The sequence below is a fragment of the Anopheles marshallii genome, chromosome 2, assembly GCF_943734725.1.
Source record: "Anopheles marshallii chromosome 2, idAnoMarsDA_429_01, whole genome shotgun sequence".
Lineage (NCBI taxonomy): Eukaryota > Metazoa > Arthropoda > Insecta > Diptera > Culicidae > Anopheles > Anopheles marshallii.
The window spans coordinates 81,117,603-81,188,683 of NC_071326.1; the positions used below are offsets into that span (position 1 = coordinate 81,117,603).

General features: G+C 42.7%; 2 protein-coding genes and 22 non-coding genes across 24 annotated transcripts in view; 1 reads left to right on the top strand and 23 right to left on the bottom strand.

The window, feature by feature from the left end:
- Positions 1-988: 988 nt before the first annotated feature.
- On the bottom strand, positions 989-3,868 carry LOC128707162 (solute carrier family 2, facilitated glucose transporter member 5-like). Its single transcript, XM_053802110.1, has 3 exons — positions 3,802-3,868; positions 2,251-2,447; positions 989-2,164 (listed from the first exon to the last, which is right to left on the bottom strand). Exons 1-3 carry the CDS (start codon positions 3,866-3,868, stop codon positions 989-991), a joined length of 1,440 nt encoding a protein of 479 aa, XP_053658085.1.
- A 28,421-nt stretch (positions 3,869-32,289) lies between these two features.
- On the bottom strand, positions 32,290-32,361 carry Trnap-cgg (transfer RNA proline (anticodon CGG)). The gene has a single exon. It is a non-coding gene; the product is annotated as a tRNA-Pro (tRNA).
- A 115-nt stretch (positions 32,362-32,476) lies between these two features.
- On the bottom strand, positions 32,477-32,548 carry Trnap-ugg (transfer RNA proline (anticodon UGG)). The gene has a single exon. It is a non-coding gene; the product is annotated as a tRNA-Pro (tRNA).
- A 115-nt stretch (positions 32,549-32,663) lies between these two features.
- Positions 32,664-32,735, bottom strand: Trnap-cgg (transfer RNA proline (anticodon CGG)). The gene has a single exon. It is a non-coding gene; the product is annotated as a tRNA-Pro (tRNA).
- Positions 32,736-32,937: 202 nt separating this feature from the next.
- On the bottom strand, positions 32,938-33,009 carry Trnap-cgg (transfer RNA proline (anticodon CGG)). Its single transcript has one exon. It is a non-coding gene; the product is annotated as a tRNA-Pro (tRNA).
- Positions 33,010-33,211: 202 nt separating this feature from the next.
- Trnap-cgg (transfer RNA proline (anticodon CGG)) lies at positions 33,212-33,283 on the bottom strand. Its single transcript has one exon. It is a non-coding gene; the product is annotated as a tRNA-Pro (tRNA).
- Positions 33,284-33,398: 115 nt separating this feature from the next.
- Trnap-cgg (transfer RNA proline (anticodon CGG)) lies at positions 33,399-33,470 on the bottom strand. The gene has a single exon. It is a non-coding gene; the product is annotated as a tRNA-Pro (tRNA).
- Positions 33,471-33,585: 115 nt separating this feature from the next.
- On the bottom strand, positions 33,586-33,657 carry Trnap-ugg (transfer RNA proline (anticodon UGG)). The gene has a single exon. It is a non-coding gene; the product is annotated as a tRNA-Pro (tRNA).
- A 115-nt stretch (positions 33,658-33,772) lies between these two features.
- On the bottom strand, positions 33,773-33,844 carry Trnap-ugg (transfer RNA proline (anticodon UGG)). Its single transcript has one exon. It is a non-coding gene; the product is annotated as a tRNA-Pro (tRNA).
- Positions 33,845-33,959: 115 nt separating this feature from the next.
- Trnap-ugg (transfer RNA proline (anticodon UGG)) lies at positions 33,960-34,031 on the bottom strand. The gene has a single exon. It is a non-coding gene; the product is annotated as a tRNA-Pro (tRNA).
- A 115-nt stretch (positions 34,032-34,146) lies between these two features.
- Trnap-cgg (transfer RNA proline (anticodon CGG)) lies at positions 34,147-34,218 on the bottom strand. The gene has a single exon. It is a non-coding gene; the product is annotated as a tRNA-Pro (tRNA).
- Positions 34,219-34,333: 115 nt separating this feature from the next.
- On the bottom strand, positions 34,334-34,405 carry Trnap-cgg (transfer RNA proline (anticodon CGG)). The gene has a single exon. It is a non-coding gene; the product is annotated as a tRNA-Pro (tRNA).
- A 115-nt stretch (positions 34,406-34,520) lies between these two features.
- Trnap-ugg (transfer RNA proline (anticodon UGG)) lies at positions 34,521-34,592 on the bottom strand. The gene has a single exon. It is a non-coding gene; the product is annotated as a tRNA-Pro (tRNA).
- Positions 34,593-34,794: 202 nt separating this feature from the next.
- On the bottom strand, positions 34,795-34,866 carry Trnap-cgg (transfer RNA proline (anticodon CGG)). The gene has a single exon. It is a non-coding gene; the product is annotated as a tRNA-Pro (tRNA).
- A 115-nt stretch (positions 34,867-34,981) lies between these two features.
- Positions 34,982-35,053, bottom strand: Trnap-cgg (transfer RNA proline (anticodon CGG)). Its single transcript has one exon. It is a non-coding gene; the product is annotated as a tRNA-Pro (tRNA).
- A 115-nt stretch (positions 35,054-35,168) lies between these two features.
- Positions 35,169-35,240, bottom strand: Trnap-ugg (transfer RNA proline (anticodon UGG)). Its single transcript has one exon. It is a non-coding gene; the product is annotated as a tRNA-Pro (tRNA).
- A 115-nt stretch (positions 35,241-35,355) lies between these two features.
- On the bottom strand, positions 35,356-35,427 carry Trnap-ugg (transfer RNA proline (anticodon UGG)). The gene has a single exon. It is a non-coding gene; the product is annotated as a tRNA-Pro (tRNA).
- A 115-nt stretch (positions 35,428-35,542) lies between these two features.
- Positions 35,543-35,614, bottom strand: Trnap-ugg (transfer RNA proline (anticodon UGG)). Its single transcript has one exon. It is a non-coding gene; the product is annotated as a tRNA-Pro (tRNA).
- Positions 35,615-35,729: 115 nt separating this feature from the next.
- Positions 35,730-35,801, bottom strand: Trnap-ugg (transfer RNA proline (anticodon UGG)). Its single transcript has one exon. It is a non-coding gene; the product is annotated as a tRNA-Pro (tRNA).
- Positions 35,802-35,916: 115 nt separating this feature from the next.
- Trnap-ugg (transfer RNA proline (anticodon UGG)) lies at positions 35,917-35,988 on the bottom strand. Its single transcript has one exon. It is a non-coding gene; the product is annotated as a tRNA-Pro (tRNA).
- A 115-nt stretch (positions 35,989-36,103) lies between these two features.
- Positions 36,104-36,175, bottom strand: Trnap-ugg (transfer RNA proline (anticodon UGG)). The gene has a single exon. It is a non-coding gene; the product is annotated as a tRNA-Pro (tRNA).
- Positions 36,176-36,290: 115 nt separating this feature from the next.
- Positions 36,291-36,362, bottom strand: Trnap-ugg (transfer RNA proline (anticodon UGG)). Its single transcript has one exon. It is a non-coding gene; the product is annotated as a tRNA-Pro (tRNA).
- Positions 36,363-36,477: 115 nt separating this feature from the next.
- Positions 36,478-36,549, bottom strand: Trnap-ugg (transfer RNA proline (anticodon UGG)). The gene has a single exon. It is a non-coding gene; the product is annotated as a tRNA-Pro (tRNA).
- Positions 36,550-62,260: 25,711 nt separating this feature from the next.
- Positions 62,261-71,081, top strand: part of LOC128707457 (protein TIS11) — a 20,813-nt gene continuing 11,992 nt past the window's right edge. Inside the window, exon 1 of the mRNA XM_053802409.1 lies at positions 62,261-62,320. Coding sequence (XP_053658384.1) covers positions 62,261-62,320 — 60 coding nt within the window. The remainder of the gene's footprint in view (positions 62,321-71,081) is intronic.

Consider the following 71,081-nt stretch of genomic DNA (forward strand, 5'->3'; position numbering starts at 1 on the left):
TTAATGGCGAACATGCGAGCCAACGAAAGCGAAAATGGCTGATAAGGCACCAAGCTGAACAGTGTGCTGTGTTTAGCGAAAGTTGCCCCGTTTTTTTTTTGCGCTCCAGAACTTGATAAGACGGTTGACAATGTTGCTGAGAAAAAGTTAAAATCAAGTGTGCATGCTCTTAATTAATTGCCCTGGCTGTTGAGGGTTGTTCTCGATTGAAGATCCATGTAAATTGGGTTTTCTTGAGTGGTACTTGGCCATTGACAGCATTTATGTGCCCTAGAAATAGACAAATGATGTATTAGAATGAAGTGGTTAAAGATCTTGAATGGAATTAGGTGTGTTGGAATGTTTTCAGTGTTCCGATGATGATGGACCCAAGGCCCAACCCTTCCAAGGCCTACCCAAAAATTATCTTGGATTACCTCAGTAAAGCTTAATGCGTGAGATTCCGTCACTAACAGAAGCTACTCCGCACCTGGGGTTCAGTAAATCGTGAAAGTCATCCAAAATCAGTGGTAGTTCCCTTGAATTACTATGCAATAACTGATTAATAAGAATCCTAATATGAGATATCGTGAAATATATATTAGCTATTCGAACATACATTTCGTACTCTACATCGCTATCCAGTTGTCAAGATACTATATTTGGATTGTTGGAAGACGCATAATTTGGAAGAGGACTGTCAAGCAAAGATGTTGAATTATAAATAGCAAGAAAAGGAAGCAATGGACAGCAGAAAGGGTAGTTAGACATAAGACAAATAACATTCTATGGATATTTTAATTTATAGGATAAAAAGGGACTTGTCTATTTTGGGTTTCTTCCTCAACTTCATCGCATTAACTTAGTAAAACTGTGATCATAAGAAGTAAACCAAAGCGTAAATGATATCAATTTTAAACATTATTCACTTTATGCTATATTTAACATCATACACTATCGTTACATCACGTTACTTCCCTTACGCTACTACTGCAGAAATTGCACTGTATCAATCATAGAGTACTTCAACTGAATTTTTGCTACCACCGAATACGATACCTTCCCGCTTGTAAAACTCAATCCTTGCCTGCCGTATCGACATCTTGGACGTTTCCGGAAGCTTCCGGTACAGCACATACCCGATGACCAGCAGCGGTAGACCGGCTACCAGAAGCGTTCCACCATAGCGATCATACACGGTAAAGTCCCACTTGTAGACGACGGAAAACACAATCACATGCAGCACGTGTTCCAGCACCTGTACCACAACAATCGAAAGCGCTTTCTTCTTCGTGTTGAACGCTTCCGAGCAGAGCACGTCCGGGATGAAGGTAAGGCCGAGGGAGGCACCCACTTCACACGCCAAGAAGATGGCCATACCGATGTCAGGCTTGATGGAATCGGTTGCTATGTAGGCGATACCCATCGCGACCAGTATCACACCGGTAGATACAGTGGAGACCAGCTGTAACGCTCGGCGTCCGAGCACATCGACGAGAAACATGGCACACAGGCCGACTATCGTTCTTATCGAGGTTACGATGACGATGGAAAGACGGGTATTGGTGTCGCTGATATCCAACACTTCCTCGATGACATTCACTTTGACGGTGTTGACGGCATAGTTGAAGGAGAGCACGGATGCGATCTTACCGAGCGCGATAAGCACCAGTGGTCGTAGGTTTCCTTCCCGAAAGATTGATAGCGTCGTTGTTGCATCCTCCGACAGCATCGTCTTGAATTCCGTCATTTCATTGCGAATTTCCCACGTCTCGGAGGACTCGTTGCGTAGCTTCATCATGCTGCGGACGGCATCCGAATCCAGGTTGCGCTTCAGCAGAAACACAGGAGACTCATAGCAGACGATGAGGTTCAGAAAGAAAGCTATTGGCAGGTAACACAATCCTATAATTCCCATCACTTGATACGGTGCCAGAGATTCCATCTCTACAGTGTTCATAGCGCCACCGATCAGCACACCGGAGATGATGCAAAAGTTAGCCGCCGCTATTATAACGCCACGTAACTCCTTGATCAGTATTTCGCCTCCATGTATCAGCACCACCAGATAGGCCACACCGTGGGCGATCCCCATCAGGGCACGGGCAAACGCGATACCGATTAAGTTGTGGGGTACCGCGATGCTTACGATGCACCCAACAACCACAAGCGACATTATCACGAACTGGTGAAGAAAACAGGCAAATCGAGCATATTCAGTACGGTGTATAAGATTGACGGAGCTGTTCGCCCAACCAGGGCATCACTTACGTTGATCTGTTTCTTGGTGTAACGCTCGATGAGAAACCATCCTGTGAAAGAGCCCAAAATAGCGGCAATATGGAAGAGTATCAGCGTTACTAGGATGACCGAATCCGATCGATTGTACGTCCATTCGTGGTGTTTATAGCCCGGATCGTACAGCGTTCCAGCGTGGTACGCCCCGGTGGTAAGCAGCGTTAACACTCCTATACGGATAAAGGGACAATATTATAACAGGGGACTGGTTAATTGAGGGAACTGGTAAGCGTGATGCTGTTGTACAAACTGTGTCATTAGTAATGACGATACAAACAATGACGAGTAACTACGAGGAAAGTCAGCTAAATCAAGAAATGGCAGACCAGAACCTCATAAGTAAATATAGTAAAGCCTCATTCTCAGCCTCGAATTTTCGAGGCTAATATCCAAAAGGCTCCTAACTCCTTCAAAAGACTGTAGAGATTAATTAATCTTCAAGATATGATTGGCCAAAAACTCACAAGAACGTAAAGTCACAAAGATTCTTTGGAGGATCAGAAGGATCTTCAGAGATTTATAAATATATAGAGTTTGAATCGATTGATTGTTTGATTAACTCAAATTTTTTAGGATTATTATTATGTTGGAAATCGAAGAATAGGTTCAGGAAATGATAAGCCAATAGCTCATTTGGTTATAAAGCCACAAAATAATTTTTATGGAAACAGGACTCTTGAGGAGACTGTGAATCCTGAGTGACTTATGGATCCACAGAGATGCACGAGTCTGTGGAGATTTATAAATCTGTGGTTGATAATGAATCTGAAACGATTCATCGATCTTTAGATATTCAAGAAGCTTTAACGATCAATCGGGATTCCGAGGCATTTATCCGGTTACAAAGTTCTTCCTGATTCAACCTACAAAACAACGAACGAGCTGGGTAATTGTAGCATATTTATTTATATACTTGTCCTCATTGCATGATTTCTTCTCTTTAGTGTTGTTAAAATTGTTTCCGCAAAGTTAATGGATAAGCATTGAACGGCTAAAATCCCTGAAGTACTTGGCACGAAAGGGCATTTTGTGATCCATTTTATTTATAGCAAATATATGACACATCGCATGGCTATCATGGCTATCCAACGTGATGAATAACATTTCAATTAATGTTTTGTCTTTTCACAAAAACACACACACACAAAGCATCACAACATCAACAGTCGCTTATCGCCAGCCTTAAACCATTATGAATGAACTGCTATAAATTAAAGCTGCGCCTTACAGCCATGGAATCTTATCGTTGCACAGTAGTTGCGATGCCCAAAGGCTTCCTGACTCGTAATAAAAAAAAAACACCTATTATCGCGTTGATTTGTTTTGATACCGCAGCGGTCTCTCACGAGTTTGGTGGGGCATTTTCTTAACCCCCCACAACAGCACACTTGCATCGTGTCTTACGGTATGCACCGCACATCAACACACATCACTGCACCGCCTTAGGGTCCGTTTATCGAAATGGGTGCCCGTTGATAAGGAGTTGTATAAACGAAGAATAACACTTATCGTAATGCCACGCACCTGTGCCTATTGCGTTGCTTTGCGGTTTGTTCTTTTGGTTCGCTTCTACCCACTCCCTGCAGCCCATCTTGGCGTGAGGGTGTTAGGAAGTATGCAGCCCCTGGTTGGAAAACTATTCACCGGACTAATGCTGCGCGTGTAAGGGTTTGTGGGACGCTTTTAAAAAAAAAAAACACTGACTCACAGGAACTCGTGCAGATTAGTTGCGTCCGGCGGAGCTCTCGCAGCTATACTAACGTACAGTTGCATTTGTTTTTTGCGCTTCCCTCACGCGTTCTGTACCCATCTGATTGCAAACGGTTCGCGATCGCTGCGCTGTCGTTATCAAGTTATGACGCCGCGAATGACTGGACAAACAGATATGATAAGTCACCACACAGCCAAGCACCCAACAGGCGAGAAAATTATTGGGGTACAGAGTTACGATCGGTTACGGACAGCCAATGGGCGAGGCGAGGCGTACACATTTCCGGTCCGCATGATTTATCTGCTCTCCGGCCTAGATGTTTGTTCTGGCTCTACGAAAAAGTTCACAATTTCGTTGATGTGTGATGGGAAGCTATCACGCAGGCAACAGTCGAACAGCAGTTTTTCTCTACAAATCAGATCATGATACTGGTAAATACAACAGTAAATATTGATTCTTAATATTCAAGCAGTATCCCACCTGCTCCATCAGTATTGCTGGCTTGTTTTTTTCTCGTTAAGCTGATTTATAACGTTTTTTTTTGTACATTTAACAATAAATATAAAACCACAAATCCAATGGCTTCTGTTTTATTAGCTGTGACTTGACTTTACTGGTTTACTGAAATTGTGTACTCACACTCAAACAGCTTGCCAAATGTCAAAAAATCCTCTTTAACAAACCCCTTTTTTTTCTTGTTATTGTGTGTATATTTCGTTCATTTACCCCGCGTACTTCAAATGAATTGTACAAATAGAAGCAAAACCCATTCGCGCGCACACACTTCTGACACTAGAAGCTGACAAAGTACGAGCGTCATCTTAACGGCGGTGCAATCCACAGGCGACCCTGACAGGGCTAAGTACACACCGGCGGTTCCATTTGCCTCTCGAAATGGTCGTTTGGCCTCTCGAATGGCGTTTGAGCGTCTGACAAGTTTGATTCGTTTGTCGTGGTGTAAGATTTGCTTGGGGTTTTTTTTTTTGTCTGGTGAAGCATTGACGCTTATTTGTACAAGAATCTCCTTTTTTATGGGTTGTTTTTCTAATTGTGAGCTCATGTAAGCTGCCGGTACGGAAAGGGGATTTTATTGAGGGTTTAAAGAAGATGAAAAATGTTGCTCCATAATCTCTATAAACAAACTTATATACACCTTTGTGAGCTTGTTTAAATTATACAAACTATACTTTCATATCGTTTTATAGCTACATGACAAGTTAGTTATACATTCCTTTGCATTACCGACTCCACGTTTGGTGAGTTCGCTCATCAACCATAAATTCTTGCCAACCAACAACCCGCTCGGTCCGGTCAATGAACAACTCCACACGGTTGACGCTGTCACATGAATTTGCACGCGAGTCTTTCCAACTCGATAGCCCAAGTTTTACGGGCGATCGTGCACACCGTACCGGTTCCGGAATCTTACACCTACCCAGCTCCCAGAAATCTTGTAATTGCGAACATTGTCTGCCTCTGTATGTTCGACAAACAAAAAGAAGGAGAGTTTGTGCGAAACGGAACACATTACGCCACCGTGCGAACCACTCAGACTCATGGGTGTACGGGATGGTGGCACGGGACAGAAAATGAAACCTAAAGCCAACCTCAAGATAGCCTTTACCTGTCGTCGGTAAAGTAACTCACTCGCAGGAACAACCCCCGAGTGTGGTCCCGGGTGTGGTGGAAGCCCGTTGGAAGCCATCCACGAAATAAACTGGCAAATAAGCGGTTTGGCAATCGGATTATCATAAATCTGTCAAATTTTAATTTATTTGCTTACATGACCGCTTGTCGAACGGGCGCCGACACATGCAGACCCGTGCGGTGGACAGTGGCATGGTTCCGTTGGTGTCGCTTTCGGTGGCCTGAACTGTGCGTTCGCCCCGCCACCGCGAAGCATATTTTCGTGCATTATTTCCTTCGCCGTCTGATCGCCTGAATTCAGTTCGAGCACGTTACATGCCTGCAGTTCAGTAGCTTTCGGAAGTTCTCGCGTGAACCCTGCAGAATATACAGGGTAGCTAAAGGGTACGGTAAGAAGGGAAACACATTGCTGGCTGGTTGGTATTGGGTGAGGAATTTGAATATTAATCGTACAACTGCAATGTAAGTAATAGTTTAATATTCCATAACCGATCAGCCAATTGTTGATGGATGAAACACCGGGCGCATGGTAATCGTGATGGTAAAAGCGCTAGGTAAAGAATAAAAATGACCAATTAATGCAAAATTGCAGTTCAATAAACAGCATCAAGGGGTTGTAATGATTTGTTTGTTGTATATTATGATTCATACGCTTATGGAGGATAATGGATCTGTACAAATGGTAATATTCTTTTCCCCTTCATGCATATAAATAACTTGTGCTTACCAAATATAAGCATACTAATGTATAGGAAATCTAGGGATGATTCAACATGCAAAATGTCGATATTGAAAAAATAAATAAAATTCGAAAACCAATGTAACCAATGTAACCACAACTCATAAAAATCCTTTATTTAAAATATAACTTAACATGTCTGGCACACAACACTAATCAATCCATAATTTCACCATCACAATTTGCCAAAAATGCAGAAATGAAATACAAAAATGCTTATTTATTGACAATTTTGCCACCATATTGCTTGGAATAACGATTGTATATGTACTTATGAAGCTACAAATCACTACAACGTTGAAAATAATTCATGAAATGATTATCTATGAAATGATTACAGTACAAGCGAGCCGCATTAAATTTTTGTGAGCTGTCCAACACCACCACATATGAAAAATTACTAATAAAGTTAAGAAATAGTTAACTTTATTATGAAACACAACACTTTTCTAATTAATTAATTAATTAATTAATTGAAATTGAAATTAACCGTTTTTTTGTACATTCTTAATTTACACTAAAGTGCTTGTTCTATTGATTCTCTATTATAAACGAATGGGAAATTGTTATTCTAAGCACACTTGAGCGTCACCCATATTTGGGTGACGCGAGCTTTGGAAGCATTTCGTGTCACCCATATTTGGAGTGGTGTAGATTTGAACCAATTATACAACAACTTAGTTCATAATTAACCTCAATGAAGCTACTGATTCATCAATAAAATAGACAAGACAAATGTGTAAAATCAATATTATGGGAAAATAATGGAAAATATTGAAAGCATAAATGCATGTAGTGAAAGATAAAAATGCAGTCAACCAAAACAAAGTTGAAAGAATAAAAGAAATCCTGGTAAACCTTAATACAATGAACAGGTGAGTTTGCACTTCGACAGTATAAAAGAATGAATTATCTTTAATCATTTTCGGTTTTGTCGATTTGTATAAGCTACAATGCATTTCCATTCCGAATTAAGTTACACATTTTAACTACTAACTACAGCTCTAATTCAAGTTTCAACGATACCAAATGAAGCATTATTCAATATTGATTGCCCGTCACGCAATAATACATAAACATTTCATCAAACATTTCATTTCAGCTTCCAGGGATTGTGCTTAAAAATTTTTGACCGCAATCAATACATCCCACTTTGCTAAATGACGTACAAGATGAAGGTGACACTAGACGGCGTAGCACACGACCGAAGACCGATGCATAAAACTCCACTCTGAAATCAAAATTAATTGGAGCAATGTTTACACCGTATCCTGGTACATTAGTCATGCGATTCTAAGGACCATCTATGCCATTTGTACACTATCTATTAATGGGGCAACCGATGCCCATTATAATTTATCTACCAGCAGTTTTTAACTGTCAGTTTCGGTCGCCGCATGCATCGGGTGTATCACGGCGGGAGAATTAATTTTAATGCAAATTGATATCGCTAAAGTTATGGGATTCGTTCCGTGTTCGAACCAGTTTTGGCTAGAGTTATTTCCTTTTTTTTTTGTTAAACTATAACTGTTTAGCATTTTAAGAGTCTTCCTCTCAACCTTTATCACAAAACATACGCCCACCGCGTCCATGTAGCGAAGCTATCAATGGACATTCATTAACATAAAGGCGAAGAATTTATCTATTCTAGGCGTGTTTTTTCCAAATTATTATTTTGTGTGTAGCTTTTTTCTTTTACTTTTGCATTCTTAATAAATGTGCCCAACAGTCGTCCCGTACTGGAACACATGTGAGCTGCACATTTGCAAGCTCGATCGATTATTGTACGCTGTCAATGATTGCCTTCTCCCGGGGCGGGTTTACTTTGCACGTGAGAATTTCATTAAAATTCGCTTAGCTCTGCACCGCAACCACATGCCACCAGTCCGCCAGCACCGGCCAATTCAATCACCGAACACCCGCCATGCGGTTTGAATATCGCTTCAAATAGGAGAAGGGTTGCACAATGGCGAAACAAAACAGCCCCAATCGACAACAACCCCTTCTTTACGATCGCAACGTTCGCTGGTGCCGGTGGTCTTCCAGCAAACAGAACTGGTTCTTCCACCACGTCACCAGCGAGGCTTCCCACCCCACACGCTAGGGACAGCTGAACCAACGGCCGGCCAGAACCTGTCGGCATGTTTCCGAAAAATCTCTAGAGAAGGTGATCCTCCTCTGCGCCCGGAACATTTTGATCCACGTGAATACATTAAGCTCTCCTGCCCGGCGGTGTTGCGAACTTTTACCCCGCCAGCCATCTTTCTCCAACAGCCCCTGCTACCCGTTGCCTTATCGTGGTCAGCCGTCATCGTTGCCATCGTCATGCAGCAAACGCTAAAGAACCTGCGGGCAAGATGTGTTCTGAAAGCGGCGAATTGCCCAATGCTCCAAAAACCTGTCCACGGAACTTGGGTGGAGAAGGTACACGAATTAAGCCAAACATGGTAGAAGATAAAAATATCACCCATCAGCACCAACGACAACAACAAAAAAAGAAACTACCCATTCGACGGTCCGTCTTCCTTTCCCTATGTGCTGTGTTTTAAGAACGGGGCTGCCGACAACAACAACAACTACAAAAAAAAAACTCGTCCAAACTTCACCAATTCTAGAACCGTTCGTGGAAGGAAAGTGCTGGAAAGAACGGTCCACCGAGTCCACTGGGTGCCGAAATGTGGTAATGGGTTTTCTGGCGAAAACGAGCCAGAAATTCCACCGTGAACACGAAGGAACCCCCCGAAAACATATGCAGAACCAAGAAAAGGTTTTGGCTGGAATGAGAAATGAGCCGGAGAGCATTAGAAGACCCAACAACACACACACACAAACACATACATGCGCACGTGAAAAAAAGGCGCACCCGGAACATGAAATCATTAGCATTCGCGAGAATCATATATTTTATTCACGCATCATCCGATCGACGCAAAAACCTGCACCACCGCCGGGCTGGGGTGCTATAGTGTATTGGTGTATCTTTATAGCACCATTATGCGATTGTTTACCTCGCGGGCCTCAAGGTAATTCCCCGGTGCTCGGGGGAAAGCACTAACCCCCCAATGACGCTGACCGGGAAGATCATGCGGGAGATCAAGCACAGAGACACACTCGGTATGTTGTGCCTCGGGGAACGGATGTGTGCGAGTGTGTGTGTGTGTGTGTGTGTATTTGTTAACAATAAACACGGTGACACTGGTCATCTTAATCATGGCGTTAATTTGGCATGTCGAATCTCTTTTCCCTACCACGCTGCTCCATCTCGATCAGCCTCCATATATGGTCGTGTTTAATGAGCAGCTTGAACTCGGAATTGAAGGTTTTAGAATTCGTGTCGTGGAGAGTACTGAGTAAACTTTTAGATTCCATATAAGGGAGATACTTCATTGCTCTCTTCTCATTATCGATAAAACGGAGCATTAAACAACTTGCTCGTGAGTGTCTTTCTAACAGCAAATAATACAGATGTTCTTATGTTAAATTTATTTGATTAATGCTAGTTTTCTAGATGAGATAAAATGCAAGACCTTAAAGCCTCTTGCCGAACTCTTCAAACTCAAATTCCGATATTGGTCGAATCTCCGAATTCCGAGTCTGATATTGGCTATTTATTGCAGAAGACCCTCTCTGGCTATACGGAAAAGACTCGTCCCAAAGGTATTCAAACAAATAACACGATTAGCCCAACAGGTCTAAAGATCTCGGATCATACCCTTACGGAGAATCTCAGATCATACCCTTATTCCCGGCAGAATTATCCAGGAAGTTGTAAAGAAGTTCTTCAGGATCTGAACTTCAATTTCCCGAAGTCTTGGAAAACCTTATTCGGATTATCAGAATTTTCATTCATTTAATTCAAGAAAAATAGACCCAATGATCACAAGAAGAAGATCACAGCTGTGTGTAGTAATGAGTAACTGTTCATACTAATATAATAACCACAATAACAAATAAAACTCATCATACAAACTGCAGCAATTCTGTGAAAGAATGCATCACCCTGCATTCGTCAAACAGAGCGCAACTTAACACAGGGTTGATAAATTCCATGCAAATTCCACCAACTCGCAATTTGTGTTGCAATATTTCATCACACACACCTTACGAACCGTTGACTCATTGTGAAAATCAATGACGTCCATTATCAATAGCAACACCGATTAAAACACGTGCAACCACCGCTAGTTGACTGCCAAACCAAACAAACAAACAAACACGGAAAGCAGCACCGCACAAAAATGCTGATTTAATTATCAATAAAAAAAAACACGAACTACTCACACGCCGTGCAACACCCAAAACCCTATCAAAACACTTCACGGATGCTGCGTCACGACGTCATTCGGCGCTTTTGAAGGTCACCCTCAAAAACATCATCCCCGAGATCGTTCTCTGCCTTCCTGTTTTTCCCCCCCCGATTGTTGCTGTTGATTCGCGAAATTCCAAACCTGAGCGTACCATCTTCATGAAAATCCAACCCCTCGAAACGCTGTAACCTACCCCTGCTGTTTAACTACACACCGCGCCTGGGCCACCTTCTCCACGGCGGAATATTCCACTCTTCGCGCTTATCAACCGTACACGATCATAATCCATCACGGCGCAGCCTTGCCGTCTTATGAGGTTGAAGTGAATGAGGGAAGGAAAAAAAAACACACACACGGACACACTCGTTGCTAATTCTTTTGAAATTCTAACCCTAAACCTGAACCATCTCGACGCTCCCATTGTGCGTGTACGGTACGGGTTGCACGGTTGCTGTACGGTTGTATGCGTCCGCACGTTAATTTCGCGAGATGATTTGCAGTATTTTGCCGCATCGCAACCAAAGTGAGCCAGTGGTGCCCTGTAGAACCAAGCCCCATGCGGAAGGTATCACCACCCCCCGCACCCTCGCCTTACATCATTGGCCAATTCTTTCCGGCAGACCTGCAAAAGTGGAGATATCCCCGTGGAAAGACCCCGACGATCATCGGTAAGATCTCGAAATAGCTCCAGAGCACCGCCCCCCACACACAGGCCACCGCACTAATGCGGAGAAGGTCAAACGGCGCGCGCGAGTATGAAATTTCAAACAGAATAAAAGTAATTGCAGCCGGTGGAAGAGGAAGGAACAGCAGGAAAAGCATAACAACAAGCAAAAATAAAAATCTCGACGCCTTCTCCAGTGATCTACTCACCTAATTTATGTTCGATGTTGTTTTTTTTTTTTTTTTGGTTCGCTCTTTTACACTCCGTACCTTTATGTTTTCTTATGCTATAAAAAGCGAGAGCTCAATAATGACTGGGAACAATACAGGACGCTAATGGAGGGAAGTTGCAATCGGTTTCATTTTTATTTTGATCGCGATGATAAATGAATGAAAGCGATTAGAATGCTTCCACAAGAACACCTTTCCATTGAAGGGGGGGGTTGGGGGAGATAATGTTTTTTTCCCCCTCGAAGCTTCACTACAACTGCTCCATTTCGCACATTCAACGTTTACATATCATTTAGCAGTACTGCTTGATAAATCGGCGAGAAATTGAGCAACGCGTTCAACAGCAACCAAACCCATTCAATATAGGCGTACACAGTTCATCATTAAGCTGCAGCGAAGGCAACGTTTAGCCGAGGTGTGGTAACTTGGGGTTTTTTCTGCTTTTTCCAGCATTTTCACGTCAACGCGCGAACACTTCCTAGTTCCGTCAACCGTGAAAAACACACACCCCGCGATACGAAACAAAAAATCGTAACCCTAATCTGATGGGATGACGGTCCATCGTCAACGAAAGAGAAATAAATAACGATAGAGACAAAAACAAAAATGAGCAAAAAACCACCGTTCGTCGTCTAGCTGTTGAAAGTGACTTAAACGGTACATTAGGAGCAGTGCGCTTTTTGCTTCCCTTTGTGGCGTTGTTGTGCAAGTAGGATCGCTTACGTCAGGGGCGTATTATGGGTTCGATTGGTGGAAAGATTGGCGTAGGAAATAAGCATTATTGGGAGAGCGAAAGTAAATTTGGCAACAAGCACCCTTCTGCTATAGGCTGTGTGTATGTTTTGTTAACTTGTTTTTCTATTACTTAAGGTTACTCAATACTCTCGTATTGAGGGTTTTAATGTTTAATAATACTACTAACCACTTATAATAGTACTAACCATGCATAGGTAGTGAAATGCAGTAAGGTATTTTTCTGTATTTTAATCTTGCTATATAACCGCAGTTATATTGAGATATATTGATATAGATATGTTGCTCCAAAAAGGATCCAAAATATTTCACAAATCCTGATATAAATAGTCAACCAGTATCTCTAACATGTTAATAAAGTCAAGATAAAGATTTGCAATGGTATGTCGCAATTCTGTCTTACTTCATGCTCTTATTATGTAACATTTGAGGCAAACATCAAGGATCTTGTTTGTTGAGGGGAGACTCAAAGAGGCTGGAGAGTTTAATGACGAGATCAAGTGGATATATCTCAGATAAAATGAAATTTTAGATAGAGAATTACTACCAATATTAGTCTAGAAGTCTGGTTCGGTTAAGTCCATAATAAGTACCCAATTATGCGTTGAGGTGGTCTTCAAAAAATTATCCATTGCCCACCAAAAATAGGCTTAGAACGCTATAAAAAAAATAATTGTCTTATAGACTTACTTTGACAATTAAGACATTGGACATTTTCTTATTGGACATTACGAGCTATTTGGCTAATAACTTCAGTATTATGGTTAACATGGTTAATAAGAAGTATGTCTTTGAGGAATCCTATTACCATTTTGACATGAATAGCAGCGAGATATAGACGTATGTGTTCTATATAAGTTTACCAAGATATTTGTTCTTTTCATTACCTTACCACATGAAGACCCTATCATGAGATCATATGTTACAGTATCAAATATTGATATCAATTCCTTCATTTAGTCCAGATGTGATTGACTGCAGATGATGATTATGTGAACCAGCAGCAGAATTCTTTGAATTTACAAGTCGATGTTTAGATTCAGAAGAGAATTGGAACTGAGATTTGAGCCCGTAAAGTCCTCTTAGATCTTCCATAAGGACAGAAGAGGAGTGGTAGGCTCAAATTCAGATGGAGTTAAGGCGTTGATTCGTCCGCCAGAAGGGCGAGATAATGGATTGGCAAACGACGGCGCTCGACTGTGAACGATTTAAAGGACTCCAGCACCAGGTCAGAACAGCGAAATGGTTGAGGCAGGCGTTAAGTAAGTAAGTAAATCTTTGTAAATAAAATACAAAAACCAAACATGCTTGGCATGGTGATTAAAGTGATAGATATTGGTTCAACGACCAAACAATTTCATCCGCGGACCACTTTTACCCTTTGCCACGGAACCAAAGTGATCCGCGGACCTTAGGTTGCAGACCACTGCAGTACAACTACAAGAAATGCTGTACACAATCTGAAATACAAGAAATAACACAAAAGCTTAATACGGCTGAGTTCTGAAACTTGTTGAGACACTCACCCAAACACATGTTATTTCCATCGAAAATAAATAAAACACACACTAAACAACCCATAACACTCTTGAAAAGTATTGGACCCGTTCCAACCTGAAACACACATGAATAATTGAAGCATTACTCATCACTTCCAGCATCGTGCATTGCACTAGTGTAATCATAAGCGTAGAAAAAAAATCTCTTCACCAGCAAAGACACTGTTGTCACAAAATTAATATTCATTGAAAGCATTTCCCTTGCGCGATCCAAACCCATGGAAAGCCTCGGTGCTTCGGTCCCCCAGAACATGCGCGTCCGAATGAATGGGTGGCATTGTGTTGGAAGGTAAATGTATGCATAAACAACCCCATAACCCAAGATAGAAGAGTATTATCGATAAAAGCCTTAGTGTGGCGCTGGTTTTTGGGGTGAGGCTCGCCTTTCCCGGGACTGTTCTTGTGCATTTGCATTTTCGTTGCGTTTTGGCATGCGTGTACGTGAGGAGAAAGATAGTTTTTATTCCTCTTGTTTACGCATCTTGAACATCTTTCCATTAATAACATCGTCCATCCGTTTTGAAACACAATCTCCAGAGACTTGCTGCTTCGGTATGGTATGGTATCATCATCTTCGGTTCTCCCATATGCAAACGTTACTTACTCGTTACTTCATTATTTTGGTGGCATTAACCGAAAAAGAGAAAAGAAACCAAAAAAAAAACATAATCAACAAGCGCTTCAATGGCGCTATTTATTCTACGTTCGACAGCTCCGCATTAAACTGCCCAGTTGCAGCATCAACCCCGCCGCCGCCGCTCGGGACACGGTTTTGATTTATTGCGGACCATTTTTTGATTTTCGCCGTCCGAATGATTTTTTTTTTGCTGGCCGCCGTGCGCAAATCACGGTGCAAATTGATTGCTCAAAAATCTGAACGATCGTAAGCGGGAGGTTACGATCGATTTGTGCGGCGCACGGATACGCTATATGCTACCGGGGCATTGTACACGCATCGGCGGCTACCATTTGCGCAACAATGTTGCAGTCGGTCAATTTTTTTCTTCTTTTATATAAATCGTGCGACGGTTAAACATATTTCTTGAGGTTATGAAAAAAACAGCAACCCGCATTGATGCATTGATGTGCAATCGATCAAGTTTATTGCTTGCTTGGAAGGAAAAAGGGAAGAGTGTTATTAAAAAGGTTCATGAATATGTGTCGAGAGAAGACATTTTATACAGAAGAAAATATAAGTAGGGAGGTAACAACAAGATATTCGAAAAGAAATATAATTTACTTCACGCACAAGCACCAAATATTACTTAAGTCAGACGTGGCTTTACTTAGAACAAATGATGTAATCTGATAAGTACTTTATGCAATAGGACTATTTTCCCAATCGCAAGCTCTAAATCGTCCGTAAACGTGTCGATACGGGACGCTGTGCAGCTACGTATTCAACAACAAAAGTAATTGATTCGATTACTGCAGTAAGTGTGAATAAATCAGATGCAAATTGCCACTAATTCTGTGAAATCAAGCTCACTACAGCACATCCCACCAGCATCACACCCGTAGTATCGCACACGAACGAGAACACACAGAGAGAAAAAGGGAGAGAAAGAGAATGTCACTGGATACTGGCAAGATTTATGATCACCGTTTCAGCGCCTGCAGTACACTTCTGCATCATCGGTACTATGCCCAACGCCTACGGTAAGGTACCTAGGATCTGGGCGAGTGAGTAAGATGTCGCCGTGAGCGATCGTTGGCATATTGTTCCAGTGGATCTGCCCATCCCGATGCTCCCGGAGGTCGCGAATGCTAAATAGACGAACCATAAACCAAGGGTTGGCGCTGGCGCTGTACGGCCGCAGACCTTCATCCGATCCCCATCGGTTTGCCGTTTTCGCGTGGTACGCTAATTAACGATGCCATTTGCAGGTTATGAATCACTACCTAGAACCGGTTCAGTTCATTCAGGCTGCTAGTACAACCCGCACCGGGAGGTTATATCAATCCCGAGCGCTGAGATCTCGGTAAGGGTAATGTACAGCACAAACAATTTTGCGACGGAACAGGCCGTTTTTCATCCGACTGCAAATCCTGCTGCACGCTGGCAGCGGTAATCATCAATGCTGTTATCACGGATGGGAAGAAAAATTCTTTCCACACACGCCTTTGCTAACGCTAACGATTTGTGTAAACGGTTTGATGAATGGGAGATGCACTGAGCTAATCCCGGAATTAATCAACCAGCAAGAAGTTGTGCTGAAGGAATGTCTGCCATGACCACGTGAGTGGGTTTTACCATTAGATTTTTATTTGCAGTATATTTAAATCTTGGGAATAATTATTGTTAATTACCCGAGCCAAGGTTATCCGGATAATTGTACAACACGGATAAAAGGCACAGCTTTGTTGGACGTTTATTTTATCGTGAAACATATCTGTAAGTCTTGTTGGAATTTCTGGTACTGCTGGTTCTCCTGAGGGTCATTTAATGATTATAATTGAAAACTTTACTATTCACAGTCTTTACGTCAAATTTGTATGTTTTTTTTTTCAAATGGAGCTGTCTATAATGGGGTTATTAGACCTGTCCGATTCCGATTTGACAGATAGTCGCCAAACGATTTTGTCGTCTATCTGTCAAACTCAGGACTCTGACAGAGCTGTTGACGGATAGATGCCGACCGCTAGTGTAATAACGCTGCGAAACGCATAATCAATAAATTTCATTTTATTTCTTTAAAACTGAAAAGTTCGAATGAAAAAATATACGTTAAAAACATGTATCACCGATTTTGTATCAAAACAACTCAAAAGTAAACAAATCGCCTCTGTGACAGATAAACGACTGCCCGAAGCAAATCGGAATTGTGCATGCTCGATTCTGATTTTGGGATTGTCGACTATCTGTCAAACACGATTTGACAGATGGACGACAAACTCGTTTGACAGAATCGGACAAGTCTGATAACCCCAAAAGTAGCATTGCGGATTAACTGTCATCCTGATAAACCCAACAAAACGATGATTCACTGTCCACATGAAAAGCGGTTAAGTGGAAAAGGGCGATCGTTTTTCTTTGTCTATAGTGTGTGTTTTTCAAGTTTTATGTATGAACAACATTGAGCGCACTGACATGATTTATAATTCAAAATTTGACTATTTATTTTTTAGTAGTTTTGAAGGTATTTCTCTTCAACATAAAATAAAGTATACTCATCTCTGTTTACCCAATGTATAAGAGTACCAGCCAAAGCAAGTCTTAGGACATAATTTACGCTTATTACAAAATCATTACACTTTGACGTTGCATGATGCGCATGCAACCCGTTTGCTTTCCGACGCCATACGTTGCCTACCACCATTGCTCACAAACAAACGCGACACCGCAGACGATCGAGTTCTCTGCTAACGCACCACTAACAGTTCGATTCAATAAAGGGCCCGTAACACCACCCCAAGCGATGCGAGAAACACCAGAACGCATCGGATGATAGACGTTTACGTTTCGTGATGAGTTTTATGGCGTTTGCTTGTTAGCGACAGTACGATCAACCATGACGGCGGCACTTGTACATGGCCCACTCGTACAGCATTCGTAATTCGTAAACCTCCCTCTATCAACGACGATCGAAAGCCGCTTGATGGCTTGTACCCCGGGCAGCACAAAGGGATAGTCGATCGTGCAGGTCACGATCGATACCGTGCAGCCGCCAGCCACGGCGTGTGCGTCCGTAATCGGAGATTTTTGGACAAAAATTTATGAGCTTCGGGGGGGATAAAATCGTAAAATGTGTGTAAAACATATTTTAACGAGTTTGGTTTTTATAGGAAACGCGTGTTGGCCAAACGTAACGGTTGTCGACAATGTTTGTTGGTTTGGAGTAAAATTATGACTTATGATTCGTGGGCACCGGACTGGTTGTTATGTATCCCTAATTACGATTTTGTTTTAAATTAAGACAATATTTAATGTATGTTTTTGCTAGCGACAGAACGTTTCATCAAGAAATTAATGATTACAGTTGGAGTTAATGATGGCACTCTTCGTATTCCTAAATTGTTTCTGTCAGTTGAAATTGGCTGAGGGTGGAATGATATTTAATAAGTAATATAAAATCCATAATATAAATAAATGTTCCCACATTTTATCAGAGACAAATGACCGAGCATATCGATCGCTCCAAGACTATCGGTGTATAAGACCAAACAACATGCCAAGAGAATGAATTAAGCTAACTGAACTTTTCCATACTAAAAATCGTATGTATTACACCTATTCATAACTTCCATAGTTCACAGAAAGGTATTATCTCAGCGTTCGGTCAACTACACCGTGCGTCATAAGTCGATTTCGAACACAGATGGTAACTCATATCAAGAACTTGAAGACTTATGCTAAGTAGTCTAAATTTACTATTAACTGGACTGGACTGAACTGAAATCAGTTCTATATGTCAGAATAATGCCTGGCACGACTTATTTACAACTGATCTTTTAATCACAAAGACAAAGACCTAAACTCCATGGTTCTAAAATCGAAGTAAATACATGAAGGTTCATTAGCTTCATTATGGTAGTATCCACACTATCTCAGACCAAGTGGTCTAAAAGTGTTGTTAGTCGTTCTAGCGTTCGAATTAGCATCCTTAAATTAAATATGTAAGCTTTGTATTCACCTGTGCAATTGGAAATTTATAGCGTAGGAGGACAAGATATTTTATAGGTAACGATAGTGGCCATGGGTGGTTTAAGAACGCATTGCCTTCATAGCCTCGACTTCGATTTTTTTGTGGTTGTCCTCAAAAAAAAAACTTCAAAGAAACAGTCACAGTCCATACATATATTCCCATACAGTAGTGGTAAAGACCTCCTAGAAACAGCCTCCTTTGTTTCTCAATCAAAGTATTATTATGTTGTTCTAGATCAGATCTCCTTTTTAAATGTGTTATACCCTACATAACACAAGTATACTTAGACACAAGAATGTTTGAATACAATTAAAATTCAATACTAAAATAAAAAATAAAAAAATTGTAAACTTTAATTTAATTGGATATTTTTTGAAATTGTATGCTCGTACATTCGTTATAGGAAAGTCAAATAAATAACATACAGGTGCTAAAAACATTGACAAACGTCTTTCAGGTGTCATAAAAGAACATTTCAATAGCCTACATGATTGCCACCGAAACGGCTGGACTGGCACTAGTTCAAGCTCGAACGAAACCAACCAACAACGAAAAGAATACAATGAAGCAGTGGCAACTATTTCGGCAGAATCTAATTAGAAGAACATGGTTTCCAACAACCGCAAGCAAAAAAAAACGAATATCGCTTCAAGTACCTAAACGTTTATTTCCGCCGGCGCTTCTGACGGCACTTCGGATGGAAACGAGCTGAACAACGGAGAGAGCAAAAAAAAAATCACACACTGCAGACAAGGATGTACAACAATAAACTCTGATACCATAAATCATTCACCATTATGGCAGCTAGGCATAACCTCCGCGTCAGTTCGGTTCGCCAACGAAGCCTAGACGACGTATATCGTACAAAACCCCGCACTCGTGCGGATCGGCTTTGCGGGCCGTTGTTGGTTAAGGTAATACCTCCCATCTTGCGTTACTCTGAGGCAACCCCCACCTAGGCAATCCGCCAGGTGACGAACCGGTCCCCAAGAATAGAACAGCTTCTGGCTAAGAGGAGGGCCCCCCACACCCTGCCTCCCGGACATGTGGCCCAATGAAATGAGGAACTCATTCAGCAGACATGCGATTTCCTCATTTTATCACCACCTAATTGAATAGTCACGACACCGTCGACCGAACCTCTGGTTGCCTTGTACGGTAAAGCACGCCTGGATGGTTGATGAGTGCGAATGTTGCTTTTTTTAACCGCTAATGTGGTAATCTTGGCTGTCTTGGAGAGCTGGAAAACGACTCGCACCTATCGGTGTGCAATAATTATGCTAGAGTTTTTTTTCCCCCCGATGCTTGTACGGGTAGTATCAGCTTCAGATTTATGGAGATACCTCACTCATTATACAGATTCTGCGCTTACGAGCATCACATTTGCAAAACTCGGCAGGTTCTTCAGGATACAAATTTTCCTTTAACCATTTCTTGCGGTTTACAACGATCTTTAATCGATTTCTTGGGCCAACTCTCAACCGGATGGGCCCGTAACGTCCGGGCTCTGTTGCCAAAAAATCGCCTCCAGCTTTTCCGAACGATTTATCATTGTGGCAAGCGCGACGTAATAATCGTAATCGATTCAATCGAATCTTCCCCACCTGTATCCACCGGTTCCACCTTCCCGGCGGAGCTCTGTAATTGTGGGGGCCTGCATCGTTGCTGGCCGGCTCCATCTCATACTGCTCCATTCTATGCCCTGGGATGTTCTATTCTACCAGCATGACCTTCAACTTGCCCGCAAACGCGAGAACCGTGCTCCAAAACTACACCCGGACCCGATCCTTTCGACCAAAAGTAGCGATACCAAAGGTTCGAGAAGAACGCAGCAACAAAAAAACCGCATCTGAAACATATCTGCCAAAAAAACGAGCCACACCGTTCGTTTGGGGTTTGCGATCGACGCGTTTCGGTCTGGGGCGATTGTTGGTCTTCTTCGAAAATAATTATCTTCATCTTTGCCGAAACTTCATCCGGCGGTGGAGGAATCAGGAGGAAGAGAGGGATGCGATGGATACCGATTCCACCGATAGCCGCCGCAGCCTCTTTGCCGTGGTTGGAACCGGTTCTGGGGCTCTTTGTAATCACCTCCGGGCCGTCGGTACGTCAGGTTTCCTGGTGTGTTTCCTGGTTCTTGTCCGAAAAAAGAGTGTCTAGAGGGTTCTTCACAAGCGCCCTTTCTATTGGGTCTGTGTGTCCGTTCGGTGGAAGCGATTCAGCGACTTCATAACTGAGCCACGTACCATGCAAACACGTACGTGCACCAGCAGTACGTACCGACGGCGATGACAAGCAGCAAAATCTTGCCGCAACACGTACGAACGGATGCACAGGTCGGGTGTCAGGTGAGGCAGATGCTCCAACGCGGATCTCAAGTCACCGGTGACTCCCATGTGTATGCACTATACTCTCAAGCACACCCCGTAGATACACACACCACCAATGGTTCTACGTCACCTAGCCACCCCGATCCGCTTGAGTGTGGAATAAATTTATGGAATGATACTGCTGCGGCGATAAATAATGAGCGATATTTATTCCGACCAGCCGGCGTCTGTTCTACCCCACGGTCTGTGGAGACCGGTTGGCATATTGGTACAAAACCCCACTCGACGGCAAAACAGCAGCCCCAACAGCGCCAGCAGCCGGCAACAAATGCGGAAGAGTGTGTTAAGGTCAATTCAGTACCGCCCGGTGAAGACCGTTGCCGGCCCGATACCGTGAGACGGGGGACGAATTGAAACGAGCACGGTTTCACGGTGCTGTGAAATCACGGAAATCCCAACCTATACGCTGACTGCTGGACGGTGGCGTTAAAGCTCGTCCAACTCTTTGTGATGTGATTGTGCCGACCGGTAAACCATTTGATGGGGGTTAGTGTCGCTGGTGCGTGTGTACAGCAGAAAAAGGCACGCGTACACACGCGTAGATAAAAATAGTTAACCGACGTGCGTTTAGGGACGTTTTTTAACAAAGCCGCTGCTAGATGAGGCCGTCGAACTCGCCGCCCCGACAGTGCAGACTTTGATCAAACATTTTGACGGTAAATACAGATGGTCATAACACACAGAATAACACAAGTAGCTGGTAGAGGGCAGAAACGGCATGCGAGTTCAATACAGATCTATTCCAGATATCTAGCGCTACACGCCCAAGATCTCGGAGCAAAGTTCCAGATTTTGAGTGAGAGTGAGGTTCAGGTACGTTGTGTACAAATAGAATCATGCAAGATAAATGTACAGCCTGGCCAGCCAGTGAATCAAAAGAAATGTTAAGTCCAATGTTAAGCAATGACTCAACGACCAAAATTGAGGATGCTCAAGTCCACGTCCAAGTCCAGTTTATATGAAGAAATAGAAAATTAATGTCTAGTATATCAAGTACTTGCAATGTTTAAACATGAGATCAGTTGATAAGTTACAGAGATATTCATAATTAAGATGAAGATGATCAACTCTGTCTAGCAATAATCACGTCAGGCAAGTATATTTGTTGCGAAACTTCAACTGAAAAAAAAACGATTCAGATGCGAGTTAACAGATCTGTCAAACTGTCTTATTAATGGAGAATTCCTAAGAATTCCAACAAAACCAGTAACTATGGCAGCTTTTAAAGAACTTCATTAGACACGTCAGACATGACATCCGACGTCACAATGAACTTTAAGATATTCGTCTTGGAGTCGAACTAGTAAATTATAATTATAGTAAGTTATGGCTAAAGTGAGACGTAGTAAGTAGTATTGTTTTAGATATACATTTGCTGATATGCCATTATAAATGTGGTTCTTGTTGAGAGCGAATTCTTATGTCATCTGCAGCTACTCTTGTGAGATTGATTTTTGCTATTTTTGTTGCGGTAGATAATGTTGTTAAGACACTAAATATTTTTTTTTACCGATGAAGTGTCCACCGTTCATGGTCCGAAAATCAAACGGTATGATTAAAAACCTCAATTGCACATTTATTATCGAACTATTTGGCAAAGAAATAAATAAAACTGTTTTCGAATAACTGGAACCACATTAAAATCTCACATTTTACAGTGATAACTGCACGAGAGCGATAATTCTTATCAATCCTACTGCACAACCATAAACAATTGTTTACGATCTGTTTGTGTACGGTTGTATAGTAACTTCCTTGTTGTAATACGTGTTCTAAAGCGTCCGTTACAAAGCAACCGTTACAATCACACCGTCGATCGTTGTTTACTAAACCGATTTCATAACAACAGCCACCTCCGCAACACCATTTTACAGTAGCGTGCCGTTTGCGATTTGTGTTTCCACCGTGCGGCCCTTTCAAAACGCCAACGCATTACAGTTGGAACACAATTTCCTGCTGTACGACTTTCGCTTTACGATTTTTTTTTGGTATGCTTTTTTTTTGGGGGTGAATTTTCTTTTGCAATTACAACGATCGGTAGCTAAACAGCATGTTGCAATTCACTACCGCTTAATTATAGACACCCCGACTCGACTCGAATGGATCCACACTCAGCTCAGGTGGAACAAATCTTATTATTTTTTTTTTTTTTCATTTTCGAGTTAGCGAACGCAATCCGAAAAAGCACCTTGCAATAGAACAAGTAATCCTCCATGACTCATCGGTGTAGTGTGTCGTGCGCAAGGTGAGCAAACATCCCGAAAAATCCCACTCGGCGTTCGTGTATGAATGGAGCGTAATTTAAGCACCCGTAGATCGTGATGATGTGCTAGCGAACCTGGCAGCGGTGGAGTCATCGTCGCAACATGAATTTTGATTGATTGGTTAATTGAGGCATTATTCATCACGCGTATACCCCATCAAGATGGTATAGGATGTTCAACTGGATGGGTTGTCCAAAACGGAGCTTCCACTTAATTAGCTCTCATTTAAGGGCGTATGGAGGTTGGTTGAATGTAATAAAACACAACAAATGTATCGTAACGTACCTCAAAATGATAGACGACAAGCCGAATAGAATGCTTTATTTGCGCAGATATTCCTAACATCACGATGAGTTTATAAGAGAGACATGAACCATGCCTCTTAGACAATCAATTATAAGAATTCTTCGATGAATTTGCTTGAAGATTCCTGAGTTTCCGGACATTATTCAATTTCTGAATATTCTTAAGTTTGTGAAGATTACAAAATTTCGTACAATTCCTGTAAATTTTTGAACATTTCTGAGTCTCTGAGGAGTAATGTTTTCTACGATTCCTAAAGACTCTGAAGATTACTAAAATTCTTACGAATTCCGTAAATTTCTAAAGATTTCTGAGTCTCTGAGGAGTGTTCTTTTCTACGATTCCTAAGACTCTGAAGATTTGTAGATACATGAATAGTTGTGAATCTCTGAAGATTAATGAATAATTCACACTCAAAGTTGTTCATTAGCGTCATTCAGATGCTTGAATATAAGTCGGATTCAACAAACGCTGGAACAAAGTCGGATTCAACAAATCGAACTGAAGCCAAGATAGGCATTGGTATTTTTTTCCCCCTTAAATTCAACAATTTCATTCAAAAGATCGTTCTTCAGCTTGTAGTACAGCTTCGAAAAGCCTCATATCACTGTAGAGAGTAATTTTTGAAAAATATAATTGTAAACATGCCGAAACGTGTGACTTTAATTTCCCTTTCGGACGACATTAAACATGTTGACATGTGCGTATGATGAATGGAATGGACGGGCATCTTGGTTTACCTCATCCACCCCGTTCCGGACCTTTAAACCGTGACGAATTACATTACAGTCGAGCGAAAGAGATAACTACCGATCAAGCGAATCCATCCTGTAACGGCAGGCGGTTTTCCACCGAAATCTCACGCACGCAATCATGAACACTAGACTGACCCCAAAGGAGCCAGAAAAATAAGGCAACCGCATAGCAGACAACTGACCAGTCGCAGAGTGGCCGCCACCAACGGTGAGTGTGTGTGTGAGTCGTCACGGTGCACGGATTACGCCATCCATGTATGCACGTTAAGGCACACACGCCGTTTGCTCACTGCACTGGGAAGACCCATTGCTGGCCAGCCGTGGCCAGGCAATTGGAAGCCGTGCAATGTTTTCTACCATACACGTTACATTACCAGCTTCGGTAAAATATTTCACCTCGTTGCGTGCACCTCACCTTACCACACGCTTGCTGTAACGGTCGTGATCCTGCTGCTGTGACGTAATGGAGGCGGACTTTCGTGCAAATGGCCTTTTCCTCTGCGTTATTTCATAGAGGCAGCGGTTAGTTGCAAACGGCCTGCCGCCAGATCGGAATCGTGGTAGTATTTTTTTTTTTGGTTCGTTGTTGGTAAAGCTTCTGCTGCCACGGTCAGCGCTACCGAATCGAAAGGAAAATCAACGCACCTCAGCGCTGTTTGGATAAATGCGGCCATTGTTTACTTTTAACACCTCGGCTGCCATGTGAAGCTGCGTACCGTGTACCACTGATCAACGACTTTGAAGCTTTCTTTTGACCATGGTCATGAGCTTTTCTCTGTCTCTACCGCTCCATCTCCACACGAGTGCACATTGCACAACACCATTGTGTGTCATTTGGTTTCGAATGCAAACGAGAAAAGCTGCGAATGCTCATTAAATCACGCCGGAAAAGTGTAGCGGGAGCTTGAACTAAGTCCACTACGACAGACGAACTTAAGCCTGGTGCCGGTTGCCTATCGCCGATCTAAACTCGCGCACCAAGAGAGCACGTTGAGTCTTTATGCAAGTGCGTTCAAATAACATCTTGATGGCATTTTATCTCGTCATTATGCAAGACTATTCCAAAACAATGAACCTCCTCCCTACAAAACAAAAAAAAAACCGCTTACTTATGAGTGATTTTAAAATGAACATCTAATAAGTTTATTTTTAAGAACTACTTACCGCCTATCTGAACCAACCTGTATTTACATAGGTCTTTCCCCCGGATATGGCTTCAAAATGCATCTCGATTTTGCATTCCTCGCCTGATGGTGTGCAGTATTTGGTGCCATTCCATCATGCGAAAAACCTTCCGGCAAGAAAAAAAACACGAAGGGGGGGAACCGGGTTCAACATGTAAAAACAATGGAAATGCGGCAAACTACCGGCGCGCCAGGTCAAATCTGCAATGAGAAATCGTTACGAAATGGTCATAAAAAAAATGTGTAAAATGAAATGCTCACTGAATTGGGAAAGAGGTGAAAGTGAAAGCCGAGCGCCCGCAAACTGCGGTTTTTGTGGTCACGCTCTAATTATTGACGGACGCGAGACACCTTACCAAACCAGACCGAGGGACTGGCGAGTGTTATAAATATTATTTATTTATTGTATGCATGGGAATCGAAATGTTGGCTCGCTTTGGGTTGAAGATTCGGTGTAAATTCTCTTACGCTCGCTGTACGTAGCGCTCTTTCACTGTGCTATGCAGTTCTATTTGAATGGGGATTTTCCGCCATGGTAAGCAATGTGTTCCTTAGCAAATCAGCTTCAAAGATGGTGAACTTGCAGTTTGAATAGCATTTTAAATATGGTTTTTTACAGAATGTTTTGGGTACTTTCATAAAATAGGTATTCTTGAGATATAAATGTTACAATCTCTTGGAAAAACATAAAATTGCCTGCAAATTTTTAAACAAAATTCTTGATTTATCTGTGATAGAACTATACAATAGCGACAGCCACTATTCTAGCTCGAAATGTGCTACTAGGTGTTGATGCCTTTACTATGACTTCAGCTATAAAAGCTCCAATTCTAAGCTGTTTGTCTAATAGTGTTTTCAGATGTTTAAAGACCTCCTGTATCACGCATGTGGTGTAAACTTGTCTCAATAATGAAACATAGATATCTAATGATATTGGCTCAGATAGATCCGCAGGCTCTCGCACCTTACCTCAGAATTGATCTCTTCTGCAAAACTGAAGAAGTCTTTGTCTAGAATTCCTCCGAGCAAAGCAGACATAATTCTTAAAGAGTCTTTTTGACAAAGAAAATCCTGCGAATATTGCTTCAACCTCTTCAAACTAAGTCTAGCCTGAACACTGCAGCTGACGTACAACAGAACTGTCCATTTCATTCAAGTGAGAATGGGAATTCAGTATGTTTGCTTCAGAACTCCTAAGATAATTGAACGATCTCATGTTACATTAAGCAGCTGTGATCCTTAGCTGGGATTTGAATCAACATCGGTAGCCCTCCAAGGACTTATCATCTGTTAGCTCACCAAACGAGTGCTCTATCGATTGATCATTACTGTATCATTTATTACTATAAATTAATCATTTACCTTCCACTTGCATATTTCGCTCTCAGAAAGGAACTCTGGATGCCATGTTTGTTTCAAAGTTTCCGAATTCCAAACTACTGAAAATATTGATCGTCTTTCTTAGACAGTATTAACAGCAACAAAACAAGCCTGTTAAAATAAAAAAAACGTTCGTATTTTAACCTTCATGTTGCTTATTTGCTTAAACCAGCGTATGTGGGTTTTTTTCCCTTTAACTCAAGCTTATCTACCATTCGTAGCCAAATAGTAACACAGTTCTTACGTGTTATTGCGGGCTTAAACGCACCAATCTAAACATATAAAAAACACCTAAGCAAACAAACCAGCTTCTTCGTAGTTGCTGCTCGTTCTATGCATCACTCCCGTGCCGATAGACGATTCATGTTGACGACGACGCACTTCCTGTGCGAGGACGACGGGGTCGGTAAACCATTTTTGTGTCCCTCCTCCAGGCCGCCCCGGCGATAATGCGAACGGTCGATACGGCAGTTTGTTAACTCTGCAATACATATATTATGCATTCGTTGCGGCCTAATGTTTGCACAATTTGCGTCCCCGGAATCCTACAATCTCCGTGGGTCTGGGATGGAGTTTTTTTTTGTTCGTGCTTCTTGCCTTTCTTGCACAATCTTCCCCCGTGCAGAAGACCCTGAGCCTAACCAAACGCGATCCGGCCGATCTCATCGTTCGACGACGTTTGGGTAATGTTTGAACAAGTTTTTTCGCGCAAAAAAAAAAGAACCGAAGAAACGAAACAACCGTAAACTTGTCCAAACACTGTGAGGCTCTCCAATACCCAAACACCAGCCAGCGACCTTTTCGAACGCCCGCAGGAACAGCGGACCGATGGCGGATCGGTGTGTCGAATCAACCAGATACCGGAGCAAGGCCCCCGGACCGAGACTTCGGGCTAAGGGAGCGGCACGGCGGAGGTGATACGCACGAGGCTGCCACGCGTATGACACCCAAATCTAACGTTCGAGGTCAGTCCCGCACACGCACACACCTCCCCGCTGGCTAGCCGTCACCGAAATTAACACACGAAACCTGGACTATTTTTTGTCCGGTTTTTTTTTGACATCTGATGCCCGACACGTCCACGTGCGTCGAACTTTGACAGTTGAGAGCGATGATCATCCGGCGATTGGGTTTTATTTCTTCGACAGCCGTGTTTTTCCAACCTCAACTTTCAACGGCAACGCAAATTCGAGTCGTCAGGACGCTCTTTACCGTGCCATTATTCATTGGACGCGCGAGTCTCCTTGACTTATGAGATAGCGAGATGGAGCACCGTGCTGCATTCTAGACGAACATGTTTGTTTTGTTTCTACGATCACCAACCGGCACAAACATTGGTAGTAAAACATACAGTTTGTAAATTATCGCTTATACATTCAGCGCCAGCATCTCGTTTCCCCTGTTTGCTGCTACAATTCCGCTCGGACGTTCTTGAATTGACGACTCCTCTGCTCGTTACGAATTAATTCAACACCTTTCCAGACGGCACACGGATCCGGTCGGAGGGATTAGACCGTAGCTGTAAAACACAGCAGTTCGTTTGATGTGACGCGATATGTTTGTCTCCTCACGTATTCAGCATATTCATCGGTCGCACCTCCCCGATCTCTGACGGCCATCCTCCAACTGTGCGGTGCATGAATGGGGATGTTCATCACCAATTCTGCCTCGTAGACAAGTTACAACCGTGACGTTGACGTTGTTCGATGCCGTTCGCATATGTATAAGGTGTTGGTATTCTCTCAGTTGTCCGTTTACCGGATATCTGAAGCGTATTACTGTCCATGATGCGACATGATGCTAGAATGACCAGAGGAGCCATACTGACTGTTCCTTCGGCTAGGATTGTCTATTTAGCTAAGGGTGTATGTTAATTTGCTGGAAGAGTCTTACAGGCTATCTCAGAGGTAGTTATTCTGGATTTCTGAGGGAGTCGAAGAGATGGATCTACTCGAAAAGCATCGTAAGGGCTGTGTTAGAGCAATTATTATCAGTGATTTTATTTTTATCTTCCATCGAAACTCCCGGATCTTCAAAATAATTCTTAAGATGTTGTGGAGAAAATTTGCCATTACTTTTTCGAATTTCTCCATTATTCGCAAGATTCAACATGGTATTCGCGTAGGATACAAACTGGAGTTCTGCAACATTTGGACCTCAAGATCGGTGTTCACTAATGCAGAAGAAATTCACGTCCTGTGTGTGATTCGGCGGATCTACTGGAAATGAAATGAAAAACGTAGCTCAGTTATCCTTTCATCATTCGCTGTGTAAACCGCGTTACGAAACAATTTTGAGTATTTTTTTTTCTTCTCACGCAGACACGGGGATACTAGAAAGGTTCAAACTCCTCCAATTCCACGTCAGTTGTCTAGACAACATTTGATGTTCGCAGAAAAAAGCCACAACACTCCTAACACTATCAACTTTGGGGAGAAACAATAAATGAATAAATCTTTCAGTGATCTCATAACCCTGTAACCCCAAGACTATCTAATCTTGTAGATAAGTTAACTTATATTTTCATTATTAATTTTTTATTCTTTTCCTTAATGGATATTTATTTATTTAGCCATATGACCGCCATATTGACTACAGAGAGTACAAATTCCTCAAGGCATTTCCTCCTTGTCTATCCTTGTCTAGGTGAACTCGGACATGCTCGGATGTGCTTAATGGACATACCATTTTTTAAATCTAAACTTAACAACTAATCTTAATGTAAGGTGAAGAGGGAAAATGTGAAATTTGTCACTTAATTCAGAATACATAACTTTGATGTTACCATCTCATGCACCCAATTATGCCACATAAGCATCAAATTAAACATTTACAATAGATCAAAAAGACAGACGTCCAAAAACGCTTAAACCCCTGCAAAAAAATAAGCAAGTAATCGATTACGAAGCATCCAAAAGCTGGTATACCTAAAATGCAAATGAAGCGATAAGCTGTTTTCCCGTCACACGATAAATAAATGTAAAGCAAAAAAAACACAATCTAAACGCCAGGCGACAGCCTAATTGTGGATAATTAAAATCCATAGCGTACAAGCGAACGATAAAATGGTCCACCCGATCTGTTCGCTGTTATTCGAAGCATTGTCAGCAGCCGCAAGAGGGGAAGAACTTCCCAAGCGAAACCGAGAGCGAACCCAAGATAAAACAAAACCAAAATGGCAAGCAACGAAACAGATCGAATAGCCACAGACAGTTAGCGCTATTATTGTTTCATATTTTTAAATTAGTCTAAATTGGTCCGAAGAAGCAAACGAATAAACCACGATCTTTGGGACCTGATGGGCTAATTTAGTCATTCAGTGTGTGTGTGTGTCTTTCTCTTTCCCGGGAATACCATACCGACGTAAACCGCCGTCGGACGAATGTGGATCACCCGGTTCGGTTGTTCGGCTTTGATTACCTCAAACGACCAGAACGCAGATCGTTCATGTGACCCATTGCGGGTGTCGAATCGTGTAAGAACCCCTCCCGGTAAGAACCATGGTGCCGCTGGTGTATCTGTTGGGTAGTAGGTAGCTTAAGGTCCCATGTAAGGCAGAACTTTTTCTCCAAACTGTTGTAGAAACTACGGGTAAACCGCACTCTGCTGCACACAGCTTCCTTGCAAAAGCGTAACCATGATAGTGGTGGTGGTACGAATTTAAAATAAATTGATCTTTATTTAACACCAACCGTCTGCCGTACAACGCGCCAGAGGTTTAGTGTCGCATCTCTGCAAGCCGTTCCCAACTGCACACCCCTCCAACAAGTCAGTGCAATCATTCATCCAGCATACCCGGCACAGCACGTCGATGTTATATTCATCTGCACGGGTTACACGCTTGATTAATTCGTCAATTGAAGATCGGATCAGAGAGACGAGGTTCGGTTTTATTTGGGAACCCGCGCTCAAAACGTTATTTGATTTACCAGGACTGTTTCCTAAAGTTATTAACAATGGCAAAGATATCAGCCATGGTTAGGAACTTGCTTGTGTGTTATTTTTTGTTTAATGCCAACGATTCTTTTTACAGTCAGAAAGACACCGGGAGAAAAAGACGATCATTCATTGGGCGCAATCATTCGACACAGGATGTGTGCATTTTGCTTTATTTCGTTGTTCGGCCCGGCGGTTCGTGACGGAAGACCCTTTCGTGGCCAAAATGATGGTTAGCTCCTTTGTTGTTTGCTGCACAACGTTCTGCAGGCCTTGATTAATCATAATTATTTATGCATTCTTTGCTCGCAGCACCGACTCCTCGGGGATACGAGATCGTTCGTCTGCGGATGCATTCTGGTGCATAATTTTTCTTCACAACCTGTTCGGGGTTTTCAGATTGTTTTAAACTGAAAGCACGACTTTCAAAATTTGGTTACTAAAAGACTCATATAATATCATGAATAAAGAGGTGTCCTTCAGATAATATAAACATAATACTGTAAAAAAGAACAGGAAGCATCAACAATTTATGGAAACTCAATGTACAAACAGGAAACATTGCAAGCACAATGAGAGAACACGTACTGAAAAGTGCATAATAGTGAGGGAAAATGTTAACAACTTGTTAAAATGCTTTCCTTTTTTATTCTAATGAACATTGCCTTGCAACTCTCTTTTCATCCAAACTCCAGTACATTCGGGGTAATATTTTCCGCCGACACTTTAAAGAAACATTTGCTCAAACAGAACCTTTCAAACAGTCCCAGGCATTAGCAGTCTACGCCGGCAAAGACGGAACTCGTTAGGAACTCTCTTCATCTTATGTTTATTTTCAGGAGAACAGCTTTACCCAACCCATAAATACACATTCTTTAGCGTTCTCGCACACATCAGAAAAAGCAAGCAGCAAACCGTGCAAGCAAACCGACCATCGTCAAACCTTTCAAAGAAGCAAGATGGAAAATAAATACAACGCTCTCCTGCCGCGTCACAAAACGGCTCCGAGCCATTTTGAAGCGAAGTTGTGAGTGAGCAAAAAAAAAAACACGTTGAACACATAAATGCGACAAACGAGACGCGTTCTTCAACCGCTTGTTTTCATGAATGACGGACTCAAACGGAAGACCACGTTGACAGCTCATGGAGGGACATATTTGCCGCCCGATCGGCAGAAGAGACCCCCACAAAGCGGAGATCACCGCAAAGAAGAACGATGGATTGGTTTTTTCTTTACAAGACACTCTATGACAGTTCGATGTGTCGTTTTAGCTTGCTGATGTCGAGAGCTGGAAAATCCTCAAACACTTTACTATTAGGAATCAACATCAAGAAGTAAATTTTGAAATCACGCAAACGAAAGCTTCGAAATAAAATCAAAGTGTTATTAGCTTAGCAAAACCTATTACAAAAAATCATTCACAGCATTATGCATTATATGCAATTTTGTAAACGAAATATTTCGGACCCCAAATATGGCACTAGTTACAATAAACAAAAGTGTCCTCCGCAATAGCTTCTCTTCCGTTGCTATAAAATAGCGAGGGCTCAACCGGGATTTGAACCCGGGACCTCTCGCACCCGAAGCGAGAATCATACCCCTAGACCATTGAGCCTACAGAAACAATAGAATACACACACAAACCCAGACACCAACATCCATTAACACTAGTCACAATAAAGAAAAGTGTCCTCTACAATAGCTTCTCTTCCGTTGCTATAAAATAACGAGGGCTCAACCGGGATTTGAACCCGGGACCTCTCGCACCCAAAGCGAGAATCATACCCCTAGACCATTGAGCCTACGGAAACAATAGAAGACACACACAAACCCTTACACTAACATCCATTAACACTAGTCACAATAAAGAAAAGTGTCTTCCGCAATAGCTTCTCTTCCGTTGCTATAAAATAGCGAGGGCTCAACCGGGATTTGAACCCGGGACCTCTCGCCCCCGAAGCGAGAATCATACCCCTAGACCATTGAGCCTACATAAACAATAGAAGACACACACAAACCCAGACAGCAACATCCATTAACACTAGTCACAATAAAGAAAAATGTCCTCCGCAATAGCTTCTCTTCCGTTGCTATAAAATAGCGAGACAGACACCAACATCCATTAACACTAGTCACAATAAAGAAAAGTGTCCTCTACAATAGCTTCTCTTCCGTTGCTATAAAATAACGAGGGCTCAACCGGGATTTGAACCCGGGACCTCTCGCCCCCGAAGCGAGAATCATACCCCTAGACCATTGAGCCTACATAAACAATAGAAGACACACACAAACCCAGACAGCAACATCCATTAACACTAGTCACAATAAAGAAAAATGTCCTCCGCAATAGCTTCTCTTCCGTTGCTATAAAATAGCGAGACAGACACCAACATCCATTAACACTAGTCACAATAAAGAAAAGTGTCCTCTACAATAGCTTCTCTTCCGTTGCTATAAAATAACGAGGGCTCAACCGGGATTTGAACCCGGGACCTCTCGCACCCGAAGCGAGAATCATACCCCTAGACCATTGAGCCTACAGAAACAATAGAAGACACACACAAACCCAGACACCAACATCCATTAACACTAGTCACAATAAAGAAAAGTGTCCTCCGCAATAGCTTCTCTTCCGTTGCTATAAAATAGCGAGGGCTCAACCGGGATTTGAACCCGGGACCTCTCGCACCCGAAGCGAGAATCATACCCCTAGACCATTGAGCCTACAGAAACAATAGAAGACACACACAAACCCATACACTAACATCCATTAACACTAGTCACAATAAACAAAAGTGTCCTCCGCAATAGCTTCTCTTCCGTTGCTATAAAATAGCGAGGGCTCAACCGGGATTTGAACCCGGGACCTCTCGCACCCAAAGCGAGAATCATACCCCTAGACCATTGAGCCTACAGAAACAATAGAAGACACACACAAACCCAGACACTAACATCCATTAACACTAGTCACAATAAAGAAAAATGTCCTCCGCAATAGATTCTCTTCCGTTGCTATAAAATAACGAGGGCTCAACCGGGATTTGAACCCGGGACCTCTCGCACCCAAAGCGAGAATCATACCCCTAGACCATTGAGCCTACAGAAACAATAGAAGACAGACACAAACCCAGACACCAACATCCATTAACACTAGTCACAATAAAGAAAAATGTCCTCCGCAATAGATTCTCTTCCGTTGCTATAAAATAACGAGGGCTCAACCGGGATTTGAACCCGGGACCTCTCGCACCCAAAGCGAGAATCATACCCCTAGACCATTGAGCCTACAGAAACAATAGAAGACACACACAAACCCATACACTAACATCCATTAACACTAGTCACAATAAACAAAAGTGTCCTCCGCAATAGCTTCTCTTCCGTTGCTATAAAATAGCGAGGGCTCAACCGGGATTTGAACCCGGGACCTCTCGCACCCGAAGCGAGAATCATACCCCTAGACCATTGAGCCTACAGAAACAATAGAAGACACACACAAACCCAGACACCAACATCCATTAACACTAGTCACAATAAAGAAAAGTGTCCTCCGCAATAGCTTCTCTTCCGTTGCTATAAAATAGCGAGGGCTCAACCGGGATTTGAACCCGGGACCTCTCGCACCCGAAGCGAGAATCATACCCCTAGACCATTGAGCCTACAGAAACAATAGAAGACACACACAAACCCAGACACCAACATCCATTAACACTAGTCACAATAAAGAAAAGTGTCCTCCGCAATAGCTTCTCTTCCGTTGCTATAAAATAGCGAGGGCTCAACCGGGATTTGAACCCGGGACCTCTCGCACCCAAAGCGAGAATCATACCCCTAGACCATTGAGCCTACAGAAACAATAGAAGACACACACAAACCCAGACACCAACATCCATTAACACTAGTCACAATAAAGAAAAGTGTCCTCCGCAATAGCTTCTCTTCCGTTGCTATAAAATAGCGAGACAGACACCAACATCCATTAACACTAGTCACAATAAAGAAAAGTGTCCTCTACAATAGCTTCTCTTCCGTTGCTATAAAATAACGAGGGCTCAACCGGGATTTGAACCCGGGACCTCTCGCACCCGAAGCGAGAATCATACCCCTAGACCATTGAGCCTACAGAAACAATAGAAGACACACACAAACCCAGACACCAACATCCATTAACACTAGTCACAATAAAGAAAAGTGTCCTCCGCAATAGCTTCTCTTCCGTTGCTATAAAATAGCGAGGGCTCAACCGGGATTTGAACCCGGGACCTCTCGCACCCGAAGCGAGAATCATACCCCTAGACCATTGAGCCTACAGAAACAATAGAAGACACACACAAACCCATACACTAACATCCATTAACACTAGTCACAATAAACAAAAGTGTCCTCCGCAATAGCTTCTCTTCCGTTGCTATAAAATAGCGAGGGCTCAACCGGGATTTGAACCCGGGACCTCTCGCACCCAAAGCGAGAATCATACCCCTAGACCATTGAGCCTACAGAAACAATAGAAGACACACACAAACCCAGACACTAACATCCATTAACACTAGTCACAATAAAGAAAAATGTCCTCCGCAATAGATTCTCTTCCGTTGCTATAAAATAACGAGGGCTCAACCGGGATTTGAACCCGGGACCTCTCGCACCCAAAGCGAGAATCATACCCCTAGACCATTGAGCCTACAGAAACAATAGAAGACAGACACAAACCCAGACACCAACATCCATTAACACTAGTCACAATAAAGAAAAATGTCCTCCGCAATAGATTCTCTTCCGTTGCTATAAAATAACGAGGGCTCAACCGGGATTTGAACCCGGGACCTCTCGCACCCAAAGCTAGAATCATTCCCCTAGACCATTGAGCCTACAGAAACAATAGAAGACACACACAAACCCAGACACCAACATCCATTAACACTAGTCACAATAAAGAAAAATGTCCTCCGCAATAGATTCTCTTCCGTTGCTATAAAATAACGAGGGCTCAACCGGGATTTGAACCCGGGACCTCTCGCACCCAAAGCGAGAATCATACCCCTAGACCATTGAGCCTACAGAAACAATAGAAGACAGACACAAACCCAGACACCAACATCCATTAACACTAGTCACAATAAAGAAAAATGTCCTCCGCAATAGATTCTCTTCCGTTGCTATAAAATAACGAGGGCTCAACCGGGATTTGAACCCGGGACCTCTCGCACCCAAAGCGAGAATCATACCCCTAGACCATTGAGCCTACAGAAACAATAGAAGACAGACACAAACCCAGACACCAACATCCATTAACACTAGTCACAATAAAGAAAAATGTCCTCCGCAATAGATTCTCTTCCGTTGCTATAAAATAACGAGGGCTCAACCGGGATTTGAACCCGGGACCTCTCGCACCCAAAGCTAGAATCATTCCCCTAGACCATTGAGCCTACAGAAACAATAGAAGACACACACAAACCCAGACACCAACATCCATTAACACTAGTCACAATAAAGAAAAATGTCCTCCGCAATAGATTCTCTTCTGTTGCTATAAAATAGTGAGGGCTCAACCGGGATTTGAACCCGGGACCTCTCGCACCCAAAGCGAGAATCATACCCCTAGACCATTGAGCCTACAGAAACAATAGAAGAAACACACAAACCCAGACACCAACATCCATTAACACTAGTCACAATAAAGAAAAGTGTCCTCTACAATAGCTTCTCTTCCGTTGCTATAAAATAACGAGGGCTCAACCGGGATTTGAACCCGGGACCTCTCGCACCCAAAGCGAGAATCATACCCCTAGACCATTGAGCCTACGGAAACAATAGAAGAAACACACAAACCCAGACACCAACACCAAAGAACAGCATTACTCACAATAAACTAGAGTTTTCTGTCATTACCAAATATGGCACGGTGATGTTCTACCTTTCAATATGGCATTTAAGTTTTGTTTTGTTATAGTTAAACTCAACAGGCATTAGTTATTGCATTCCCAAGTTGAAATGGTTTTGTAATCCGCAATTAATGGTACGAGTATATTGGAAACGCTCAGCTATAATTCCCCATGTGAAGCTCACCTTCCACTGTAAAAAAAATATGTAAAATAATACGATCGTTCACGGATCAAGTTATGCTTTCGATTATGTAGGAAACACACCTAAACCCTTCCAATAATAGAATAAAAAACAAGCTACGTTCAACACCATACGGTGACACGAAACAGGAAAACCATTAACGATTCCAGCCGTGCCAATGTGCAGTGCGTGGCAAAACGGGCGTTATAAATAAGCGCTGGCCCATAAATTTGCTGAACCTAAAAACGCACATGCAGTTACACTTTCGCTTTTTACGTACGTAATGGCACCACCGGGAGTGCATGTTGCATGTACGGCAGGAAATAGCCCAATGCACTGCAGAGCCCGTAACGGCCAGTGTCCGGGCGATGCTGTTGTTGCAGCAGTCACTGCAGAAGTGCATTCAAGCGGTGCGCCTTCATCGATTCGATCGAGGCACAATCTTTATAAGCTTGATTTGCGCCTTGTACCACAAGGCAACGTTACAAGCGCCCAATGCCCAAGGATCCCGCGAACGGAGCTGGACAGCTGGACAACGGTGTATGCATAACGACGGCGAACCGGTATGGCAAAAACCAGAAATTCTATTCCCAAGACGTCAACATAATTCCTACCCCACTGAGCTTGGAGCACAACTTTTTGTGATACATAAGAACAAGCGCGGCCCTTTTTTCCTGGATGTTTGATTATTTATCCGATCGATGACGAAAATATCCTAGATCCACAAAATTAGACACTACATCGGCGTACCCGTATTGCGGCCGCACGAAAGGGAAAACATGGCTGCAAAATTATAGGCTCGACAGCGCAGCTGCAAGACTCGCTGTTCCCATGCGAATAACTAGTAGGCTTTGGCTTGTTAAAAACACATGACCGGTGACTATCTCCGCACCAAAAAAAAAAAAAAACGAGTCTATGCTTTGTCCCAGCTGCACGATTCGCCCACTGCTGAGCTAAGTTTTAGCAGAACAGTATAATTTGATTGAAGGTAGATGCGGTTTTCTATACATTGACCCTACCTATTATATGTCCAACGTATTAATGCTGCGTCCCATACTGCAGCAATCAAGCAAGACTGGAGTATGCCCAGAAAAATGCCCGACTCTAGCGAGCAGTTCATTAAACGTCTGAGTTATAAGTGGTTCAGAACAGATGTGATCTCTGTCAACCTTCCAAATCTCTAGATCATACCCCGAAAACCGTTAGCCTAACCCCGGTAAGCAAACATCAAGCCCCACACACATTACGTACCGCGACTTTAGGATGTCGGGGAGAAGCGGAACTTGGAGGGCTTTGATGAATTTACAAAAAAATAACCACACACACACACACCTCGTATGAACCTCACGAGCCAGCAGCAGTCTTGAACCTGTTCCATGAGTGACTTATCTACAATCGAGTTCGCACCGGAGCGACGGCGCAAAAGGCTTCCGCGATCGTGACTTTAAGGCGCAAACCGGCTAAACTAGCGATTGGGTGGATTGCGCACTCGAACAGGTCCAGTAATTAATATGATCATTTCAGCGGTGTTAATCAACGCGCACGGCTGGCTGTGGTTGGATCGAAACGAGAGTGGTCGTCCGACGGGTGGACCAACGGTTGGATGGGGGCAGTAAAGGCAACAACGGCAACATATAACATGCACGTGGGCGTCTCGGAAGGTTGGCGCGAGACGGGTAAAAACCGGTAGATTATCTACAAATTCGGTTGTATTACCCTTTTCCTGGCTGATCGTTATACCAACCGGACCAGCGAGGTACTGTGCAGATTCCTAAAGTAAGTCTTTTTATACAACTAGCTTCAAGCAATGAAAACTAATTTAACATTTGTTCGCGATATTCGATATCGTTTTACTTTCAACTATTATATAATATAATATAATTATTAATAAGTTTTAACAAAATTTTCAATTGTACATCAATTGTAATACTAATGCTTAATAACTAATGATGTTTAAAATCTAAAGACCACATAATTAAATTTGAATTGACGTCACTTTGAAGATTAGTACGCAGATCAGGGAAGAATACCTCTACATATTCCAACTTAACTTGAAAAGAATAGAGAAATGGTTCTAATTTTCACGCCCAAACTCGAAATTCTGGAAAATCTTGATAAAGTTCGAGAAATTATCTAACTCTAGCTCATTTCAACTTAATAAATAAGCTAAAAAAAGTTGCAGTTTTATCAATGCACCTCTAAAATCTTGTATAATTTTCGTGCTATTATACTGCCTTTGTAGAAGTTCTCAAAATGCTATAAATTTTAGGATTAAAAATTAATTAAGACCTGCTAAAATAGGCAAACAGGCAGCCTTCGAGATACGCTATTTTATAGCGGACCTATATAACCCCGGAAAAATCCGCGTAAGTCGAATCCGTGAGTAAAATCGTTTATACCTCAAAGTTTCATAGTTGACTTTCTCTGCACTTTATTTATTCAGCAATTTTGACGAGTTTTCGTAAGAAAACAATAATATAAATTAAAAACAAGTATTTTATATGACAAAGGAAGGTATTTTAGACCAATTTTTCACCTTTTTGATTAGATTTTTTGCTATAAACTAACTCAGCTTTAAAATTTCCAAAAACCGTGTATCTCCGAATCCACGTATAAGAGGAACCACGTATCTCGTCTGGCTGTACTATGTTCGCAGCTGTAATGAAAAGTACAAAAGTAGACAAATTTTCTATTAATAATATTATTAGTTTAATATACAAAAACATATAGGTAGTTATAAAGACATTAAGGTAGTAAAATACACAATTATAGTGGACCGTGGCGATTTGCCTGTATCGAATTTTCGAGTACGTCTCTCTGGTGTAATCATGTTTATACTTGAACGTTACAGAGTCAACTCCACTTATATATTATAATTAGCATTTTGGGCAACAGTTTAAATCAAAACATGAATATACATTGTCAGTAACGGGGGACATGCATAACTAAGCTTTTTTTACTGATTAGCTCGAATTTTGTGCTATAAACTTCAAAGGCTGTCATATTTCAAACACCGTTGATCTCGGAAACTGTACGTATATCATGTTTCAATCGATCCTTTATCATAAAAGCTTTACCAAAACCCCATAATATACCATTCCCACAATAAGTTTTCGTTTACATATGTAAATCATATCGTAATCGCATAAAATCCGGTGTCGAAACGAAGAAATTATGTGTCACTTGTCATGGTAATCGTTCCACGTGTAAGCCAACACGCGCATTTAACTAATTTATTGATAAATATGAAACGAAACATATGATTCCCGCCAAACCAAGTCTGGGCCCAACCGGAGCGATAATTTTAACAAACAAGCAAAGCTTCTTCATGACGTATTGTAACAGTAAAGCGGTAAAAAAACACCAAACGACCTACTGTAATAAATTTCGGCAGCTTCCTTCAGAGATTAGGAAAAAAAACAACGCTGTAAGAAAATACAACCCCTCCAAAGGAAAAGCGATCCTCCAGTGCTTGCGACCACTTGTCTGCCGGGTTGATTTTCGTGATGTCGTAAATAATCGCTAAAGAAACGATTACAAATACGCGGTACCAAAACCACGAACACGAACCCTGCGTTTGCAAGTGCATCCACGGGTACGTCACGGACCAGCAGCTCCAAAGCACTTACCAGCACCGGGTGATCGCAAGGGACAAAACAACCTCACCATCCTAACGCAGTGTCTATTTTCCTACTTTTCTTTCTGTTTTTTTTTTCTGTCCGTCTCCTTCGCATCTTAACCAGCGCGCTTGTCTTCAATCCTTACCGGCTTGCCCTTCGCGTCGTGGGTTCCCATTTCAATCACCGAAATCCCTGCAACACGTCAAGTGTTTCGAAGCGGAACCATTCGTTATGCTCCTTCTGTACACACGAGAGAGACAAAAAAAATACAACTAAACCCCATCTATCGAGTGATCTCGAGGACCTGTTCAGGGTCCTTTCGGGGGTTGGTTTTTTCACCTCCCTTCGCAACCTCCTGCAACGGTTCCGTCACCTCTTGTTTCTTTTCTGTTTTTTTTTGTCTGTCTGTCTCTTATGGGAGTTGCTTTTTGTCCTCAACCAAAGAACCCCGGCCGTACGGTCTCTCGCCTTACGCTTCCACACAATTCATTATCCATCCATCTCCGATTACCGAACGTGACGAGGATAAGGAGTATACAAGTTGGAAACGATCCTACGGTAAACGGTCCCGGAGACCCTTTTTCCCATTTCGTGGGTCTTCCGAGACGAGATTTCACATTACGACCCCTAATATTATTTTACTCAATATTTTACTTCGTTTTTTTTTTTTTTGGTTTTTTGCTTCGTCTCGCACACAAAACCCAATCCCCGGCTATCGCTTCCTGCGCCAGCGCTGCTTGAACATATTTGATTTCATGTGCGTTTTTTTCCTACTCCTTCAAAACGTTAAATGATCATGGAGTGGATTTCGACCCAGCACAAAAAAAGACGAAAAATCCTTTCCCGGTTAGATTGAGGAAGATTTTTCCATTGGCCTTATTTGTTTATTTACTTTTCACCCTCCTTCTCTCTCTGACTCTCTCTTTTTCTCTCTTTTACACTCTATTCTCCATCCTTAACCTATCCTTTTTCGAAAAAAGCTCGTTTTCATCCACCAAGGTTCGCCGTCGCACCACCGATTCAAGGCATCATTTTTCGTCTTTTCCTAATTACGAAAGATTTCAACGCTCGATAAGGCCCTAAACATGGCACGATCACCACAACCGGTTCCTGCGTTTCGGGGCGTAGGACATCACTAGCATCGATCGAGGATACCACCGCATGACGCAGCTCCTTTCGCCACCGCAAAGCAGCAGAGCACCGCAGAGGAACCGAGGAACCGGGCAGTGAATGGCAGAACGGAAAAAAAAGGATTAAATTGACTGACCGTACGATCGGTTAATGGATCGTTTGAATGGTTTTACAAGGACATGAATAATATTTGAAGATCTCTTCATCAGTTTCACTTCTTTCCTACTCCATTTCGGGTCGCCCGATGCGTTACCCGATGGGTTTAAATTAAAACAGGGCATCCCTTCCTGTTTTTTTCGGCACGGTTTTATTGGGTGCATATTTTGTGTCGGAGCAAAAAAAAACGAATGATGGCTCACATTACACTGGGACGCGCGTTTAATCAAATCGATCTTATCGGTATGATCGATAATGCAGATAGAGACAGTTGATGCTTAGGTGCTTATTATTGTGGCTTTTCTGAGTTATATTCTTCTTTTTTCTGGTCTCTAGCTCTTTAGTCAATTTGCGACTCTACCAAATCAGTATGGGAGTGTTTGAGTTAAAATGGAAATATTTCAACCATTTCTGGATACCGTTCTAGTTGAATTCGAATTTGTCAATATAGATCTGGAATCTTTCTCATTTTCTGGGTGGATTCAATTGGTAAAGTTCAATAGGTATTTCTGGATTATGTCCAAGTTGAAGTAGAGTTTATCACGGTAGAGCTAAAATCTTTCTCAGTTTGTGGCAAGATTTTCGAGTTCATTATGCAAAGTATTAGCCATTTCTAGATTATGTTCAAGTTGAACTAAGATGTTTGGAAGTAGATCTGGATTTCTCATATTCAGGGATGATTTTTGAGTTCATTTGGCCAGGCTTAACCATTTTTACTTCATGTTTAAGCTATTCTTGAATTTTTCATCATAGATCTCTAATCTTTCCCTACTTCTGGAAGTATTTTCGAGTGCAATTGGCAAAGATTTAGTCATTTCTGCTTTATGCTCAAGTTGAACTAGAGTTGAGTTAAATCTGGAATCTGCCATAGTCACTTTTTGGAACTCTTGCGTGCTGAAAATGACTATGTTGAATGCTTTCTCAATTTAGAGATTTATAAAGCAGCGTTGTTGGTAAAAAAATTTGAACAAAAGATATTTCAAATAATTGAAGAACTAGAAAATTTTTAAAATATCAGCTCTATTATCCCGTCACATTCAAGTTCAACGTCAACAGAACTCAGAAATGACTGACTTTTGCCAATTTTATCGGAATACCCTGTACCACAATGATACAAGAAGGTTAAAAGATTTTTAAACATAAATTATTCAAGAATATTCATCTCAACAGAAAAAAATACACTATTGATATTAAGATTATGCTCAGTTTTATAAAGTTATAAAAAAAACTTATTGGTAAAAAATGTGATGTATTTTCAGCACATGAAATGAGGCAAAGCTCACTGCAACGGACATGATGTACCGAATAGTCATTGCCAATTTATTGCAACTTCGCAAAACTTCACGGTAGTCAAAACATTTCACCCCGACAGTTCATTATGCAACAACATCCCCAAAACGAGAACCATTCCAAGCAGATGAAAACATGATAAGCGTACCCGGGACATGGACCGTATGCTGGGCCATATGTTTCACCTTTCGCACACAGAAGAGAGCAAAAATAAAAAACGCACTCACAAACCATGTCTGTTTATCATCAATGACACTCCATCTGCACTCTGGCTCGATACGGGAGCAGCATATGAACCTTCTCCAGTGGCTTTTGCAGCATGTCACGAAACGTCCTTTAGCGCTCGTACGGAACCAGTTTGCACAGATCGCGCTGCCGTTCTGCTGTGACCGGTTCGGTATTTTGTTTTTTATTTTTTTGCCTGCCAAAAATGGTCCGACGGCCCATAACAGCATAACAGAACCGAACTCTGTGGCATAATTGAGTGGAAAAGATAACATTTCGGTGTGTGGAAAGACGCATTCGCGCATTGCCCCGGTACGACAGCGCATGGATTCCTTGCCGTGCGGGAAGAAAAGAAGAGGTAATAAGAAGCGGAAAACCACAAGGGACGAAACGATCGCATTGCTTATCTAAATTAAAAACATTCATAAAACCAGTCACCAGACTTGTTGTCGGGGCTCTTAACGCTGCTCCGAAAAGATGACGGTTAACTGCATCGCAATCATCATCGGGCCGAGACGTTTGTCGCTGTCGTCGTCAGTCGTCTTCTCCGGCCGGCTTCGCGAGAGGATCGGTTTTTTGGTGTGGTATTTGCATTTTTCGGTAATAATTTCCTTCGTCCCTCGGCTGTTGGTGCTTCACTCGGCGCATAACTCTTCCACTGTCGCGCCATTTTGTGCTGCTCGATAATGAGTGTGAGTTGTCTTCTGTTTTTTTTATTTAGTCTTTCGCTGCTTATTGCCCCAACTTCAACTCGCGAAAGATGAGAACAATTTAATGTTTCGCTTTTATCGGTTGGTTGGTGTACCGGCAGGATCTTCAGAACATGACGACAGACGGAGTTCTAGTAAAAACATCACCACCCCGGCGGCCCCGCCGAATCAATTAACCTTCCGAAATGGCTCATTCAGAGCCGGAGCCTTCATAAAACATGGTTTGCTTCCCTTTAAGAAAAAAAAATTCCCCCCCGAACCCGATACGATCGGACCCGCAGGCGCACCATTTGTTGCTTCCTTAAAGCATAATAAAGCTCTTTTAAATTGATCGTGCTGCGTCACGCTGAATGAGTGGTGTATTCCTGTATGCCAAAGTATGCGCTAAATGTTGCCTAAATTGTCTGATGAGTCAGTCAAAACAAGGCAGCCATTGCGTAGGGACGCGATATAATGGCCGCCCCTGTAGCGCCTTGTGGCCGTGTCAATGATGTCAATTACATTATGAGCGGACGAAATTATTTAAATTGGCCCATTTACATGAAAAGAAAGCTAATGGAGCTTCAGCATATTATTGAATAGCGAATATTGCTTATACAATTTGATCCATTGTTGGCTGGATTCTATCAATAGATATTAGCATACCGTATATTAAGCAGCAAGTACTCAGCAGCTGAGTAAGTCATAAAAGCTTCCCATTGGGCTTAATCTGAGCTTAATCAATATTTACAAAATGCAAGCCGTATAACTCTATTAAAACCTCAAGAGTGACATGAGCGTCATTAACCAACAGGTTTTATTTTTCTCTCCCCCCCCCCCCCCCCAGTGAAAAAGAGCCACCACAGGACGCATCAAACAACACGAACGTTGCAAAACACTCACCCCACTCTCGCACGATCCACACCAGACTGGCCACTGGATCATACAACCGTCCCCAGCCACGATCGCATCCGTGCCAACACTATGCCCTCGAACCAATGTAAACCTCAATTATAGTAATTATGTGCAAGCGAAAAAAAAGGGGACCGAAATTATGCAACAATTCCACCCCAGATGCCACGAAGAGGGCCCGATACTCGCCGCCCGAAAGGCAATCCTTTTAACATATGATGGTGGTTCTACCGCAGGACGATCGTGACGAACGGGACGATCTTTTGCGGCACAAATACCCTTTTACGATAATGTATTCTTCAACCACATCGTCCGTCGAGTATGTGCGAAGATGTGCGAAGAGTTAATGTTGAAGCTCTGCTCTGTGAAATGGTTTTGCACCGAAGTTCTCAAATTTTGGGAATTTTGAATCCTTTAGCTTTTTTCATTGTACTTTTTGGTCCACTAAACGAACGAATTCGTGAGTCTTTATTCATCTGTAACGATTCATAAATCCGCTGAGTACAACATCATCTGCTGAGTATAGTATCTTCGAATAGTAGTTCAAAGTCGATAACTTTAACGAAGAGTTTTTTTAATCATGAATCGACTCTCCAAAGATTTAAACATCTCCAAGCTTTAATTAATCTCTACGTATCAGATATTCGTAAGGATCTGTTCATCTTGAACGAAGCATGTATCTGATATCTACTGAATTTCATGAACTGAACACCATAAATCTTGAAGTTCAAAGTTTAAACTCAATCAGATTTATCGAAGAGTTTCCAGAATCTCAACATATCATATATTCGTAATTCTTTAGCAATATATAAAACTGTAACGATTCTTGTAAAAGGTGTTCATGCAGTTCCATTTCTTCATGAAGTTGTTGGAATTGTTCTACTGCACGTTACTATAGTTCTGCTGATGTTCTATTTCAAGGCGAACTCGTGCTATTTAATCCAAATCCTTGATAGGAATCTCCTTATCACGGTTAACTATTAACTATTATACCCATGTACCTTATTAGTGCAACATTGTTGTTGATCTAGCGTTTTTTTTTCCAACCTCAAGTGCTTCCACAAACAAACTGAAGCGCAGCCGTAATCGAAAGTGGTTCTTGTAGATTGCTTACGTACACTTTACGCTGCAATAGGAGAAGGATTCGCTCAAGTCAAAGATTATCTGCTGGGTAGAGCTGCCTCTTATCGCCTGCCTGTTGAAACTATCATCATGGTTAAAAGGTGAAAAATAAACATACGATGGATTTAGACTAAGGGAGATTTTTTGTCCCTTGTTGGTCAAAACAAATTATATAAAAAAATCCTTTGCTTTATAAAAAGATTTACCATTAAAAGAACGATCGATTCGATTTAAATGGTTTCGCACTTAGACCATTAAGAGCACCCAGTGGTACCACTCATTAACATGTGCTCGGAACTGAACCTAGTCGAACTTTGCATGCAAAACCCCTCAGATTGATAGTGTGCGGGGCCGGAATCACTTCAAAGGTTCTGCGCGTAAAGCCAAATGCGAACAATATTTACTCGTGCTCGGGGTACACCAAACTCGGAACCATACTTGACGGTTTGTTGACAAAACCGTTTGCATGCACGTCTGCGTCAATGGTAAAACAACGGCGTACAAGCGTACGTTATCGCCCATCATCCGGGCAGCGGTGATAACTTCTGACATATTCAGCCCAACATCCGCATCTGACGGTGTTGCCCCGGCGTGCTGTTGATGTGCAGTTTGTTATGTGTAGTGGATGCAAAGTTTTGCCCTCACCAACACTAAAGCCAAAGGCAACGTAAATGGAATTGAAGCGTTTTCTCTTGTTATAAAATTGATATGAAATTTATAACTGTGCAAGCATTTTGAATAAAATTAGCAAACGTTATTATAAAAATTATTTTAAAGTGTTTAGTTAATTATTCAATCGACTAACTTTGTATCTGCCTTTGAGTAAATTGAAAATAGAAGCAAGGTCAATTTTTCAAAACTGGTAATTAAAATTTATATTTAAATATTAAAAAAAAAATAACTAACAGATATTCATACCGATATTTTTCTCATAGTCAATCCGATACACAAATAGCTTAATATTAAATCATTTGTTTAGACCATTTATAAAAGCAAAATATTTAATGTACCCCCAGCAGATTCATGAACCGTTTAAGTGCAATAAATTGCTAAAGACCCCTCATATTCACACATGAAAGTTAGAAGACTCATCTATCTTTAGACAGCCGACTCATGGTTCCAGAAAATTTTCGATGAATCTGATTGACTTTGAAGTTTAATAAAAAATAAAAATGCTTTAAAAAATAAATTGCTAACGACTCACGAATACCTGATATAATGAGATTTATAAAAGCATGGAGTTCCATCAATCTTTAGACAGTTAACTCATGATTGTAAAAACTCTTCGATGAATCGATGATTGAGTTTGAACCTTGAAGATTCATGATACGCTAAAGAAAATGTCAGTAGATTCAAGAATCGTTATAGATTAATTAATGTAAATTGTATAAAGACTCACGAATATCTGATATGTAGAAACTCATGAAAGTTAAGAGATCCATCAATCTTTAGATAGTCGACAGATGATGAAAGAAGCTCTTCGATGAATCTATTCGAAGATTTATGTTATTCAGATGATGTTATACTCAGCAGATTAATGAATCGTTAAAGACGAATAACGACTCACGAATATCTGATATGTAGCGAATCACTAAAGCTTGCAGATGCTTCAACCGCAAGAGAGTCAACTCATGATTCCAAATAACTCATCTCTCAAGATTCATACGAACGACCCATTTTCTAAAGATTCATTTAGTATAACATTAACTTGCAGAATTTATAAGAATATTTGCAGAGGATTCAACCCAATTGTGTACCTTCATGTTTAAATCAGTGATCGATCAAAGCAAATCGATGGTAACATTCATTTGGGATTTTTTTTTTCATACAAGACTGCACCGTTACCAAAATATTTGGCTCCACAATTCACCATCCGCGAATTTATAACCACCGTGCTTTTTCTTTGACCGTTTCCTTGCAATTCAGCCCAAATTTTTGCAGCTTCTGCGATGTTTTCCATTTTTTCCATTAATCTTTCCATCAAGCTGCAGCAGGAAACATTGGTTTGGTCTTCTCGTTTTTCTTCTGGTGTTTGGATCATGGCTTTTTTTTGTGTGTGTTCCGCCTTCTTGTGCATTCTCAAGGTTGAAAAATGATCGGTACACAGCAGCCCTAAAGCGATAGGAAATTGGTACCGGGGCGGCCGCCATCGCGGTACATTATAAACCCGTGGTTGCATCATCTTCATCAACATTATCGTCCACACCGTCGTAATCAGGCGGTGCCTGCCGGCACGGCTGCGGTTTAAGTGATGGATCGACACATTGTTGCTTCAATTTCGGTCCGTTTCCTGCCGGCACGCCAATACCCTTTCCGCGCGAATTCGTCGATAGCTGGACAAAATGCACGTTTCAATGGTCAACGCCTGGATGGTCCACTTATCGGAGGGTGTCTTGCGTTCGTTAAAACAACGTCGCCAAAAGTTTAACCAAACCCGCGGACGGGTTGCCGGAGTGACGATCAAAAATTTTCGCCCTTCGCGAGTATGTTAACGTCATGGGGACCGTGGGTGGTTAGGCAGGGTGGGGAGAGGATGTTCGCGAATTCACAACCCGGTGAATAACGAACCGAATCATTGTCCCTTTTGGAGTTGTGCATTGTGAGACAGGATCACCTCGTATTATATAGTAAAAACCGGACCGAAAAAACACACACCGGACCCCAGCGGACAGTTCCCTGAATGGAATGTCATCGTCCTGCCATGTTGTCCTTTCTCCGGATTGGGCAACAAATCCTGTTCTTGCCCTGCAATGCTGCATTTTTGGTACCATTCGTAACAGCGGACCGCGGAGAATCAGACAAAAATCACCGTTTCATGCACCAACCACACATCCGTCCGCAGCACAAAATCAACGAGTCCTGAATAGTTGGGAAAGAGAAGGAAACCATTTCCATCCTCTTTTTTTTTCTTGGTGTGAGGGGCAAGATACCCGGGGGAACCAGAAGGGCTTTGTTTTAATTTTATCAACGTTCGTTCTCGCTGGCGAACGAAAATTTTACAAACCCATCGCCGTTCTCCTTCGTGCGTCCTGTGGCTGCACATACGTGTCGACAAATCATGCGATCGAGTAATAGCAAAAAAAAAAAGCAGCTCTTCGGTAACAAAACCTTAAACGCGAAACCGGGCTTGTCTGCCGCGTCTATTCCCCGCCAACCGAAAGACCCACCGACCGACGCAAAACTGGATCCTGGAGGGTTCCCAATCTTCTCCCGGACCGGTTCGCTGAAAAATATCGGTTTACTTAACCGGTGTTTGTGCTGCGCCCCGTGCTTCGCTGCCCCACCGCCCGTCCATTTGGTTTCGGTGGCACGTTTTGGCAATTTTCATGCTGGGTTCTTGGACGTCTTTTCTCGCGCACCGTCGTTCTCTTCACTTGCGGGTTGTATCTTCCCGCCGCTGGTCCTCTTTTTTTTTGGGGCGAGTGTGTACAATTTACGAACGTAAACAAGTTAGCATTTGCGACGTTGCTTGTCGCGTTATTTATTTTAAGCAGTTGTTATTGCTGAGTTTGACTCTTTGCTTTTTTTTTTTTGTTGCTTCTCCTCCTTGGGATTATTTCCACATTTATTCGATCGAGCCGAAGCGTACCCGCCATGGTACGGAGTAGTTTGCAGGCCAGTGGATACGAATAACTGCGTGAATCGGTTTTTTGTTTTGTTAAATTATCTGTGAGTATTTACCGATGCGTCAACCAAGAATGGAACAGGTTTTCAAAAAGGCAGCCCCGGCAGGGGTTTCAACCATTCAATTCATTAATAACATGTCAACAGCCCCGATCGACAGGCCACTACTGAGGCTGAGGCAGTCGCACACCAGCGGGCTACACATTGAATGATGAAACACTACGCGCTGTGTGACGTTTCAAGCATTCCGGGATCTCCTGGGAGTTCCGATTCGAACAGTGCAGCCACTGTACCCTAATTGAACCCCCCCGTATGTGCAGTTGGACATCGAAGGTGTATCTTTATCACATTTTCAATTCGAAATAACCTGCCTGAATTAAAGCACTGAGAGATCTTCAATTTATTATAGTGAGGTGTTTCATTTCAGAATAAGAATTTTTAACGTGATCATGGGTGGTGTATTAGTAGTGGCGCCGATCTTCACACGACAGGACGGATCGAAAACCCCATCCGGATCAAACCTCCATGCGCAGGACTACGGTTACGGCTAAATAAATTGAAAGAAAGCTAAAAATGGCAGGCATAGACCTCTTGAGATTGTTTTATTGCCGATAGAGCAGAAGAACGTGAGCATTATTTGGTTTATAAACTATTTACTAAGAATTATTAATATATTATAAAATATACGACGAGGACGTATAATAAAGAAGAGGACCATAAGGCTATACAGGATGAACGTTACTGCAATTTAAGCTTGAGAACTCATTAAAAGTTCATTGGGATTTTACTTTTGCATCAAATAGTGACTGGACATCACCACCGATTATTTAATCAAATATTCGAATTGCTACATATTCGGTGGGACCAACTCGCTGTTGTGTATTATGAGCTATTGTAACTTTATGCTAAGGAAACAGCAAAGCGCTATCTCGCATTCTATATGCATTTGAAGACAAAAGGCACCGACGCCGGTCGCCGGCCCGGGAGATACGCGGGTTTTGAAAACTGGAGAACCGAGTCAATTAATAGCCCAAAATCTAAGCGAAAAAATGAAAAATAGGTCGAAAATACCTTCCTTTGTCATATAAAACATTTGTTTTTAATTTATATTAACGATTTCTTTTGAAACGTCATCTGATTTGCTGAATAAATAAAGTGCAAAGAAAGAAGTCAACTATGTAACTTTGAAGTTTAAACGATTTTGCATCAGGATTCGGCATACGCGGAAATTTCACGGATTATAGCGATATAATAGCGTATCTCGGGGACTGCCTGTACATATATATTTGAATACTGCAATTGTCAAAATAATCATTAAACATTATTTTTAGACAAAAAAATTATGAGGTTATTGATCTACGGACAGGAATATTTTAACAGATAACAGCAATAGATATTGAGACACTCTTTCTATTATAAAAAGCTCAAAGCAAATGGTTCCTTCTTGCATGTGGAGAGAAATCGACTTAAGCAGGTCTGCGTGAAGATGAACCACTCGCATTTTCAATGCCACATCCACCCTGTTCTTGACCCGGTTCTCAGCACAACGAAATTTCATATTCCAACCAGCAAACGTTACTACGCATGAAAACTTCTTCCGTTACCCGGTGTTGACCCTCGACCGATATCACGTAGCAGAAACGCCCGCCTCGGAATCCTCACAAACGCGCGCCCTTCGCAGCCCGAACGATACGTCCGATTGCTGCTGGAAAGTGAAAACCCATCCACCTTCAGCCATCTTCATCGGTGGCCATACTGTGGGCACCGTGCCGCCTAACCTCCAGTACGCAAAGTACGCAGGCACGTCGAGCCAGCCGTAGCCTTCGCGTAATAAAAACGAAATTAAATAACGCCCGCCACGAAGCGAAAAGCCATCGGCAAACGGTTTGGATGTTGGGTCTGTGGTATACCCAGCTGCTGGGACGAATGAGACGTGCCGTGGTGCGGGGTTTGACTCGGGCGAAGACTACGCACCGTACCGATGCTCCTATGCCTAATAATAATAATGCTGCAAAGTCTGCAGGGGTTCAAAGATGAACGTCCAAAATTTATTGCGTGGACCAACGCAACCTTGCCTGGGTAGGTCCTGCACTCCGATCGCCGACTGACCATTATATTTATAGATTAGGCTCGTAGATCAAACCGCTCAGGTAAGTTTTGCATCCGAGGTTACTTTGGCCCCTCTTTCAAGCAGAGCCAGTTCCAGGTCGCACCGGTCTAGACCCCTATAATTTTTTGGAGGTCTGTGAGTGGATATCTCGTCTAGGACCATTACCAAACTGTTTGGCGGATAGTTTTTGCCCCTCACATCAACCTATGAATTTGCCGAACGCATCGTATCGAGCCAAACCCGCCTCCCGCCTCTAAGCACACGCCTGAATCCTTTCAGACTTCTGGAGGTTCTGCGCAATGTCTAGACCTTCTCAGGCCTCAGGAACCCGCCCCGACCGCTACGTGACTTCGCACTCAAAACGAATGCCGTCCAAAAATCGAACGACTATTGGCGATTCGTAAAGCTCACATTTGGACCGTTTCATCTCCCGTGCCGATCGTTTAACCGCGACATGAAACCGAACCCAGCGCTGCGGTGCTTCCCGTTACCGAGCGTCGCCGCACAACCCCCGTTTGCCATCGGTACTGGGGCCGGCCCGGTGTCGGCACTATCTTATCGTTGTGGAAGCAACCATGGCAAACCCATTCACATGTACCCCATGTGTCTCCATGTGGACTTTAGTGTGGATTTTGGTTGTTTTTGTTGTTGTTCGTGGTATTTCTTCCTATTTCTCTGGCGGTTACGTTGCTTTGTTTTATCCACAGTTTTCGCCGGGGCCGCGGTTTGAAAATTCATTTCATTTTGTTTTCACCGTCTGGTTGCTCACCCCAGCTCAACCCGGCTTTTACAGGGTTGCGTGTTAGTTTTTTTTTTTTTTTGCGTGGCCATGTTGCGTGAATCGTGCGACGAAACTTAAAATTTTTAAATTGAATATCGCACATTGTGAAAGAGAGACGCACGGTACGGGTGAAGTTCGGCCCCCGGGGGGACAAGGTGCGGTAAGCGGGAGACGCGAAAAAAAAGAGTGTTTATGAATAAATTAACCTTGAATCGTACGACACAACAACAAAACTGGCGAAAAATGGACAAAACCCAAAAGTTTGTAAAGCGACAAAAAAGAGGCTATACGATCGCATATATTGAACGGACGGATTTTGTTTATTGGGAAAGCAAGTCGTCGCACCGTCGTAATCGTAAACTTGGATACCGTTTTAGAAAGAAATTTAGCGTTTTACGTTTTAAAATTGCGTTAGTTTTCCAGAAAGGTATTTTTTAACAAAACCCGTAGATCCATCAAAAGCAAGTAACTGGTACTACAATATTCTTAAATTAATTAAATTCCCTTTCACAGCATCCAATCCAATCGTTTCAACTTCACCCGTCTGACTGTGTTCATGTTTTGGATTCGTTCCAACAAACGTTACCTGTAACCATCCGTACAGCCGTACATGATTTAATCAGCAATGGCTTCTTGCAGCCAAAGCCATCCAACATGGACTAAGAAACCAAACTTCAAGCGAGCGAATTTCGGCAGGCGAAATAAAAAGAACACGTTTGCCGAACGAGATATAGCAAGGTGGAAGACGGTGTTTTTTTTATTTTCTTGATTGGTACGTATCGACCGGAGTGGGTTTGCCACAATCAACGATGCCAAAACCGCACCGAACGATGCGAACGATCGAATCGTCCATGAAATTATGCTGGCAAATACATCGAACGGCGACTATCAACCGTTATCATGGGACCGTCGTTTGCCGCGGTACAGGATCGAAAACATCGAAACAATCGCTCAATGGGTGTGCTCTAGTTTTTGCTTTGTGTTTAGCTTCTGAATCAATAACGATTAATACTGGCTGGAACGATGGAACCCGCATTTTAAATAATATATTTTTATGTTTTATTTACCGCGAGCTGAAGCAGAATTCAACAGCGAGGTTTAGGTAACGATGAACTTCATCGACGTTTCATGCGAGTACGCTGCTACCTAGAGGAGAACCCAGCTCAGTTGTGTGTTTTGTAGCTATCCACACTATGCACAGCCTCAATTTGACAACGGTATCATTTAATATACCACACGACCACTACCAAAATAGCAACGCAATTGGTTTCAAGACTTTTTGCAAACTGCATGCGTCACACCGTACCGAAGAAGTTTTACAAACTGATGCCCGTCACCATCGATCTGACATCAGAGGTCAGAGTGCCAAGTAGTTGTTCTTGTCCTGACCACCAAATCAAAAATCTTCTCTGGTCGCGATAGCAGAAGCAGTAGAACCTAAAGATGAGGAACGAAAACCAAGTGATCCCTGCGGTCCTCCGAATGTTGAAGCAATTGTCCAACAATGAAAAAGTATATGGACCTTGTCTTTGCCAAACTGTGTGTCAAGACCAATCACATCTGGCCAGCAGGCAATGGAGACTTGTAAAAACTATTTTGTAAATGGTTAATTATAACGTTTTAACGAAGACAACCAACCCTCCTCATAGCGCTTGGAAGCTGTTGACAGATTTTATTTGAAACAATTCCCAGTCATAAAAGTAAATTCAATTACATTGAAACCAGCACGGAGCAATATTTAATAGTGAAAATTTCGCGAAAACGATAAGCTTTTTTGTTCGTCTTCGTTTTAAATTTGTCTTTTTGTTTAATGTAAACGTCGTTAGGAACTGTTGGAGATTGTTTCTGAGCTGCCCGAATCCTGACCAGATCCTCAGACATGGAAACCTTTAACGCGGCGTCTTCCAAAGTTATCGGCTTTTAGACCTCTTATTATTATCAAATATTCAGCACCAATAAAACATGCGTAAAATAACATGACGCAATCTCATTACAAGGTTTCAAAGCTTTAATTATAACAACAACATTACTGTCCCCTATATCTGCTACTAATCGCTGTAAAGATCGTCGCCTTTGCGACTAATGAACAAATCACGAATGAAACAGTTATTCAAATTGTCCCGTCTATGGTGCGCCATTTGATACGCTATTTGCTGTTCGGTTGCCTTAATAAGATGATACATAATTATAGCATACACACCTCCTATCTGCCAGACGGGATTATTTACGAATTCAAAATTATTAGACCTCAGATAGTGAATGCAAATCGCTCAACTTTCGATATCCTTGCAGGCTCCATTTCATCATCCCGCACAAGGTCAGTTACGGTGTGTCAAGGGTGGTGAGACAAACATTTCTTAATGTCGGCTCGCCAAACAAAGTGACGGTACAATATTTGAACGTGCATAATCATGACTCGGACAGTCGTTTAATATGCATGAAATTATCATAACATAATTTATATTCCAACAGCTGCAGTCCTATCAGAATGTCGACACAATGCAATAGTTTTAAAATGGAAACCGAAACAAATCTACACGATGAATTCGCTACCAATCTGCGGCTACCTCGGCAAAACGAGCACACAATCATCTTATCGGCACCAAACGCACCTGAAACATTGGCACTAGTTGACCACAGCCCAACACAAACAAGCGATGGGAAATGAATTGTATCAGTTTGTTGTAGTAGCAAACGCAGAATGGACATTTGATGAGGTTACCGCGCGCGCGCGCTATGGCACGAGCACGTGGAAGCGAATCGCGCATGTCTCACGTACACCGCGCGAGTATTGCGGTTCGTGACTCCAGGAAGAACTTTACCGCTTGCCGTGTGGCCTATCGGCGACACAACCCGTACCACAATCGGTCTTTGGCCCGAGTGTGTAAGGCGCGACGAGCTGATGTATGTTGCGGGTTGCGTATCTAATCGACCGTTCTTCAAACGCACCCCATCAGCCTCCGGTCATTGGGGTGTTAATTAAAATGTATTGCTCTGGCAACTGCCTCCGCCCGACGGCCACCGGGGTAGGGTGAAACAGTAAATGTGGGCAGATGTGTTTACATATTTGCAATATCTGGTGCGTTACACGATAAGAATCCGCGGCACGCCCTGCGTCTTGTTGGCAAAAGACAACAAGCGCGTTCGAAGTATAAGCAGACAAGTACACGTAAACGCTCAAACGAAGATGGACGGGTGGCTGACAGTTTGTTACAGCTACTTTCCGATTGCTTGCGAGGATGCGGCGATAGTGTTGTCATGCGTCCACGCATAGCGGACGGTAAACCTTTCGTACTGTCGCTCCTGATTGACTGCTCTTGATGTTTTGCTTGTTGCTTGAGGATCTTAAATGAGAAATGTAAATTATTAGATATTCTTAAGTTATTCCCGAAAGATATATTGATCATAAGTCAATCATTGAGATTGTTAATTGAATTTTTATTAATGTTATAGAAAAGAAGTATAGCGTGAAGGGATCAAAAGTACCAAAACCCACATTATTTATAATGCTACCAATACACAAACTGTACATACCGAATTACTCTAGTTAGTTAAAGAAGTTTCACTGTAAAGTCTTTCTGTACTGAACTTTCAACCCCGCCACTTCATCCTTGACTTCTACACACCAATTCCGTGTTGCCACACGAATGATAAGAAACGCTCGCCGTTCGCGGGTGCGCTTCTATCAACCCGTCCTGCCACATGCATCTCGCAACCCCGTTGCCATTTGCGTTGCGCGCTGCTGCATGACCTGGAAACGTCCAGTACGCGCCTAGTCACGGCTGTTGTATAACAAGCGAGTTAATGACGCGACCCGCTGATAAGACCGATTCCAAACACAAACCGTTCGGACCGGGCGGACCGAACCGTTGTACGGGGTTTTGATCTGGCTCCCAGGGTAAACTCTGGAGAGCAGCCTGTTAAGGACCGACGTCCGTCAGTAGCCCGACCATCCGTCCGCAAGATAAGGGTACGTTTGTTTAAGTTTTGTAACGTCAACGTTCCGTACCATCGCGAGCTGGGAACGGGAACGCCACAATCAACAGACCCAGGCCACAAAAGTTCTGAGACGGAATTGGTTTTGTTTTTTTTTTGCTTTTGTTACAACTTAAAGCTGGCTAGAGTTATTAACATTTTGTTAGAATTATTTATTTCTTCCGTGCTGTCGCCTTGGTTAAGGAAGGTCACGACATTTTTTTTATGAGGCTAAACGCTAACAACCAGTGAAGCTTGTTTGAGATAGAAGTTTCGTTTTTGTAATGTAGCTTCAATGAAACATCTCTCAGCAAGCTGTTTTTAAAACAGTATGGGAAAGTATTCTGCCGAAGCAGATAGTACAGCGCGGAGGTTGTGGGGTCAACCACAATCATCGATAATGCAAGATGAGAGTGCATCGAAGGTATTAATCATTGTATTTGCGTCATTTCACTGACAGTTCCTAACGAACGGTGAGCCAGATGAAAGAAATGAATAAAATTTTATTTGAAAAACCATTTTATAGATAATTCTATATCGAAGCCCGCCGTACTAAAACAACCGCACGACACATCCACAATGTAGATTTTACATGAAGAAGAACATCAAATCTCTCAAAACGATTTCTTTTAGCCATTTCTAAACGATTTCCTTTAAGTGCGCCATAAAACCCACCACTGACACATAAAATTCGCTACTAATTAATTGTGTTAAACATAACGCTGCAACTGAAACAGATCAATCAGCCCAGTTTTACTGCTGCCAATTTAACAGCTTCGCAATAAATTATCTCAACACTTGCCATCGTTAATGGGTGGACCCCTCCCCTAAATGGGAGATAGTCTAGAGGATTTGGGTTTGCTACTAACCAATCAAAACTTTGTCTCATTATTTTAACATCTTTCCTTTTAACATCTCCTTTGAGGCGAAATCATCAAATGCTTAAAGATTTACACTTCCAACGCAGAGCATAATAATCCTCCTCCTATGCGCTTGTTTTTGTTTACAAAACAGTCAAAGTTGGGTCGAAAGGATTATTCCTACAGTTCGAAGAAATACGCAACCCAACTGTGTTGCTCTGCTCGTAAAACAAGATCATTAGAGACAGCGGAGTGATGCGAAGCTCGGAGGATGCTGTGCCGCGAGTTTAAAACAATGGATTTCATAAAAAAAACAGCAACATTATACAACAAATTCTGCGCATATAGATGAAGTTTCCCTAAAAAAAGAATCAGAAAACACACTTACCCTTCGCCGTGGATGCACCAAAGGAATCTTCCAGTTTTAGGTTTCCTTCCTCATTCTCGCATTCGCATCATCCAATATACGACGATGGCCTGGAGGCAACGAAACAGGACACGACCCACAAAGAAGGGACCGAAAATGAAAAGCAACACACAAGCTAAAATGAGTATAGAAGTTATATAAACGATGCGAGTAACATGATAAACAATAGCACCAAAAAAAAAGGAACAAGAAACCAAGAAGGAAAAACTTAAACAAGTTGCAGGAGGAAAGCAAAACACACACGGGACCTGCACAAGAGAACCAGTGAAAGAAAACAGTAAAACAAAATAACAACATCAACAGGAGAACCTAAAAAAAGCACCAAAATTTGAGAATCATAAAATCCTACCATCGTTGTCCGAAAATTCCGGGTGCCGTACGTGGTCTGCAGGACGAACGGGAACCTGATACAGGGATGGCAGACACAGGCAGGGTAGAAAGAATCCTTTTTCCACTTTGAGAACTTGTTTCAATGCGTGGCCCGTTCCTCCGTGCTCTTCTATTCCACCTTTGGACGATTCCCTTTTCGGCCGTTCCTTCTTCGGTTCCGATTACATACAACTCTTAATGGTAATTCTGCTTTGACTTTGGTTCTTCGGCGGGTGTTTTGCTTCTTCTTTCCTCCGCACACACCCCGCACGCACACCCGTTGGATGGGTCCGGTTGTATCCTGACCGTTGTGTGTGCGTGGAATGCCAAAAAGGAAGCAATAACTGATCGTCGAATATAAGGCTGAGCTCACTCACGAGCCCGAAATTGAATGTGGCCAGTCCCAGGCCTGGTGAGGAGAAGTACATAAGAACCTTTCTGCGCCAGGAGTAGGGATCGACGATGGATCGCCTTTTTTATGTAATCTCCGCATCCCAAAATCGAACGGTTTTCTGGAAGGGATTCACGTTTGCCGGCGGTGGCTTCCACGCGCATTGTTCCTCGTAAGATCATCTGATCTCTTTCGTCGTTCGTCACGGTTATGCAAACGAGTGGCGCGATCGAGGGACTTCGAGGGATATGGTGGGCCAACGAAATCCTACATCGCATATCATTCTGTTCTTTATCTGGACCTTGTTTTTAAACTCCCTCCTGAACTCTTTCACATTTTCCACCAGCCGGGAAGATTCTACGAGGTCCTGCCGATCTGAAAGAGCAGGTATTAATACATTAGGGTTCTGGGTCGGGGTTTTTTTACCATATAGCATAGATTTTTCAATATAAAAAAGACGATAATAACAGGGTAGGGCTAGAAATAAAATCTGCCCTTAACACATCAGTCCCTGTTGCCAAAATCAGGTGCCCTAAACGTTAGACCCAAGATCCTGTGAGGTAATCTATCTGGGGTGCGGTCGGAGAGAGGGAAGATTTTGCCCTGTGTTGCAGATGATAGATGCACAGGTACTGCACGGGACACGGAAATAGTGTAGAACTTTAGAATCCCTAGCGATGCAATAGAAATTCTGTTATGCTTCTCATTTGTCAGGTGTCAACAGTAATTATAAAAAAAATATTACACTCCGACAGGTAGGAGAAGTACTGGAAACCCGTTTTGGAACCCTGTAATCTTAAAGGTTTTTGTGCAAATGTGAGAATTTTTGTAATATTAGAAATGAGATTATTGAGTTTTTTACAAATTATCAATAAACGGTCAATCAATACTCTTACAGCTAGTAGCTACACCTGTACGTTTCAGATATTCGATTCTTATGTCATATATTTGATGTAGCAACTTACATATTCCGCTTTGTCCCATTTATTTGGTTCCATCCATTCCATTTGTATTTGGTTCCATCCGTCAAACCAAGCGTCGAAGTATCACGGAAGATAAGGCTACATGGTACGCTAATTAGTCCGCCTATTGTTATCACCAATTTCTATACAATTTTCCCGTCCATAGTGCTGCACAAAACCCGCACGATATCCTACACGCATTTTACGGATCTACCGGATCGACAATTACCTCACAAAATGTCACATTTCCAGCCGTGAAACAATAAAGCAACAAAAAATGCACATTATTGCACACGCACGCATCGTGAATCGTACGATAAAGCAGATACCAGCGAGAGCACAAAAAACGCACTACGTAAAATGCAAACAAAGAACCAATCGCACCAACACATCCACACATCGCGCCGCATCGCAACGCCGCGTGTGCGAAGCAAACATACGGGCACACAACACACACACACAATCTCTATTCCATCGCTGGCAGGGGAAATAATGTACACGCTGTCTCGTTCCCGCGCGCATCGGTGTGTGTTGCACTTTCTCTTTCTTCCCCGCTTGCTCGCTGTGGCTCATGCATTGCGAATGTGGGCCTGTGTGTTGGACACTTGTTTTGTTTGTTTCCTCCTTTCTTCCCTTTCATTTCATTTTCATTTGACTGACGCACTCTTGCCATCGTTTACAAGCCCCACTTCACTACTGCACATGATGGTTGTAGGGTGCGCAAATCACTTTTTATCGTTATTTCACATATTGAAACAAATTGATTTGCAACTTTACTTAGTCTAGCTTAATATTAACAACAATTTTGAGCCATTTTACTGTATGAATTTCAATATACAACACCAAAACAAGCAAAATTACATGCGGCACAAACCTGGCTTGAAAAGTCGCCAGCTTTAGCAGGTTGCACACACGCGCAACTAGTGGGCTTGCGACTATTTACGCACACACACTCCTCTCGATGCGCGCACCGCCTGGTAGTGTGTGTGTGCTGCACAAGTCTGTTGCGTTTGTAGTAGTGACCGACGGTACCGATTCCGATGCGGGAGCCACCAAGTGCGATCGCTTCCAACACACGGGCACAGAATTGAAACGAGCGGCGTCCAGTGCAGATCGTAGAGCGGACATTAAGCGCAACAGTCGCGAACAAGAAGTTCGGTTTTGAGCCAAGTTTTGAACTGCGAAACCAAGGAGCACAAGTGTGTTAGGCAGCGCCCCTTCCCCCACGGCGTTACGCGCAGAGTGCAGCATTCGAAAGGTTTTCTGGAGAAACATCGGTTGAAAAGCGGGCAAATCTTGTGCAGTTGAATCGAAGCAACTTTTTTGGTGAACGTTGACGCACTTCCGTGGACATTTTCCTGCGGTGTAAAGTAATTCGGTACGCTATTCGGGGAGCAATTTCCGCGCATTACAGAACACAAACCGGTGCGCGTATATAGTTTGCCGTGTGTACGTGTGGATGTTGGTAGAGCTTCCGCGAATTCAACAACGTTTCTTGGAAATTACACTCGAAATGTAAGTATTACTAAGAGAGGGAGTAGGAATTGAAATGCCGATGACTGATATGATTCAGCAACGATATTAAGCTGTTTTTATTTTCTTATCTCACCCCACAGAAAGACCTCATCGTTCTCGGGTAAACTGTCACAAAGCAAAGGGCCAACAGTTATCGACTCTCAAACCCTACAGTTCCTAAAATATAGCGCGAACGAAAGGAACATTTTGGATACATCCATAGTAATCGTTCTACAGTAGTAGTGGCAAAAGTGAAATATTAGTGACCGTGGAGAGAGGTGTGTGATCCCCCAAAAGGAAACCATTTTCATTTGCGTACAGCTGTCCAACAAATCGTCACGAGTTACAAAAAGGAAACAGATCCCGATTGTTTTTTTTTTTTCACTTGGCCTCCCCTGGCGCAACTCAACCTCCAAAGTCTTCTTCGGCGATAGTTTGCGCGATTCCAAAGTAAAAATCGCCCCCACTGGTACGAGCCCGGTTTCAAGAACTGCAATACCTTCGAGACGCGCGCTGCGCGGAAAGTGCGAACGAAAGAGCTTTGTGAATTTTTGTTACAGTGGAAATCATTATTTAACGGCAAAAATAGTGCATTTTTCCGGCGTCGAGAAAAAACGAATACGCTATTAATATACACGCGCGCTCGGTTGTCTCTCCCCGTGTTCGCTGCAACCACAACAAAAAAATCGCTAATACAGTGTGCTGCTGGAATACCCCTGCACAGCGGAGTAGGAGCAGTTCCCGGGAAACAAAAGCAAAAGTGTATTTGCTAATCGTATTGCTTTTTATTCGTTTGGAGCTTATTGTTTTATTCCTATCTGACGGTGTGAATCTGTGGGTGTGCGGTGGTTTTTTTAATCGAAATTCGCCAATACGCGAAAAGGCAAATGATCCTTTCTTCTGTGCGGTGCCCCGTGTGAGCAAAAGCACCGGCGAGTGTAAATGATACAAAGGTGAGTGTGCATGTGTATGCGTGGCTCTGAGTGTGTGTGTGGATGAAAAGATCGAAGGTAATCGATCCCCAGAGCGCGAATCACAATCGACGGTGATATTCCTAGCCCCCCCGGCAACGTGTGTTTATCATCAATCCGCGTTATCGTCACAGCGCGCCACCAACCGAAATCAGTGTCTGTTTGGCGGGAGTGTGCGTACATGTGCTTGCCTGTGTTAGTTGTGCCGTGGTCGTACTGAAAGCAAATCGTGCCTGCAAAGCGTCCATCGTATCGCAGCAGGCGTTAGGAGCGAATAGCCTGGTTTTACTACGAGCGCATACACCGTAGCAACAAACAATGTCTACTGCGATAATGCACAGCGCGTCACTCTACGACTTTGGAGAGTACCCACGCAAGGTAAGGATTCGTTTGTAATATCCCGTTATAGGTGTGCACACACTTTCGCACTGGTTCAAGTGCCATTTTATAAATTAGCTGCGTGCTTTATGGGCAGATAACCTCTCACTGCTTTTTGAAACAAATGGCGCCAAAAGGCGTCCTTTGACCAAACAAAAGCCAGGGTTCGTGAGATTCATCCTTAGGTTTTTCGTAGTCTCTTTCTAGTTTCTCTAATTGGGAAGTGCAAACGATGATTCTTTATTTTGCAAAAACAAAAAATCGCCCTCACTCCTTGTGAGAAAGAGGACCCTTGCCACACTTCTTTCCACTTAAAATGCTACTCCCAGGCCGGCTGCGGTAAGCTTTTTTTTCGAGTCGAAGTCGAAGAGTGAAACTGTCATTTGCATAAGGTTTATAGTTGTGACGATTTTTTTTTTGTTGAAGTGGAGACAACCCGGTGTGTTGTGTGGTGGGTGCTGCTTTTGCTTCCTTTTTTCCCGATTGTTTTTTTTTTTTTAAAGCATACCTCGGGACTGGTGGACACTACTCCGGAAGTGGCGCGCGCGCCCTCCCGAAGTTCGATCGATCGGCAGCAGCCACAACAACGCGCTTGCGCAGCCAATAGCCAGCAAATAAGTCATAACTTTCACTGCTCTCCACGGCGTTATGGTGTACCGGAGGTTTTACGGGGGGTTTTATTTTTTTGCTATGGTTGACTGGGAAGGAGGAGAACCCTCCTTACTCTGCTTCTCCAGATCACCTGCCCTCTGCACGCTGGCCGTGTTACGAATGATCTTTCCCCAACCAGAGTACCGAGGAAGGGGCGCACAATCGTTCGAGGGAAGGTCCTCGAAGTCTTTTCTGTGCTTACCACACAATTCCGTGTTCATGCGGAACTAAAGGGACACACCCGAGTCGTAGAGGAAAAGACACTTCGATTCGGTCTTAAAAATCGCAAACACCTTCTGCACAAGATAAAAACAGAAGAGTGTATTAGATTTAATGATTTATTGTTATTTTGAGGGTTGTTTTTTTTTCAAGAGTTGGATTCTGATTCTGATGTATCTCAAGGAATGTTCCTGCACGTCTATTGTGAAGATGCACGAATCTATAAAGATAGCTTGAAGACTTGACGATCGTGAGCAATTGTGATCAGTGGAAAATTTATTAATTTACAAGATCATGAACTCGGACTAGAATAGTTGTTGAAATTAGAATATTACAACTAAATTAGCCAAGCCAATTAGTGCAATTTTAGGGTTGCCCTTATTACAATATCTAATATGTATATAAAGTTTAATTTGTAATAAAAAATACGTGTTCTGAGGTTCAGGAATCTTCAGATATTCATGAATCGTCAGAGATCTAAGAACCGTCCAGAGATCTATGGATCTGAATAAATCCATGTTCTGAGATTCGGGAATTCTTAAATATCCAAAAACTATCAAAGATTCAACACCTATCCAGCGATCCACAAATCTTTAACGAGTCGTATTCATGGTTTGAAAAATTCTTCCCAATAAATTCGTTAAATCCAAGATATAACCGTTTCTGGACAATGATCATCGAATGACGATCTATATGATGCATAATCTTTGGTGATCTTTGGGACCAAGTCTCTCTGCATAGTGTTCTAAAGTACATTTTTATAGTACAACTTCAGTGAGCTTCCCAGCTTTTGAGATCTTATCAAACATTCGGACTTGTTCTGTTGAATATCTGAAAGAACCTCAAGAAAGAAGTGAGATCAATCCTTACGTGGATGACACGGTGTAGTGAATCATCACAACAAACGGGACATAATAGTTGAAGATCTAAAAAAAAACTCAGAAGAAATTAAATTCTACCCTTATTGAAGTCATTCTCCTTCAATAAGGAGATTTTAATGTTGGCAGGTTCTGACCACAAACTTCAAGGTGTACAAACCTTGATCTCTTAGGGCGGATTACGGTTTACATTTCAAGAAGAACCAGTCCTCTCCGGGGGTTTGCGTCACTTGATATCACCACCAAGAGACACAGATTTGGCTCTAGAGCAGCTAGAACACTGTGCTGCGCAAACCTTATCTAGAACGCAGAGCCCTCGCACTCGACCACACAACGATCGATATCTTCCTGGAAAACACATGTTGACTGTTTGGTGGTTTTTGCCTGCGTAGACTTGAGAGGCCCCCAACGAGACATATTGCGTTGAAAATCCCTTTAGCCTTAGCCTAGGCCCTCTTGCTAACGCTGATGGGTCCCCCATCTTTATACGCAATGGTTAGAGTGACACACACGCAACAACACGAAGCGAGACAGATAAAGGTTTTCGCCCCGCGTTGATGAAGAGTAGTAGTTTACTTCATATATTATAGTCCTCCTCTTCCTCCCCTTCCCATCCAAACATCATCTGTGTGTCGTGGCGCGGAGTGTCCCGGCTCGTTTGACGCAATGGGGGATACGCGCGTTCTTTCGCCACACAAATTGGCTTCAATGAGAAGAAATTGAATACACCAATTGAGTCGCTCAGAAGTGGTGGTGGTAAGAATACTGCTGTGTCCAGATGGTTGGAGTTGATCTCCTTTTTCCCGGGGTGACTCCGATGGGTGGGTAGTGGGTGGAACAGTGGAGTTACAGAGAGAGAGATGTCGCTCTGTCGCTTTGGTGCTCCGTAAACAAATAGCTCCAATACGGCTTGTGGAGACGGCCGTGGCGTGGGTCATGCTGTATTAATTGCTCTTGATTTAAAATCACCACAAATCATTCTTGGCTGGTTGGGGTGCATGTGTGTGCGTGTGTGGTTGTGTTCCATTAGTCCATCTTTGTTTTGCTCGTGTGACGGTTGATTGTTGTCTATTGCTCCAAATTCTATTACTTTGGCGCCATGTGTCCGGACCGAAAGGAAAGTTCAATAGAATGTTTATGGAACTTCGCGACTTCTTCTGCTGGAGGTGATCCAAAATGTCCCCGCGACCAAGAGACACCCGAGGAAGAGGAGGCAATCACGTAGAATGGTGCTTTCGGGGGGGCAGTGTTGTGTGTGGTGCTATGTCCGGTTCTTGCACGGTTCTCTCATTAGCATTGATTAGATTTCTTTGCTGGCTGGTTGTTTGTGCGTCGTTTTTTTATATCATCATCATCACCCCAAAAAAAAACCCCCACCGTTGAAGGTGTGTGGTGTCGTGCTCGTGACGCGACGTGTGGGTTTACGCCATGTTTTTTTGCGGAAGTTTGCCGGATTGTTTTTTGCATTCTTAATGTGTGTGTGTGTGTGTTTTTTTCGTTGCTTTTCCGCCACTTTTCGCTTCACCTCTCCGGTGGTCCGCGTTGTGTATTGTAATGCAATGCGAAGATCTCGCTGTTGAAACGTTGCTCTATATAAAACGCGCGTAGAATGTGTTCCACCGTAGCAGGTGAATCATCAAGCGATCAGCGAAATAAAACCTCCCCCCCCTATCCACCCCCCGGTCCAACAACGATGGTGAGTAATGAATTTTTCAAATCATTGACGGCGAACGAAATACGCATGCACAGGAGAAGAAGACCCCCTTTGTGGTGGCCGGCTTTGGATGGATGACGAAGGAAACAAAATGGGTGAGGGTTTGTTTTTTGCGCATACTTATACTTCCTTCACGCATCGTTAACCCCTTCTCTGGATCAAGCACACACACACACACGCATCGTGTTGTTTTTTGTCTGCAAAAAAATCTGCAATAATATGCGCCATCATGATGGTGGGGAGCCACCCTAGAGATAACATGCGCCTGCAGAGGCGGTAGAGAATGCAGGGTTCGCTGCAGCACTTTTCCGGGAGGAGAAACAAAGAAAAAAAAGCGAATCACAACGGGAGAGGAGAAGGGAAGCGGTCACAAGGTCGTCACGGTCGTGTGTGTCCACCGTTGGACTCTTTGTGTGGTGTTTCCGTTCTGATAGTAATTCGGGTACGTTCCTCACCCTAACCGGGGTGTGCATCAGGTCTCACTCCCCCTAGCACGAAGGGTCACCACACACTAGGCTACGGTCGATGAGAATGATGCGGGTGCGTTGTTGTGCCGGTGCAGTTACTGTTGCGCCTTCCTTTTGTTCAGAACGTACCTTCGAATTCTTTGGAACCTTCCCTCACGACGAGGGAAGAAAGCGTGTGTGCATATTGGCAACGGAATATTTTTATTATGCTGGTGTCGAGTGTGGGCTTTTGGGGTCTCCGTTTGCTTACCCACCTTCGACATAATAAAACTCTTCCTCGTTTGCGCATCTTCTAACTGTTGTTATCTGTCATTGCTCCGCCGCTAGCAAACCTTGGACAACAGTTTTCCCCTTGTTCTTGGGTATGCAACTGGTGCAACCACCACCGCCGGTGTATGATGATATGGTACACTTGATTTTCCCATCGAGATCGAGCAAAGCGAGGGGGGGGACCATTTGTGTATATATAGTAAGCAGGAGGGAAAGTCCCCAGCAGTGTGTGACGTTTTCCGGATTTTGTCACCCTGTGAAAAACCCTGTTAGCGCGTGAAAAAAAAGAAGAGAGGGGGAGTGCATGTCTCTTTATAACCGCTCCCCGAACGCTGTGAACCGTTTTTTTTGTAAATGTCCCCAAGGGGGCGGAATAGCAGATGCTTGATAAGGTGTGGCCCTTTTACCACCCCCTCCTACGGAGCGCACCCCTGGCAAACGCACTGTTGCGACCTTGTGTATCGCGATCTCTTCCCTTTTTTTTGTTTTGGTGGGAAATGCGACACTTGATCACTGGAGCGCGGGGGAGAATGGATGACTAAGTGATCTTTAATTTGGTGGAACCCAATGGATATGACTGATAGTGTAATAATTATGTGTATGAATAATGTATTCCCTTACGTGCCGTAAATGTTATGCGAATAGTAATCGATGTTCAGGAATTTTGAGGGTTTCTTAATAGGCTTACACACTTTCTCATCATCATCAAAATTATGCAAAGTTTAGGATACGGATAAAATTTTTCGTATTAATTTGTCTAATTATAACCTCAGTGGGACTGTTTCATAACTGGTAAACCCTGCAATTTGACGTACGATCTTATCGATCACTAACGTAAACCGCACAAGACTTACAAATGTAGTCATTCGGTTAAAAATCTATCAAAGTGACAAGTTTGACTACAAAAAGTCATCCAAAACGTCTCGTCAAATATTTAGCCTTACAATTACGAGACTTTAACGGTATTGTTTTCTTCTGTGGTGGAATAATTAATTCTAAGCGGAAGAAGAATGAGAAACAGCGCAATAACAAACGTTTGAAATCAATGTTTTAGGACGATTCTTGATGTAATTAACTATTTTTATTACTTCCGGTCAATTGAACTTTTTGATTAATATCTTGCGTTATTTTTTTTTTATCAACTTTAATACTCAAAACACAATTAATCATTAGAATTTCTCAATCGATGATTATATACCTCCTTTTTGACATCTTTAGAGGTATTTTGACAACTTTGAAAATGAGTTAATTTTCTGACAACTCTTATGCTGTAACCCTGCAATCTTTGAAAAAACGAGTTTCGATTTGAAAAATGTTTAGCTTGCATATATATCGGGGAAGACAAGACGATAAAAACATGTGTGTGCTGTGTGTGAAGAATGTGGGTTAAACTCTCCTCCCTCCTCCTCACCCTCCAACACCGGAAGAAAGTCTTTTTTCCCCGTTGGTTGGTTGGGTGGTGGAGTTGGCCCGTGCGAATATTTCATCTTCCGTCTGCGTTGAGGAACGAAAGGAAAATTGTGTTATCCACAGCAAGAAAGTGATCGGAAGGAGAGAAACGCAAAAAAAGAAACGCGGGGAAAAGAAATTAAGTTGCACAACTCCTCGCATCATCTTCGTCATCATCATCGGCCCACCATCACACCGCCCCCGGAAGCGTCGGAAGCAAAGATTATCTAAGAGAGAGGGACTGGGGTCTGTCTGGTGCTGGTTTTTTTTTTTGTTTTCTTCGTTGTTGTCCGTTGTGTGTTATGTTCGAAACTTCCTGAACCTTTATTCGACAGGCACACAACACACATTTCTTTTTTTTTCTTCACATGGCACAGGCGCTATATTTGCTACGGAGAGGGCCCACAAGTACTTCAGCTAACTTTTTTTGTTTTGTTTTTTCGCTAGTCGCGCGGGAGTTTTTTTTACATTTCGACATCCATATCCCCCTAAAAGTTGATGAACAATTCGATTGTGTGTTGCGCGTCTTGGCCGTCTATTCCCCACTGACTTAGCCATTCGGCCACCCACTTCTTCGCTTCCCTTTGCGCAAACCTTTTGTGGCGTTCGAAGACGGCGACGTCCGCATTCAGCGCTTTTGTTTCCCTTCGTTTCGGCATAAGGTGGTCCATAGTTGCCACTCTCCTAGCCGCTCAGGTATGCTTGAAAAGTAAGAGTTTTTGCTGTCTGTGTTAATGTTTCTATTTCTTTTCCGCACTTTTTTCTTCCTTTAATTCGAACCATTAAGGCGGTTTGCAACGTCTTAGGCCGTGTCGTCAAGGGAAGGGGGAGGGATGGTAGAATGGCTTTCGGAGAAGAGTTACTATACCGGAACCAACCAGCCAAGTGGCCAAAGCACTCACACACACGCACACACCCGCCCCGAAAGAACGTGGTAGAATAATTGCATAAATTAATCGTTTTCAATTTCGCTTAACCACCAACCATCCAGGGGCGCGAGTTAAGTATAAGCTTTTTTTGTGTGTGTTTTCGCCCGATGTTCCTTTCCCTTTTTTCAATGCTCTCTCGCCATATATTCTCTTCCGCTTTTTTTTAGCTTTCAGCTTTGGGCCCACTCCCCTTTCGTCTCGCGGGGGGTGGCGCAGAGCGTTCTCGTTGAATGAATTCTTTTTCCCTTCCGTCAGCACAAACGCAATGCGAAAACAACAAACACACAGCTCTTTGAAACTTTTACGTTACGATAAGTGGTAACTCCTTGCGCCATGCGCCACCAGCAGCTACCGAAGCAATTCGCGGGACAGGGGTTGAGAGTAAAAAAAAATAGTAAAAACAAAAAAACAACAAAAAGGAATAATGGCGCATTTTTTTTTTTATTCTGGTGCCCGGGGGAGCGCGCGTGTCGGAAAAGGCGTGTTTGGTTTGGTGTGTTATCATTCCAAAGCTCTCTTTGGGTTTCCCCCTCCCATGTAAGCAGCATGCGTATGCGCGCAACGTCAAGTGCACGCTTGCATAAATGGCGTGTAACATATTTAGCAGATAAATTCAAAATATACGGACCGTTTTGCGTCACCAACTTTGCGCCTTCACCTTACCAACACCCTTGTGGCCGGGCTTTGGAGGGTTGGTGATGGTTTTGTAAGTAAAAGTAAAAGAGCGTAAAGGGATTTACTTGAGTGACTCAAGCCGCACAATTTTCATCCTTTTGGGGGGCTGGTGGGGGTAGATCCAACCCCCCGAATTGAAGTACCTACTGCTGCAAGCTACAAGTAGAGGGCTCCACACAGAGGGCTTCCACACCACATTTATGTGTGGCAACTTTGTTTTCGAACCGATGGTGTCCTCTCTGTTGGACCATCCCCCTCCTTCCCCGGTGGGGGGGGGGGGGGGGGGGGTGTTTTGGGCAGCGTAGAATAACTCCTTCATTTTATGGGCAGCAATTTATGTGCGGTTGTTAGCAAAGTGTGGCCGGTCGGCATATGAAGCATGTCGAGAGAGCATAGCAGCCAATGTGTAATATAGTTGGGCTGTGTATTCGTTGCAAAGAGCAGAGCAAATGGGAGGAGAAGCGTTTGACCATAAACCACAATTGTGTTGCGTTCGTTGATTTAAACACCGCTTGGTATTCCTACTATTGGGGGGGAGAGAGGGTTGTAAAAGCGGAACTGCCCTGCGAGATGAATTGCTAATTGCTCTTAATGCGCTTAAATTATTTCTCCAGAACACTCAAAGAACTCGAACTAACTTTTTGAGAGTATCAAAAGTATTGTTGAGTAAAGAAAAATCTTCTTAATTGTGAAATAAAGTTCAATTCTAACTTCATCAAGTTAAAGCTCCAAAGACTTGCAATGGAAATGGCAAAACCATGCAAATCGCTTCAACCTCCACAACGATCGTGTTTTTGTTTGTTGTACATCACCCACGCAAAAATAAACGGGTTCCAGTTCGATGGTACCGCGCAAGTTACCCGTGACTCTTTGGGTGTGTGGGGAAGTTGGTTAACCCTGCCCTGTTTCGCTGTTCGCAATGGCGTCCTAATGCATATTGCCATCACAAGCACACAGCACAACACGCTGATGATTATGCAGCATGTTAATAATCATGGTTCGCTACACGCTCTGTGGGAGTTGGGAAGGGAATTGATTGAACATTCCTCGCGCGAGCATGTTGTCTTGGGGAAGTTCAAGCGTAGATACACCCGCCCCGAATGTTGTTGTCATAGACACTTTTGCTCAAGAGACATGTTTCAACTACATTACTGCTCACAAATCGAATTCTTGAAGGGATTTCCTTCAGTATATCAACAACTTCAAACATCCCACGAGACACACGACCCGCATGAGCTTGTTGTCTTGTGGAAGTTAGCTACAGCTGCCCCAAATGTTATTGTCTAAAGCAGTTTTGTCCGCATGTGTGTAAGAGACAAGTCTCAACCAGATCTCTTCTCACAAATCGAATTCTTGAAAGGATTTCCTTCAGTATTCCAACAATTTCAAACATCCTATGGAGATGTACAACCCGCAGGTGTTTGTTGCCTAGAAGTTCAAGGCTTCATACATCCCCCGATTGGTGTTGCTATAGACATTTTTGATCAAGGAAAAAAATCTCCTCTCACA

Bases quoted from the DNA above. Each gene is read 5' to 3' on its own strand.
- LOC128707162 (XM_053802110.1), bottom strand. From the start codon at position 3,868: ATGGGCTGCAGGGAGTGGGTAGAAGCGAACCAAAAGAACAAACCGCAA. The intron at 2,448-3,801 runs GTGCGTGGCATT...TTATCCGTATAG, and splicing joins AAGCAACGCAATAGGCACAG to GAGTGTTAACGCTGCTTACC. The intron at 2,165-2,250 runs GTAAGTGATGCC...TTTCTTCACCAG, and splicing joins ACACCAAGAAACAGATCAAC to TTCGTGATAATGTCGCTTGT.